The sequence below is a fragment of the Anoplopoma fimbria genome, chromosome 16, assembly GCF_027596085.1.
Source record: "Anoplopoma fimbria isolate UVic2021 breed Golden Eagle Sablefish chromosome 16, Afim_UVic_2022, whole genome shotgun sequence".
Classification (NCBI taxonomy): Eukaryota; Metazoa; Chordata; class Actinopteri; order Perciformes; family Anoplopomatidae; genus Anoplopoma; species Anoplopoma fimbria.
Window position 1 is genome coordinate 748,372 of NC_072464.1, and position 60,948 is coordinate 809,319.

At 40.9% G+C, this 60,948-nt stretch overlaps 3 protein-coding genes across 3 annotated transcripts; 2 read left to right on the forward strand and 1 right to left on the reverse strand.

The window, feature by feature from the left end:
- Positions 1–30,456: 30,456 nt before the first annotated feature.
- Positions 30,457–34,627, forward strand: creb1b (cAMP responsive element binding protein 1b). The gene is made up of 8 exons (XM_054614734.1): positions 30,457–30,687; positions 30,796–30,905; positions 31,065–31,211; positions 31,364–31,464; positions 31,864–32,018; positions 33,489–33,674; positions 33,927–34,080; positions 34,276–34,627. Exons 1-8 carry the CDS (start codon positions 30,594–30,596, stop codon positions 34,418–34,420), a joined length of 1,092 nt encoding a protein of 363 aa, XP_054470709.1. The 5' UTR covers positions 30,457–30,593; the 3' UTR covers positions 34,421–34,627.
- A 5,273-nt stretch (positions 34,628–39,900) lies between these two features.
- ccnyl1 (cyclin Y-like 1) lies at positions 39,901–52,371 on the forward strand. The gene is made up of 10 exons (XM_054614735.1): positions 39,901–40,435; positions 43,276–43,350; positions 43,873–43,916; positions 44,282–44,382; positions 44,796–44,831; positions 44,929–44,980; positions 46,599–46,718; positions 47,715–47,881; positions 50,277–50,439; positions 50,672–52,371. Exons 1-10 carry the CDS (start codon positions 40,273–40,275, stop codon positions 50,786–50,788), a joined length of 1,038 nt encoding a protein of 345 aa, XP_054470710.1. The 5' UTR covers positions 39,901–40,272; the 3' UTR covers positions 50,789–52,371.
- Positions 52,372–53,822: 1,451 nt separating this feature from the next.
- On the reverse strand, positions 53,823–58,480 carry fzd5 (frizzled class receptor 5). The gene has a single exon (XM_054614974.1). It carries the CDS (start codon positions 57,884–57,886, stop codon positions 56,153–56,155), a length of 1,734 nt encoding a protein of 577 aa, XP_054470949.1. The 5' UTR covers positions 57,887–58,480; the 3' UTR covers positions 53,823–56,152.
- Positions 58,481–60,948: the final 2,468 nt, after the last annotated feature.

Here is a 60,948-nt window from a genome sequence, read left to right on the forward strand (position 1 = left end):
AACATTTGCTTAACACCAAACAAACAGTAGAGCCGAGGCTGAAGTTTAATACTCCATTATCTTTACTAGCCAATCGCTAATTTTGTTTTTATACCATTTGGTGCCAAACAGGTTGTGCAGGGGCAGAATTTAGAGCTTTAAATGTTTAATGCCTAATGACAATCCATCCAATAGTTCTTAAAAAAGTTTCACTCAAAGACACAAGCGCTAACCTCGTGGTTGTGCCAGTTCATTTTGTAGATGTTGAAATAAGTCAGTGGATGACTGAAATCTTACAATATCACCAAGTCAATAAGGATCTTTATGGGGCATCAATACAATAGTTGCTGTGATATTTTAGTCCGGAACAAAGTGATGGACCAACCAGCTGACCATCCCTAAAGCCACATCGCTATCATCGCTTAAAATTGTTAGTTGCAGCCCTAGTAGTATCAATGTAAAAAGGTTTTATCATATAAAAGTAGTCACAGTCCTAATTCTGTATTTGTCCAACCCTAATCCTGATGTAACCCTAAAGGCCTTTACAAACTGGGGTGGGGAGTTGTTTTTTGTGAAATGAATTCACACAGTCAATATATTTATTCAAACCATTGTTTTCCTCAGGAATACTTTCATACAGAACATGACTATTGTGTTGTGAAAAAACAGTCATTATTTTTTCTGAACAAGGTGTGTCTTTCTAAGCTTTTGCAAATTCAACTCAGAGGGTCCATGGTTCAAACCAAGACAGCAAGCTTTGTCACCTTGGCAAAGGCAGTGGATAACAGATACACTCTGTCGTTTCCTATCTTTTACAATAAAAGCCCTAGACATGTCATTTTAGCATATAGTATTTAGCAATTTCGTGGGGGTTTTTTATTTGCCACTTCCCAGGTGTTTTTCTCTCAATCAAAGATGGTTGTTCCCGTCCAAGATTCACTCATTTTATTAGTTTTTAGAGTCCTGAAGAGGTAAAACTCCAATATTCAACACAGATTTCAGAAGAAAAACAGACATATTTGGTTTAAAAGAAAGGTTTCCCTTCTTAATCTTCTCTCGGCCCGTCAGATTTATCTCACAGGCCCTCAGGGGGTCCTGACCCCCACATTAGGACCCACTGGCCTTAGTATATATGCCCGGGGCTGTGGTTTATATTTGGCTGCATCACACACCTTATCAGGGCCCAGACTGCCATAATATATTGATTCATTTCAAAATGAATCTGCATCACCTACTTGAGAAATGTATTCAAAGGAGAACCAAGGACCTCTTAAGCGTTTTGACAAACTGGGGAAGATAAAAATCACATCTGCAAGATTCAATGTAGAAACGAGGCCAGGTTTAAAGCGGCGTTTTTGTCAAGCCAACATTGTTTTTTTGTATTTCTCTGTCCAGTGTGTGTGTGTGTGTGTGTGTGTGTGTGTGTGTGTGTGTGTGTGTGTGTGTGTGTGTGTGTGTGTGTGTGTGTGTGTGTGTGTGTGTGTGTGTGTGTGTGTGTGTGTGCGTGTCAGTAAAGATCAGCTGCTGCAGAATCTGTTGGAATTATAAAGTTTATTGATGTGGTCTTAAAGCAATTTGACCTTTTGCATGTGAACTTGATCTCACTCACACCAAAGGATAATTGGACCTTTTCTTTTTTTTTCTTTTTAGTTTTCATTTTGGGCCATAAAAAGGGTGAAAGATTTTTTTTGTCTCCTCTGTATGTATGTTTGTGTGTCCATGCAGGTGCACTTACTCATATATACTGAGATTTGTTGTGTGTGTGTGTGTGTGTGTGTGTGTGTGTGTGTGTGTGTGTGTGTGTGTGTGTGTGTGTGTGTGTGTGTGTGTGTGTGTGTGTGTGTGGGTGGGTGGGTGGGTGGTGTGTGTGTGTGTGTGGGTGGGTACCAGGTGTGGATCACACAGAGACGCAAGAAATGCACAAACACGCGCAGATGGCCAAAATCTCCAGAGTCTTTCATATGCACATGTGTAAACAGACACCAGGCAGTAGGAAAACCTAGTGTCTGAAAAATATTGGAAAAATACGGAATACTTTGTCAAGAGCTGAAAAAGGTTGTATATTGTTTTTTTTGGGGGGGGGGGCTTTTTGTAGTTGCTTCTGTCTTTGTTGAGAGAGTCTTAGAGTATAAACCTTTCTTAACAATGGCAGTTTTCTGTACGTAAATATATACAAAAGGACAACCAGTGATGAGCAGTGTGGTTATAGAGAAGTCAATCACAACGTAATAATGCAAAGCATAAGGATTGTTGTGTATCCTGCTAATACTACGGCCACTTGCCAGCGATCAATATTTATGTATTGTTTAGAGATTTTGGAATAATTATTACTGCAGCAAGTGGAAGCAAGCAAAGAAAGTTTAGTCAGAGCAATGATACAGATACATGGAAAATGATTTGTGTAATTAGTATTTTTATCTGATTGGTTTGCTGGTGTCTGTGAAAACCAACATGCCACCATTTTTAAGTATATATATATATATCATATATGATGCAGCAGGTAACTGTTTGCTTGATATCAGGTCTGGGCCAAGGCAAGGTAACCGCAGCAACAATAGTGATGCTTGATGCTATGTTAACCATTTAATTATTGCTATTGAAACTAAGCTTAACACACTTTCAAATGGCCCCAGGTTTGAAAATTAGATGATGTTTTTTTAATTGGCTGTGGTCATTAGCCATGGTAGAGTAATAACGATGCACTCTGAGCGGTCCTGATTGAAAAAAGAATTGACTTATAATATAAAAATAAAAATAATTAATAATAGATATCTTAATAATAATTAATAATATTAATAATATCTTATTTCTAAAAATTGTCTAATCAAGAGGTTTTACAAATGTCAGCTTATTTAAACTTGGAGTAATGTATATATATATATATATATATATATATATATATATATATATATGTTTGAAATGTTTGAAAGTCTTCAGGACTCACATGTTTGACTTTTATGCCTGCACGCCGGTTTCAGCAGTGTCCAGAGCAGTATGTTGTCATGTAGTATCAAGTATGTTGGTCCATACATCCGGTCCGTTGTATTCAAAATTGGCACAAACATCCACCAGAACAGAAGGATTAACTGATTAGGTCAATGTGAGCTCACACCTGACCCATTCTCGTGGACAAGGTACTTGGGCTAATATCTTCAAATATGGCACAAATGTCACTTGCAATCAAGGATGATTTGATTTAAATTTGGTGGTCAAAGATCAAAGGTCACTTTTTTGGCCATAACTCAACAACTGATATACTAATTTTAGTCATTTCAAACAAATGTATAATAGGATAAAATCAGAAAGTGATTTTACATTTTTGGACAGACATGATGTCAACTGCAACGTGAGTGGTTGGCGGAGTTTCTTTATATGCTGATAATTCACATCTTTATGCCCTGACAACTTGTGCTGCTTATTCATTCAAAAGAATACGTATTGAAATATTACAGCAGTTTGCCCTATTACAATAAATGAACAAGGAATCTATGATAAAGTTAATCACAATGTGGATGCTGCACAAAACAAAGCAGGGTTTTCCTGTGTTATTTTTTCATCCGCTGACACAGGCCACTTTTACAGCAATCAATATGAAAATGTATGTACTGTATATTTTTAGGATAATGCATTCTTAAAAAAATCACATTGTTCAGATTAACACAGTGTTACAGTGTCCAACAAGAGCAAACGTGCTACAATGGCCCAAAATATTTCCATATAAAAAAATGTGATTCAGATTCAGAAACCAATTCAAAAGATGCCAATTCAAAACCTATACAAAAAAATCTAAAACAAATATATGACAACAGAAACGTGCTGCAAAAAGAAGGAATAAACAACCTGCAGAAAGCAGATATATTAACAGCAAACACGTTGCAAATAAGGAAACGATGCACAATAAAAAACACAAAAACCCCGAAGTCAAATGTAGAAAAAAACACCATAACCAGTCGAGTACTCCAGGCCTCTAGGGGGAGCGCTAGGAAGGACAGCTTGTTATCTTGACCCATCAGATGAGAGGGTGTGTTTTATTTTTGAGGCAGGAAGGAAAGTAGTGAAAAGATTAGCATCAGATTAACACTATAAATGTCTTCCCGCTTTGAAAACAAGCACACACTTTCAACTGGTTCCTCTCTGTTGGGTTAAAGATCCAGCTGTTCCACTAAGCGCTCCCTATAGAGGCCTGGAGAACTTCAGTTGTGTTCAATGGATATGCAGTGTTTTTCTGTGTTGCTATGTGTTTTTATTACTTTCCATCGTTTCTGTTTTTGCTGTATGTATTTGTTTACATTGTCAACAGCAGTTTTTATTTTCATTTTAAGCATTTTTTAATTGTTAGTTTTGGATTTCTGTATGTGTTTTTTGAAGGCTTCACGTTGGCCCTTGACAGCCACCGTACAGTGCAGACAAAAATCACCCGTCTGTTGTTGTCTTCTCTATGTTTGCGGCACCCTGTCAAACATTAGAGCTAACATGTGTGCGTGCATACCTCAGAATGCTGCACATGTGACATGAAACATCAACACCTTTTTAATGGAGAGTATGTTTGCTGCGAAAGTCAGTCAGACTTTAACGGTTAATCATAAAAACAGGCCCGTAACCGTCGACTACAAGCCTGTGGTCTTTTAATTAACATGTCTTATGACAGTGGAGCATGAGTGTGTGGGTGTGTGTGTGTATGTATGCTGGCAGACGAGTGTGAAATCGGCTAATTAACGTGACCTCCCTTTGATCCGGGGAGAATACACATTATGACATCTGAATTGGGGTGAGCCTGAGGGATGGGAGGGTTCCTGGAAATTTATAAAAGTGCGTGCGTGTGTGCATATGTGTGTTTTCCCAAGCTTGCTGCAGCTTTGAAAACGTGAATTAACCCTGTGTTGACTCTCGAGCTGCAAAACAAAGAACGGGAGTGCACATGAGTTCAAGTTGCTATGTAAACAGAAATGTTCGGTAAAACAGAAAACTGCCCTCATTTGTGGGCAAATGTTAATGGCACACATGCACACTTTAAATTCCCTTGAACTTTGATTCTAATTATTGCAAGAACAACAAAAAACTCTCGCCATGGCAGCCATTTACGGTATGAAATACATCAGTGAATACCCCTCTTGAGAATTTTGAAGCTTTTAAGTGTCTTTAAATAGGTGGAAGCTAACAAGTGGCTAAGTGAGACCACAAAAAGTCATCACGCCGACTAGTACACCTTCAAAGCCTCGATGTGTTTACTCGCGTTTATGCGACCGTGTTAGTTTGTAGCCTAACGTTATTGATTTACTTCTGCCGTCTGCATTTACGATTCAAATTCCTTAAAGTGGTGTTCATTAGTGACGATTATCTTGCTAAACAAAACAAGTTTCAGAAAAGTTTGTTTGCTGCAGAGATTAGTTTCTGCAATCATCAAAAATCCAATGGAAGCATTTCATTAGCTTTTATTGAGGGAACCAGCGCGATTCTAACTTCCGGGGTTGGCCTACAAAAATGCGTCATCCCTGCAGCGCTCTATTGACATTTTCTACAAATAAAATATTTAAAAGACAAAACTTTTATTTCTTGAAAAGAAAACCATTTTCCCCAGGGTACAAAAGGAAATATTAGGCAATGACAACCTAAAAATCATCAGGATTGCTTTTGTACCAACGGCCAAACCGCGATGTCATTACTGTGATCAAAGTCAGAATAAAAATTAAAACATGTATGGTGTTGTATCACCGTAAAATGGATCTAGGAGTGAAGCAACATGGAATAAGAGGAAACAATGAATTAGTTACTCCTTAAGTGCATTGCTGCACCAGATGGAGGGAGTTAAACACAAAACAGATGGACAATGAACTGCTTCACTACACCAATATGTAAGAACCATATTCACCGGCCGATGTGTGCCCTCAGCCAAGACACACTATCAGTAGCATTATTACTATCATCTCACTTATATTAGAGATAGTGTATCTTTTTAATCCTACCATGGTCAGTTAAGCAGGCATTAATGTGTAATATGCAGACAGCCTGTTTGTATTTTTCACAGAAGCTCAGATTCTGAAAATGGCAGAATGGGCAGAGGCTCTGTAAATTGACTTGAAACTAGAGATTGAGACCACAAACTCATGTTTGCAATGTTTACTGAGCAAATAAATCAAGTGAGTTGTAGGGTCATTTTCTCATAGACTTCTATACAACCAGACTTCTTTTTACACCAGAGGAGTCGCCCCCTTCTGGTCAGTAGAGGGAATTCAAGTTTAAGACACTTCCACATTTGCTTCACTTATCAGAACCAGAGGTTGGCGCCTGTTCAAAATGGCAGTCCAAAAAACAATGGGTGACATCATGGGCCACTTCTTCTATGCAGTGTAACATAACTGATAGTTGCCATGTTTGTTGTTTACGTTCATATTGGTGATTTGGAGTGAGGCCTGAAACAACAGCAGCTTTTGAAACTAGTGCTGCTAGCTACTTTCATTGGAAAAGAGTTTATTATCACTTTGCTGGATTTTCGGTTGAACAACTTTAGCTGGTTTCCAATGTTACCTACCCAAGCTTTGAAAATAAGATGCTTTAAGTAGCAGCAGGCAAGCTTTTTGATCTGGTCTTATTAGTGACATTGACCATTTATCTTTAATATATTTTTTGGCATAAATCTACAGTTTTATAAGGCTTAGTGTAAAACAGTAACAGATTGCAGTTTTCTTATATGTATATTCTTTAGATCATATTTACTTTCAGCGTAACTTTTGTCACATTTCACAGCGTTCAGTCTGAGCACTGGACATGCTCCTTTTTCATTTTTCATCTTAACAGACTGTTGGCCCTCTCCCTCCGCTCACCTTTCTTTCTTCTTCTATACTTTCACTGTCCCTCATCGTTCCTCTCTCATTTCTGTCCTTTCCCTCACCATCCACATCTCAGTCCGTCCGTTCTCATCCTGTCTCTCTGTCTCTGTCATTCCAGGTCTTTCCTGCAGTCTCTCAATGTCTCTTTCCGGTTTCTTCACCTGCGACTATGTCACACTGAGGTCTCTGCTCTTTCTGTCTCTTTTCTTTTTCTGTTTATCTCTCCTGCTTTCTCTGCTCCCCCCCTCCTCTTCATTCTCCCTCTCTCTCTCTCTCTCTCTCTCTCTCTCTCTCTCTCTGTTCCCCTCCATCACCTCCTGGGTAATGACAGGGGGGACAGGTGGAGACCAGACCATCACTACCACCAGTCTGTGTGTGTGTGTGTGCGTGTGTGTTTGTCTGTGTCATTTACACACACACACACACACACACACACACACACACACACACACACACACACACACACACACAGATGGTGGACAGGGGTCCCTGCCGGCCAGCCTGTCTGTCTGGTGATGGGGTGTTGTTGTTGTTGAGTGCACTCAGCCACACATGATTAGCTAGACAAACACACGCACGCACACACACACACAGACACACAGACACACACACACACACATGTATTCCCTTCTACGTAGCACATATGGGGCTCAGCACCAAAACAAGTCACCTGCTATTCCAGTCACACACAAGAAAACACACACAAAACACACACACACACACACAGGACAGAAAAAGTCAGTACTGATTATGCATCATATTGTTTTGTGTGTCTCTGCTTTATGTAACATTATCAGTATACTGTTACAAGCTTATAGTGATATTTTCTTATAGGAAAAACACAGTAAAACACTGTTTTCCAAGTCCTTGTTTTTCCTAGCCTTCATTGTTTTGTGCTCTCTCTCTCATCACTGTGGTGACATATTGTTGTAACAGAACTGGTGAGAGCGTGAATGTTGATTAGTCCTAATTAGACAGGGAAAAAAGGTAGTCTATGTAAAAGAGTGTGTATACATGTACTTAAGTAACCTGGTTACAGTCAGCTAAGATTCTCCTGGAAAACCCCAATTTCATTGCCATGTGTACAGGTAACAGGGTTTCTAATTGGCTTTTTACAGTAACCGGATAAGCTCAGTAGCTAAAATACAACAATGATTTTGGATAAGGTTTGGCTCAGTTCCAGTTCATCCCAGAGGTGTTGGATGGGGTTGAGGTCAGAGACAACTTGTACAACCGGATTGTTTCACAAGTAGCCAGTTAACAAGCCAATTTAATATCAATAAAAAGCTAATTAAGTGTCAGACCACAGCCAAAGGGTTCCCAGCTTGCATTTTAGCCAATGTTATAATGCAATACCACTCAGACTACAAACGGAAGCCTAGAACGTCTCATATGCCAAAATATTGTGCAGATTCTACATGTGAATGAGGCAACTGTTCATATAAATCAAGCTCTTACAAACCAAACTGGACCGGGCTTTGTTCCAACACATTCTTGCTCCCAGCTCGCAAAATACTATGGCTTGGTCAGTGCCTCTAAGCTTCAAACTATGAAGCCCTAGGTACCCCTCTTGTGTCTGTTTTGGACGTGTCAGGGATGGTGTGTCATTTTCCACTCGCTACATGCACGGTGTCTTTTCAAAATAAACTTCTGTCCTCATAGTAAGATAGTTCCAGGCAACAAAACCACTGAATAAGGTTTAGGAAAAGAGCGTCGTTGACGTCAACCGCGCTCTTTTGCAAAACTCTTGCAAGAACAAACGTAAAACTAGGCAGATCACATAAAATTAATATTCTGTTAATGCATGGTCTATTTCTTGCCTAAAGTTTTCAGAAATACATTTTAATGTACTGTTTATATGTAAATGAGAACCTTTGGGACCAGTCCACCATGTTGAAAATAATCGAGCCAGAACAAAGCCTCGCCCACCTGTCGTACCACTTGGGGTCCCATCGTGACTTTCTGTTTGTTGGGCGGATTTGATGTATCTCAGCTATTACAAATCACGAGACTAGGGAGTGCCTAATGAGTCACGTGACTAATGACCAACAGGACAAAATAAGCTAACTTTTGTCTTCACACGGTCCACGGACAGCGGTCTCCTGGGTGAAAGTCCTATGTTTGTTACACCCATCCACCGCCCCTCCCCCCCCGAGGGGCACTGACCAAGCTGAGGTACTTGGCACATTGGGGTTGAGAACAGGTTGCTTTTTGCACAAGGGCAATTTTCACGACAAACATAAACTGTTGACAGAAAGTTAAAAGGACTTTATCACATGACAGAGAATCAGATGCGGATGATGAAACGTTGGTCATTTGAAAATACATTTTTCATTCTTTTGAGGGGAAAAGGGAGATGACATAGACAGGGTGTTCACCTTCATACAACAACGACAATACAGGAGAAAACTGGCCTGACAGATAGTTGATGGAAACTGATGAAGATATACTTCTATATATCTGCTCTCCGCTCTGACGATCAGATCCAATGCATTTTTACAAGCCTCGGTGACTGCAACACGCTCATCAGTGAGCAGGTGCGGAGCAGGTGCATGACACCCGACCGACGTGTCACCTTCACGTCAAAACTGTTGTCACAAAGCGGGAAGCAGTGGTGCTCTAAAGGTCGGCGAGGTGAAAACGCCTTTGAGTAATGCACTTCTTTTCCAAACTTCTCTGGTGGAAAAGCTCAGACGAGAGAGCAGCGTGTGGATGTACTGGGGAGCTTGAAATCAGACTGGTTCTAAAAATGATTCCCCTTAGTGTTTTTGTTATAAACTAGCACTTTCATTAGCAATGTCACCAGACCCTCTCTCCAATCCAATACTGTTCCTGTGTGTGTCTGTGTGTGTGTGTGTGTGTGTGTGTGTGTGTGTGTGTGTGTGTGTGTGTGTGTGTGTGTGTGTGTGTGTGTGTGTGCGTGCGTGTGTGTGTGTGATCACCCTGGGGGCCGTCGGAACAATGGAGCCTGTTTTCTCGAAGCTCGTTGGCTTGATAACACAGAAGGTTAGTTTTATTTTCTGGTAGTGTTGTCACGGATTGATTGGTGTTGGTAGAGGACTTATAAAAATGTCCTGCACATGGCATGTAGTCATTGTTCCTTACATATGTTTGAATTCTACGTGTGATTTTTTTTGTCATTTGGATTGTCTGCACTGTACTGTATTTCAGTGTGTTGGTTATTCTGCTCACATGAAATCTACTGCAGAACAGCAGAACAAAACAAAACTTAAATTAATATGCTTTTGTCATTTTGATTGCAGGACTTTTACAGTAGCAGAATTTTCTTGTGTCACATCATAAAACTGGTTTATTTTTCCAACAGTAATTTACAACCGTTTCGGTGGCACAGGCGGATGATGTCTACTGGAACGTCGGATCAGAAAAAACATATGTGTGTCGTTCTAAAGGGCAGTTACAAACAACAAATTTGTTGTTTCATGTGAGTGATTTTTCTTCTTTCACCACTGTACATCATTAATTAACCACATATCAATGCCACTCCTGGGTTTTAGTAGAAACATCTCAAATTCCTAAAAGAAACGTCTGTGGGATTTTGGGGCGCTGCAACGAGACAAGAGTGATGGTGTTTGTGTGTAGCTCCTATCTCTTCTCTCCACAGTGCTTCAGCGGGAGCTGTCAGATCAGCATCAGGCCTTGCCAGTCAGATTAAGGATGTTACAGCAGCAGCATCCTGGCCAACAGCCGAGCGGCTGCAGATAGATTTCACATACTACCCGTTTATCTATCCTCCGTCTCTGCCTCGGTCTCCGTCTCTCTCTCTGTCTTCGGTGTCTCCGCAGGACACTGCTGCTGTCGGCTCGGGTCCCAGGGTCGAATGGAGGTGAGTTGAGCTAAGTGGAGAGGTGACGGGACAGGTGGCACATCGCCACGGTCTCACCGCAGCCACCAATGAATCATGAAAAGTCCCATTACAGGATCAAATAAATTCATAACTTCGTGCCAGGTGGTGCAAGAGAGGAGGATCAGGGGATACTGATGGAGAGGAACATGGTGAGGTAGAAAGGTCAAATTTTAAAGGTGTGGTTTGCTGGTTTATTACCACATGTTAATGCTTTATGTTGGGATTAATTAACCACTTAGTCTCTGAAAGACATACTGGTGGCAGATTTCAAACATGCAAAATACATCAGGCTGAATGTTGGAGATATGTGTTTAAAATGATGTATAGAATGATGCAACCATGAAAACGATCATAGAGTATCTTCAGTGTGAGTTTTATTCAGTTTGTCTTCAATAAGATGTTGGATGCTGTTTTTTTAGATGCTATTGGTTGTCAGTGATATCTCATCATGTCTGTTAAACTGTTGTCATGGCACCTCAGAGAAAAGGTGTACCAGGCAATAACCCTCCTCAATTTGACTAAAGGATTTCACCAGGAGACAATTTCATGAATGCACTTTGTGTTTTCTGACATTTATTTAAGGGCTCTCAATGAGAAACTGATTTGAACAATTTCTCAAATCAGATTATTTGAGAAATTGTTTTTTAATCTTTTAAGATCACTGGTTAACTGTTTTTTTCAGAATCATTTTCTATGGGATTTTTTAAATTTCTATATTGTGTATTGAAATCCATCTCCACAACTTTATAATTTACTACAATGTGTCCTCTGTCAACGGTTTGTGTGATATCTTACGAAAAAGTTACTCATCATTTTTTGTGTGTTATCCTATTAAAAGACAGCATCACGTGGCAATTTCTGCCAAATGCATGCATACTGTCTTTTCAAAATACACAGGAAACTACATGTGAAATTTGGTAAGGTTTAGGCAACAAAACTACTTAGTTAGATTTAGGAAAAGACTAATTTCAAATAACTACAGAAGTGCTGTTACTAAAGTATGCAAGTTACGTGACAAAGAAAATCAGCATTGACTTCTCATCTCACATGGTTTACAAACAGCGGTCCTTTGGTTGAAAGATCTCTGTTAGTTGGACACATCCACCTCCCCATCCGCCTGCCATCTGTGGGCTATCTTTAGTCTACCTCGTTCATGATTACATGAAAAACATCCGAAATGATTTCTTGGGATATACACGAATTACGGCGCATTATTTTTAGTAGGTAGAGCTACGAATGCTGGATGTGAACAGCCTTATTTACAAATTCATACAATGTTAATAATTATGACCTGATATCGTTCATAAAACTTACCTAAAGATTAGAAGTTTACCTCAGTCTCCATCATAATATCTCCTTTCCTATCTTTTCTGATATCTTTTATTGACATCAATACTTTATATTAAAGGCCCCTTAAAATGACTCGAATATATATATTGTTATTTATTTTATTTGCATAAAATACAGGGGACTAGGCCTACATGTTAACATTTTCTATATGATGACGCTACCGGTAGAAGACTCGCTGTTTTCCAGGAAGTGACAGATTTCATGAGTTATAAATCGAGCCAGTTTCCTTTAAATACACATCAGTACTCTTACCTCTGCAGTCTGGATAATGTCTCCCAGCTCTGTACTGTCCTTTTGTTTATTTTCATGACACCCTGGAGTATATTTAATACATCACATGAGCAGGCAGAGCCTATTTATACCACTCTGCTGAACCTCACTGTCATGTGAGTTTGTTAGACTTCAGTGTGTAACATAAAGCTGTTGTGATTCTTGGAGCTCCGTCGCGAGGAAACATATTCTTGCCAGTCTGAAAGAAGGAGTAGAGGCTGAAAAACTGTGCACAGTTACAGCACAGAGGGTTTTTACTGAGCGTGACACGGCCCTGTGAAGGTCACTCGTCCATGTAAATAATATGGCATCCATGAACAAAACATACACTGAGGACCAGGCACGGCGCAGGACAGTGAGGCAAAGACACACAAGATATCAGAGTATCAGATATTATTATGAATAAATCCATAAACTTGCTGTGATACATGAGATGCAGATATGACCCAAGAGAGATGGTTTATGGTCAAAAACACATATTAAATCAAAATGAGGTACACTAACAAATACACATGAATGCAAACAGACACAGAACAGAAGAGCAAACAAGGGTGCACACAAAGGGTTTACATTACATCTTTACCAACATAAAATAAAATTACTATTCTAATATTCAGATGAACACAAGTACCAAAAATGTGTTGTTTTCTGCCCTGTTGTCTGTACTCAATAACTTAACATGAGGGTGTAACTGAATGTTTTTTTAAGCCATAAACTAAATAACATGACAGTGCTTGGTATACTGGTGTTGATATTGGCATTTCTTACCATAAGCACATTACAAAACCTCGTGAATCAGTGTCAATGACGGATTATCTGGTAAAGCCAATGTGCTTTCCTGAGCTGTGACAAGAGTGATAAAGTTATTAAGTTATAAGTACGTTTTTTATTAATTAAGCGGCTGGCTAATTAGCTAGCAAACATTAGCTTGCTGATTCCACCATGCTTGCATGCTACACTGGTTACAGCAAATGAGCGGAGTAACGGGTTGGTGGAAAGCGGCAAAGATAACTTCGCTCAGCAAAAGCAGACGGAGGTGCTAAGGTCTGCGCTGGCTGAATTTGAGTTGAGACAGTCGGTCTCCCGAACCGGTGCTGGCTCTCCTCCCGGCAAAGTATTTTCACGGTAGCGGGGAGTGAGGCGGAGTGACTGCAGGTTGTGCTAGCTAACTATTCATTGTCTCATATGTTTTCTGATAAACAGTAAATGAATCACATTAGGGGCCTCACATAGCTATTCCAAGCTACAACAACTGTCATGTTTGTCAATGCTACGCCGAGGCTTTGGTCATACGAGAGAGGGTGTGGTATCAAAATGATGAAGTGGGTGGATGAACACACAGACATGGGGGTCACGAAACATTTTAAGGCTGCACACGTTACCAATATCAAAGATAATAACTCCTTACACTTTAGATTTAATCGTCAAATCCACAGACTCATATGTTATATACAGTTATATACAGGAAATATATTAAGTCGAAATTGTGTAATGTTTAAAAAAAAGACTGGCTTTTACTCTTTGCAACTACAAACCTCAAATCTCCGTTAAGTAGCCTACATTCTGAACGCTTGCAGGCACACAAACTTCCACCAAAAGTTTACAAAATTGTTTTGGCTAAAAAAGATGTGAGTTTGAGTTCAGCGGAAGGATGCAGGTCCAATATTCCCTTCTCATTTGAGCTCTGGTTCTGTGTCCTCTAACACCTGAGATAAGTATCTGTTTCTTTACCTGCTAAACGTTTCACTGTCTGTCATTTGTAATCCATTTTTAGTGCTGGTAAGGTTTAGTACTGTGTGTTTATCAGAGCTTGTTTGCTAAAAAAACTGCTGGTTAATGAGAGCACTGAAAACCGAATCATACAGTAACTGTATCGTAAAACCCAAACATGGAGCTAAAGAGGCCAAAAAGCTCAGTAGAGCTAATTTATTATTTGATCATTTTTTTATCATATGATTAGCGGATCTTTTAGCGTGTTAAATCAGTGAAATTCCCCTTTAGGGTTACTGGCTAGGGAATGTTTTATATCAATAAGGGTCCTCATTGGTATATAAGTTCAACCCTGTGTGTGTGTTTGTGTGTGTGGGCTGTGAAAGGTGTCCCAGCTGCTGCCCATGCTCTTCTTCTGGGCCTATGAATAATGCAGAACTCACATTTTCATACCACTTCCTCTTCCCTCCCTCCCTCCTACTCCCCCCCTACACAACTGTGCTGTAGTATAAATAGAAGAGCAGACTTTCGCTCCTGTGTTTACACCATCATGACCCTCCCCACTGCTCTCTCTCTCTCTCTCTCTCTCTCTCTCCTGACAGTGGCGTTATTACTCTCATTCATCTCAGCGAGTTCTCTCTATCCTCATCGGGAGCCTATAGAGCAGAAACAAGAGAAGAGGCTGCCGGGGCCGGACTGGGCGCCGGGAGAAGGTTCCTCGGGTAGCACATAGATGCTTCATCTCCATATCTTTATTATGTGCCTCGTAAAAATAGCCCTGTTTAGGCCTCTCTCCGCCGCTCGCCTCCTCCCGCCTCCTCTCGCCTCTCACTCCTCCTCTGCATGCACTCAGTCTCCGCTCTGGGGAAATGAGGAGCTGCTCTGCTCAGACGTTAAATGTAGAAACTAGGAGGCACAGACAGAAAAAAATAAGATGCCTGTTCCTTCTCTGCGGATGCAAAGCAGTAATAAAGCTTCTTGTGAGTACACTAATAAACCTTGTAGGTGATGTAAAATGTGCGGAAACCGAGGTAAAGGCACTTTATTTGGATTTTTTGTTTGTTTTTAGCATTATTCTTAGTATCTTTGTATCATAGGTATCATGCTTCATGGTAAGGAACATTAAACTGGTTACCCTTCCCCTTTTTGTAAAGAGTTTTTTAGGAGAAACAGTCAAAACCAGACTGGTTTGTTGCTCTGAGTGACTTAAAAAATCAATATGTGCTTTAATGTCAGTGAGAAGTAGCCATTTGCTAGATCTGGCGCGTCAACATATAGATATTGCTAAATAAATAAACCGATATATGGTTTACATTAGTGATTGTATTTACAATGTAGAATAATAATCAAATGCAGCTAAAGTTTGATAAGCTGGCGTTAGATTTGCTGTTTGCATGTCCCTTGCTGTAAACTCGTGGTCATTGTAAGTGAGGGAAACTACAATGCCCTACTAGTGTAAATAAAGTTTTGAAACTAGATTAAAAGGTGTTTTTGTTTTATATAATCTTACAATTAACTGATTGTCAGGGTTCCCACCGCCATGTATTTCCAGGAGAAATGATTACATTAGAACAGTTTTCCAGACCTTGAAGTGGTTTTGGAATCAAGTGTGTGTGTGTGTGTGTGTGTGTGTGTGTGTGTGTGTGTGTGTGTGTGTGTGTGTGTGTGTGTGTACACGCTCGGTTTCTCTATTAAGTACGTATATATATCTGGCCACTGTATTAGTACACGGATCTGGAAGTCGGACACCATTTGTCAAAGTCAACTTGTTAAAGTAAAATTCGCGATCTTTTGTTGATAAAAGCTTGACAAAATACTTCTGTTGCCAGACTGCGCGCGCATGCGCTTTACTGCAGGACAACACTTTGAACCACCAACCGCGAAGCGAAAAATGTCATCAATTAACTGTCATTAGACCCCTCCCCCAAACAACAACTGTCCAATCAATGAATAGCAATTGTAACTATGCAGGGCATGGGCTTGTCAAGATGTGGATTTTGTTAAAGCAGTGTGACCTGCCATTGTGCATCTGTTTGTTTGTATTTCCCATGTCGTCCTGAATGAGTTTTCTGTCTACCACCTGCCTGATTCCATGTGAATGCACCATAATAGTCTAATTGTGTTATTATAATTCTGCACAAGCTGTCATCCCAGGGCAACCCTGTCTCTTAAAAATTACGTCATGCTATTTATACGCCTTCCCATCAGATAGGGATGGTGAAAGTCCTGTGTTTGTTTCACCCACTCATCCACTCCAACCTTTCCCCTACGTGGACCTGCAGGCTATGATTTAGTGACGTAGTATGAGGAGCGGCAAAGTTTTTTGTGTCCCGTGTGAAACAAAAAATCAAAGTTAACTTATTTGGTCCGTAACTTCCTTACTTACATAATACCACTCCCGTAGTTATTTGAACCCAAGCCATAATCTTTTTCTAAACATGAATTTAACCCAGAAGGAAAAACGATGTTGCCACTAAAACGGGCACTGTACTCTGAGGAAAGCTAACGGTACTTGAAGAGCAAAGCAGGAAGTGAAATCCTTCTTTTCGAGCGCCTAACCTGTGGCACTGTGAAGAGAAAGTTGTTTTCCTTGTGGGTAAATGTGTTCGAAAGGGTATTTCTGTACAAAACAATCGAAAGATATACATTTATGAATGTATAGAAGTCAGCTAAATGCGCCAGTGGTTCAATTGGTCGGATGTTTACAGATTTTATCAACATCTGCTGAGCATTCAGGAGAGGAGTGCCATCCTACAGGTATACATTCTGTTATCATTCATGTTCGAAAACATTTAATGTGTGTGCATTGTACCAAGAATAATGTTTATTTTCGTTGTGTAGGGCTGCATGGGATTGGTGTCTGTCGCCGCCACACATGCACTTGAGCTAGCACAAAGATAAAATATAGTGAGTATATTAAGACATCATGCATCATTACTCTTCATTCATGGACCAAATGTTAAATGTTCTTAATTTCAGACTTAACTATTTGCTATTGTTTGTTTTCTTTCATTTTTGTATTAACAGAAGAGATACCACTTTGCACTAAAGGCATCCACTAGATTGATGTACTGATCGTTTGTATTGAGCTACACAGTTTGAAGGATCATTAAGTAAGCCTAGGATTCAAGTCACTTTATCATATAGGTTTAATGCACTTTATAGGTTAGTGACCAAGATTTGTGAAATGTTTAGATGTTTGAATAGTGAGTCATATTTTGAAATGAGATTTTTGTGTTTACAGAGTAACTTCGACTGTAAAGGAAAGTCTTTATTAAATCTAACACTGATCCGTGGTTTGCAGAAACTTATAATTCAAAAATGTTTTCCTTCCAACTGAGTTGGATTCATTTCACATCACAAACTTGCTTAAAATTTTGAATCATAAATAACGAGCCGCTCATACTATGAATGGAATACAACAGCTTTTACACAGCAGGGAACACCGGTCTAGTTAGTGAACACTCGCAGCAGAAAACCACTCTGCTGATAAAGGTCTCCTCTTGCCTCCTCTACTGTGTCCTCCTCCTCTCTATTAAAGGGCACATTGGAAACAAGGGGAAGATAGATGGAGCTGACAAAACAACAGTATTTGAACACGGTCCCGTGCCTCCAATGGAAGAGGTGTTTGAAGAGCTGCACTGACGCTCCTCCCACACAGGATTCCCTCAACACAAACACATCATACAGCAGATCTGTGGCTGACAAAGAGAGAAACTGTGACTTCAGGTATGTTGGCAGGAGTTGACTAGACGCATGTATGTGTGCTGTGCAGATAGAGGAGTGTAAACAGTAAAGCTTCTGACAGGCTGACACTGTTTGAACCCATCAGTCAGACCGAGAGGGAGAGAGGGTGAATTATGGGCCAAAGATCCAAATTTCACGGTATGGTACCCTTCAAGGTGACAACATTCTGAAAAGATGTACAGTATGTCATGTATGATTATGAGTGGTGTGTTAGGTATTGCTGAGTAGCGGTTCTGTCATCGCTCATGAAGTCAACCACCCTTAACTTATTTAGGGTCAATTTTATATTTATAATTTTTTGATTGTATTTGATGTAATTTTACAGGGAACCTTTTTTTTCCTGCTAAATTTCAGCTAGGAACATCACACGGTACTGAAAGGGGAAAATTACATTTTCTATATCCGCATAGCGGTAAGAGTTTGTTTGACGTAAATATCCACCTGTGTCTGCGGACTGTACATGCCTAAAACATGCTTTAGGGGTGACACTTATTTTGAAATCAAGTTCTAACAAATGGAAAACTAACTCGCTATTTCAGCGTGCCTCCGCTACTCCAATATCCATAGCCACTTAAAAGGAAAAGTGTGTAATATTTCGGGGGATTAATTGGCAGAAATTATTTATGATATGCATAACTATGTTTTCATTAGTGTATACTGACCTGAAACTAAGAATCATTGTGTTTTTGTTAGTTTAAAAAAAAGTCATTTATATCTATATAGAGAGCAGAGTCCACATTGTGGCACCGCCATGTTTCAACAGCAGCCTACAATGGACAAACCAAACACTGACTCCTTTCGCGTTTTTACGTTAGCTAAAGGCTGAAGTATTGGTACCGAAACACGGTACTAAACAGGCACCAGGGCTAAACTATTTAAGATGAATGATAAGCTCTGATGTTACTGGTTGTTTTGGTGTCATTATGCAGAGGGGCAGTGGTTGCAGCTACACACATCTGCTCTGCTCTCTGTGTCGGGCTGAGCTCCTAACTGCTCACACACACAGACACATGCACACACACACACACACGCAGTGAACAGAGCAGAGAGGCCCCTGTGGAGACAGTGAAGAGAACCAGCTGTGAAGATTACTCGAGTTGAAGACAACTTCGCTCTTCCTGTTCAATGCAATAAGACTTTCACAAGTAAAAAAGGCAATACTCTATCGCTGCATCTATTCAACAAGCACGAACATGTAAACCAAAGTGAAACCTATTTCAATCGGCTCTGTCCACAGTCTCATCCACTGCCGCTATGTTTACAAAAGCTCAGCATGCACGATCGGACAGTTTTTTGGTTTTTTTTAAACAAGCTAAGACAAAAGCTGTCTTTCTGTAGTCTTACTGTCAGCTACTCTGCTGGCTGAGACGAAGCAGCCAAGAGTAAAGAGTGACACTGATGGATCTCTGTGTTCTTCATTTTTTCATAAATTTACTCTCAGGAATGTTATTCATTTTATTAACTTTTCACATTTGTTTCCAGTGAGATATTAATGACTTCATATAGTGACTTTGCTGATGTTAACATTACTCTTGATGTTCTAGAAACAATATTTAGTCATATCTAAAATCATGTACTGAATGTATTTGTTTATAAAAGATGTTATATATGTTTTTAAAGAAATCATTTAGTCATGAAAAGAAAATAATCAAGTATTGTTAAGAGTGGCTACTTGTGATATAAAATCCTAAAGATAGCTATCCCTACCTGAAGGCCGTTGTAGTTATCCAACACACTTGGAAAGGAAGGGGGTGAGCGGAGGGATATTTAGCTGGTTGCAATCTGCAACACACCACTAGAGGTCCCTTAATCTTACACACTGTTCCTTTAACTGATGGCAACTGGGCTTGCATTAGATCTGAGTGACATATGAACTACAATCTACTACTTGAGTACAAGACATGGCCATTTGTGTTTTATAAATGGTTCATTTTAAATTTTTGGGACGAAATGTTACAGATTAAATATTATATTTGTGTTTGAAAAATGGTTTGAACTTCAAATAAAAAGGGACAACCTCTGGCTCATGTATCATGAACGCAGGCACCCAATGTTATTGTACGTACAGAACTGCAGAACGTACTCTGTCTGTGCTTCTGTTTATGTCTGCTATAGAGCATTTAAAGGTCTGAGGCACTGGGTTTAAAAATGTGGACGTCCTTGGAGACATGCTGATGACAAAATGTATGTTTACAAGTATGGTACGTTATAAACAAAGACAACATTATTTCCTTTCATGCCAACGAGAACGTAGAGGCAATCCTGCAAATGTTTTCTTCTTGTATTGCAAGGGGGCTGGAGGTCAAACATTTATTTACTTAAATTATTTAACCATATGGTGTACTATCAGGCTTTCACACTGTTATGACATCCATCCATCCATCTTCCGTAACCGCTTATCCAGTTAAGGGTTGCGGGGGTGCTGGAGCCGATCCCAGCTGTCAATGGGCGAAGGCAGGGTTCACCTGGACAGGTCGCCAGCCTGTCACAGGGCTGACATATAGAGACAGACAACCACTCACACTCACATTCACACCTACGGGCAATTTAGAGTCTTCAATTAACCTAAGCTGCATGTCTTTGGACTGTGGGAGGAAGCCGGAGAACCCGGAGAGAACCCACGCTGACACGGGGAGAACATGCAAACTCCACACAGAAGGTTGTCCAGCCCGGGAATTGAACCCAGGCCCCTCTTGCTGTGAGGCGACAGTGCTAACCACTACACCACCGTGCAGCCACTGTTATGACATGTTACTTTAAATCTACAGTTGGTAACTTTAATAAAAATAACTTTTTGTCATATTGCTCGAACTCTAATATATGATGACAGTAGTACATGAGACAGATAATCTGCCTACTTTCAGTTCTCCTAACTGCTTGGTTTGGTACATCAGGTCCGTTAAATTTTACACCTTTCAGTGCTTTTACCAATGACGGACTGTGACCACACAAGGTTTCAGTATTGATCTGAATAAAAAAAGCATGATTTTAGTCTGTTTCTTCTTTCTTCAGTGAAACACCAAAATGTTAACGTGCGTCACTCTTACTCTGAACCATGTGATTTTAGGTAAAGGATGCTAGTGCCGGAGCGGACAAGAATGACGGCTAGAGATTCAGACTAAGAAGAGTTAAGTTCACCTTCATGTGTGAAGCAGCAAACAAACACGCCGTGAAGAATCCACGTCTGAAAGGACAGCAGAACAAAAGCAAATCAGGTGAAAGAAAACACAGTCTGTGACACACTGAAACATGCTGATACGTGCCGTTGTGGAGGAATCAAAGCGCTGTTTTTGGACCCTTTGTGAATATGAAGCATATCGCAGACAGACTGTCACACCTTCTTCTTTGACCGTTTTCTGTGGCAGGTTTTTTAAATTACCCCCCCGGACACCCTGCAGTCTCCAAAGCTTTTCAAAGAGTTTTTAGTTTGGCATTTGATTCCCTGCTCTCCTTTTCTTTAGACGTGTCTGCGTTTCCTTTTTCTTTTCTTCTTCTCTTTCATGCAAAGCACCTTGGCAGCTGAAAGGGATTGTTGGAGGAGTCCATCGTTATTCAATGGAGAGAGGAGAGGAAGGAAGAAAGGAAACAAGAAGAGGAGAGGAGGGAAGATAGGAGACAGTAGGAAAGCAGAGGAGTGAAAGGAGGGGAGGAAAGGAAACAAGGAGAAAAGGGGAAAGAAGCAGAGAAAAGAGATCAAATGAGAGGAGAGGACTGAAGAAGGGGAAGAAGAGAGAAGAGGAGACAAGGACGTGACAGTAGAGGCGAGGTGACAAGGAGACAATGGGAAAGGATAGGACATGAAGGAGGACAGGAGAAAAGCCAAGGTGAGGAAATGAAAGGGGAGAGGAGTTGAAAGAAAGATAGAAAAGGACAAGGGATAAAGAGGGAGAGGAAAGGAAACATGAAAGGGGGAGAGGAGGTGAAACTAGGAGAAAACATGAAAGAAGAGTAGACAAGGAGACAATGGGAAAGAGGAGGAAACAAGGGGAGGAAATGAAAGAGGAGATGAATAGGAGGGAAGAGAGGAGCAGGAGGAGAGAGAGAAAAAAGATGGAACGAGCACATGAAAGGAGAGGAGAGAGAAGAAGAAATGAGAGGACAGGAGGAGGATGAGAAGCCAGTCGTTCTTTACCCGGGAGGAGGGGGGGCACAGCGGGGGTGAGGGAGGTGAAGGGGGAAGGTGGGCTCCTCATCCCTCTCTCCTCCAACTGAGCCTCCTTCCTCAAGGTCAATCACACACACATACACACTTACATGCACACACACACACACACACGACACAGGCATTCACACACAGGCAGACAGGTTGGCAGGCATGCACACAGACACACACACACACACACACACACATGCACACACAGACAGACACACACACACACACACACATGCACACAGACAGACACACACACACACACACACACACAGACAGACAGACAGACACACACACACACACACATGCACACAGACAGACAGAGACACACACATTTAGTTGAGCTCAAGTAGAAAAGACGCCTTCTGCCTGCTTTTCTCTCTCTCCGACTCTCTGTACCAACCAGCCAAGTCTCAGTCAACCATCTGGAGATAAAAACACCATTCTTCCCACACACACACATTGTGTGTTTATGATAATAGACCAAATGCCTCTATTGATTCTTTCTCTTTCTGTGTCTGTCTGTGTCTGTGTGTGCATGTCGAATGTAGAAAATGTCCCCCTTTATACACTCGTCTTTTGGCCAAAAATCCCCTACTTCTCCATCTTAAGAAGTCATCCCCTCTGTTATTGAGCCCTAGAAAAATGTTTTTATCATGATGGTTTCCACTCTGACTTTATTCTTTTTAATTAAAAACATTTGAAATGGCTAAATAAAACGGTAAAGCTAGTAGAGAAAAAAGCGGATGTATCAAACACACTTTAACACAGTGATTTTGCGATACTGCTGTAAAGAAGATCAGCCCTTATGCTGGCTTTACTTTTTTTTTTACACTGAACCATACAACGGGCAAGACGCCACCACGGTGTGTGATTTTAGATAGCAGCAGGTGAAAGCCAACCCCAGATTCAATCTTGTTTTGGATAAAAATTTGCCTGCTTGGCATAGCCAAGTTTTATTTACATTATTTCATCTGCGCTGTGTACGCCATTTTTGTAGCTTCATCTCAGATGCGCACTTACATTCTGGCACCTGGTCGCTACATTTTTATATAGGTTGATTTCCAGAAAAGTCCAGAAAACACAGCTAAAATATATAACACCAGAGGACACGTACTCTGAAGATACAGACACGCGCTTCAAGTGGGTCATAAGTGATGTTTGTACGATACAATACTATAAACCAATCATCGGCAAATCAGCATTAGTTTTTCAGCGGCAATTTTCGACATTTAATTTATCTTTTTTAAGGTCGATAGTGGCATTGGATCAGAAAACGTTGTTCTGGAGGGATGTTACAAACAAGGCACTGTTCTTTCTCTGATCCCTGAAAGTATCTTAAAGTACTTACATTTAGTTTACACCTTAAGAGCATTGCACAAATTCGGTTCCAGGAACGGGTCCAGAGAACAGAGGAAACAACATGCTGAGCTCTGTCGCCACGGTTATGCATCAGGTTGTTCTGCTTCTGCAGTGGGAGAGGGCTGTTAGTGAAGTGTCGGCCCACCACAAGCCTCCAGAGCAGCTCCAGCGCTCACGGATTCTCCAAGTCTCTGGAGGGACGAACACCATTCAATAAATATTCCCTTATTTGGTGGTTTTTTTTGGTCAGTGGTGGTGTTTCTCCAAAATTGAAATGGTTGGCGAAGGCCATAGCGTTTGATTCAAGTCATGTTCAGAAACCTCTGTGTTCATTATCGTTCTCCTTTCCCTTTCATTTCAGGTTTTCCCTGTGATTTCTTGCCTTTTTGTATATTTATTTATGTATTCAAACAGCTGATATTCATTCAAATATGTATATATTGCAAAATGGCACTCAAGCAATGGCATAAAATGTTTTGTTGTTTTATGTTGACTAATACTGGGAAACCAGAAGACAACTAAAAACCAGCCGTGTTGAAACCCCTAATGGGACGTGCTTCCTCCCCCTTCTCCTTAAATATTCCTCCTCTCCTCTTTGGGTGGAGATTGTCCCCCCTCCCCAACCTTTCAGCCCCTCCACCCTCCATTATTTTTTTATATATTTTTTTTATAACTGGCTGCAAATTCACGGCTGTTCATTACCCAGGCAGGGTCAATTCCCCAAACAATGTGTTCTGTGTCACAATAAAAAGGGTGTTCTTTACGGCGCTTCGCAGTAAAATGCTATTAAACAGATAAAACACCGGCAACGAGCATCAGGAGGATTATAAAAGGAATTGCCTTGATAAACTCTGTATCTGCACGACGACACGCCAGCAGCTCTCTCTCTCCTCTCTGTGGCTGGGGAGGAGGAGGAGGGGGAAGACTTGAGGAGCACATGGTGGTGGTCTCACACACACACACACACACACACACACACACACACACACACACACACACACACACACACACACACACACACACACACACACACACACACACACACACACACACACACACACACACACACACACACACACACACACACAGCTCAATGGCGCCGCCATCTGGAAGATGCAAAAAAAAACCAAATAAGGCTGCGTCTGTGTCCTGTAGCCTGTCAAGATGGCATGTGATGCTTTCCATTCTGAGACTTGAAAGGAAAAGACATTAAAAAATGATTTTTATTATTAATTATAATGGAAACTTTTTCTTCCTACTTCTGCATTTTCAGGAATTCATTGATTTCTCACCATCAGTGCGAGCTCGTAGGAGATATCAGTTGGTGTCTCTGTTTTTTGTGCTGCTTTCTACTTTCCACTACAGCAGTGTGTCACGTCTGAATGAGTATATTTCTACCTAAAGACAAGGTAATTCTGTCACCAGCTATGGATGTGTTTTATCATTCTGCGGTAGAGAATCCTGAACCAATGATTCAATTAAGTATCCCATACTGACACATGCTGGTGCTCAAAATTCGAACCCAGGAAGGATTGGGTAGCAATAAAAACCCTGGTTCGAGACCCAGGCTGGTTGGAGGCGATAATTTGGTCAAATGAACCTCAATCTCACAATGATGCATGAGAGAAAAATCCTTTATTGGCTGTGTTTGTAATGAGGTATGTGTTCAAGTGAACCTGCAGGTCCCTGCCGCTGTGTGCATTAAAATGGTCTCCTGCTTCCCTCTGGTGGTTACAAGGAGAGCGACTTCACCAAAAATATTTATCACAGCAGACATTTTAACTTGCATGAAAACAGGTTAACAGTAACAATGTCTCTCTTCTATTCAAGTGTCCCAGTAAGCCACGGCAGTGTGACGGGGAACCAGCCTGAACAATACCAGGAGATTGAAACTGAAGCAGCTAAATGGAATTCAGCCATCATTCATTTTTATTATTTACACCTGTGCTTTTTACATGTCAAAAATGTCTTCTAAAAAAAAAAAAAAAAAAAAGATCTATTTGCCAATGTGCATGCAATGAAGAGGAGTGTGGATGAAAAGTAGTATGTGCAGAGATCTTTCACTTAGTTCAGGTCAATATGATGCACACCAGCCAGATGGTGGCATGGTGGTCCAGCGGTTATAGCACTTTCACCTCACAGTGAGAGATTCCTATTTTTTTAACCCACCAGGCGTGTACTATGGTGGTTGAGTAGTAAATTGCCCTCACGTGTGAAGGTCAATGAACCTTTCAAGAATGCCCCTATGCTTGTTGCCCAATGTAAGCAAGGACAGCCCCCCCCACAACTATAATCAAAATTGCTATAAAAGAACCAAGAGAAGGTTCTTCAGCCTATAGCATTCTACTTTAAACTCCTATTTATTAGAGTGTAGAAGGCCAAAAGATTATTTTTTTTATCTGACTTTCAATACATTACATTACAGTCATTTAGACGCTTTTCTCCAAAGCGACTTACAGTCAGTAGTATGTTACATATCATTCACCCATTCACACACTGATGACAGGCTACCATCAAGGTGCCACCATCAGACTCTAACTAACATTCATCATCAGTCCACACCGATGGCCTTCAGGAGCAACTTGGGGTTAAGTGTCTTGCCCAAGGACACATCGACTGCCGAAGCCGGGTATCGAACCACCGACCCTCTGATTGGAGAACTACCTTGCTCTCCACTACGACACAGCACTTGTTGTAAATGGTCAGTCCAACCAATTACAAAAAAAACATTTATTTCCCCTTTTAGGTCTGTCTCATGCTGCTTGGTACCATAAGCATATATGCGCAGGTTGTGAGTTATCTAATTCTGAAACTTCTCCTCCAAACAGTGGACAGTCATTTAATTGTATTTGTGCTGCTGATAACATCGGAAAAAAAACCCATAAAAAATAGCAACTTGTCTTACCAGAAACATCGTCATAGTTACCCTGATGATGACTTCACTGTGGTGAAACTACTGCATTCAGAATATTTCTTAAGTAAAAACAAAAGTAAAAATATACTTTTGAGTTACCAAAGTAAAATTACATAAAGTTTAATATAAAATGATATATCATAATGTATTAACCTATTTCTACTCTGAAATTGCAAAGTAACTAGTATTAATTAAAGCTTAAAACAGAAACATTGAAAGTAGTGTAGTAAAAGGTACAATATAAGTAGTAAACAAATTAAAATACTCAAGGAAAGTACAAGTACCTCAATACTTCAGAGAATAAACAGTTACATCCTCACTGAACAGTCTATACTGTCCATAGCTTAGATTACTTTCACAACCAATCAACTAAACAATTATTATTAAATTAAATATTAAAATGAAAACAGTTTTCTACCCTTCAAGTGCTAGTGAACACAAACATGTGTGTCAATCTAACATGGTGTTTATCTCGTTACATAATCATTAAACTGCTTAAAATGTCATGTACCAAACGCTTCCCGAGGCAGGAGGGTGTCGGGATGTTCCGCTGCTCCTCGGTCCTTTCCGCTGCTCCTCGGTCCTTTCCGCTGCTCCTCGGTACTTTCCGCTGCTCCTCGGTACTTTCCGCTGCTCCTCGGTCCTTTCCGCTCCTCCTCGGTCCTTCCCGCTCCTCCTCGGTCCTTTCCGCTCTTTCCGCTGCTCCTCGGTACTTTCCGCTCCTCCTCGGTCCTTTCCGCTCCTCCTCGGTACTTTCCGCTCCTCCTCGGTACTTTCCGTCGTTCCAGCGTCGCCATCTGCTTTCTCGTCCTTCTCCAATCTCCGTGTTGTTGTTGGCGGTGACGCGGCGGAGGTGTAGCCTGACGCGGGCTCTTACGTGTCGGCCGGAATAAAAGAGGAGCTCCGGAGGCCCGGGAGTGACGGAGGAGTGACGGAGGAGTGACGGAGGGAGTCCGGACCGGTAAGGACGGAGCGGTGGCCGGGCCGGTGAGCGGGGGTCGGTCTGGTCGGGTTCGGAGGAAACAAAGAGATGATGGCGGTGTGTGTGTGTGTGTGTGGGGAGGAGGAGGAGGAGGAGGAGGCAGCACATGTGCGGCGTGTTGGTACCAGAGGACCAGCGGACCAGCAGGGACCGAACCTGTGACTGCAGCGGGTTATAGTCACTCTACCGGCGACATGATGCTGCAACAGACACGTTTATGCGCACATGGTTTGCGCAGTTCTCCCAGTTAAACCATCAGTAGAGATATGTGGATTATTTCTGCCACTTGCTTGATTTAACTGATGTATCTCTGGTGTCTCCCTGCTCACCTGGTCGATAAACATCTTGTTCGTTTGGTCCATTTATTGTCTTACATTCTGCTGGTTTCCAGGCCTGGAGGAGTTTATATTCTATTGTTAACCCACTTGTTGTGTTTGGTATATAAGTAGCAGCTCGTCTCCCGGGATGTGACCGGTGTGAGACCGGTGTGTGACCGGGATGTGACCGGTGTGAGCGGCCATGTGGCTCTGCTGTCACACAACTGGTGTTTTGAAAAGCAGAGGGAGGAATGTGTGAATGTGTGAAGCCAATCATGAGAGAGAAGCGACGCAGCGTCACATCAGCGCTCACTGACCTGTGACCTGTGACCCCACAGCTCCTGTGACCTGTGACCCCACAGCTCCTGTGACCTGTGACCCCACAGCTCCTGTGGTGGTGTTGTTGTTGTTGTTGTTGTTGTTGGTAGTAATGAACAAGGGGAGAGTTTAAAGTGTGTATTTCAGAGGGTTAGTCAGTCTAGTGTTGAATCCCAGAGGTTATCATCAGTGGTGGAAAGTACATCTACTCAAGTAATTTGAAGGTACTTTGATTAATTATTTACATATTCTGCTACTTATTTACATATTTTATTTATTTGTCATTCTACAACACAGGATTGCACAATGGGATATAAACTGTGGCCCCTTCACACACACACACACACACTCATAGAACATGTATACAAACATATAAAGTAATATTAAATTATAACTGTAATATATACAGTTACTTATATCCGTACCATTATACACATATTTACTTAATGAGATTTTGGTTAATAGTTGGAATGAGGGTATGTAATCCTTAGGACCATCTTTAAAAAAAAGTTAATTTAACATCTACTCTACCACATATCAGAGGCAAATACTGCATTGTACTTTTTACGCCACTTCATTTATTTGATCGTTTTAGTTACTTTACAGGTTATGGTTCATAATACATAATGCAATCAACAACCCTGACCATGCGGGTAGTGATGCATTCACTGTATCACTGTGACATGCGTTGTTTGTGTTGGTGGCAGTGGTATGTAGACAAGCAGAGAAACTCTACCTTCCTTTGTTTATCACGTTTAGAGAAGGTTCCGGTCCAGAGGTGTTTCATAATAAAACTCATGTAAAATCATCTCTCTTTTTTTGAAAACTGTTGACTTGAGTGAAACAAAGTCACCAACACAAACTTAATATATATTTAAAAAACACAATATTTCAACACACAGGATTCAATACCACATCTTTATACAGGACAAATGACTGTAGACTAAGCTGCACATGCTGGAATGCTGAAACAATTCGTCCATAAAAACGTGTAACCACTTGAACTCCACACCTCATTTTGTCCTCCAGGTGCATTCTCCACTCGTTTTTCTCATATATTTGCAAAGTGCATTGAATATGAGTAAAAACACCTTTAAGTTTAATGCATCCTTTTATGACACCATGCACCACAAACAACAGAATATAAGCCAATTAATTATTTTATTAAACCAGAATTAAATGCCAAATCACTGTTATTCTTTCATTACAGGCCCACATTTATTTTTCTTATAAAAAATAAACAGCAAGGTTCAGTGGAACAGAGTTGACATACCACTTTTCCTCATTTTTAGGCAAGAAAAAACTTGTTTATAGTGTCCTTTTTGGTGTAATAAACTTTGATGGAAGAGGTCAGTGGCAGGAATTAAACTATTAATTTTGAATTAACGAATGAAACACAATAAATACGATCAGTCAACAAGGACCATCATTGTTCTGACCTGGTTAAGTTCCCTCAGAACCAGTTTCTTCCATATCTGACGAGTGCTCCACCTCATAACCATCAAGATACAGATACAGATGTTCTAGTGCACACATTCCCCCATCACACATTTTGGAGTTTAGTATCTGTGACTCCATACTGAATTTTATGACTACTACTGTGGTGCAGCAGAAAACCAACATTCACATCAAATTCTCTTTAACTGTACACTAGAACTATGAACATAAGTAATAAAGCTAAAATATTTTATGTTAAATAGTAACAGAATCATGGGCATCTGGTTGATACGCAACAGTTTGAGATTACAGCGACATTCTGGGAACGTCCTTTGAGGTTGGGCAAACATTCCTTTATTCCTTTGTGATTAAAACAAATATAAGAATATTTTCTTATGGTATCTGCAGTCAATTAAAAAAAAAGAAACTACCAACCCTGTTTTATTTAAGTCGCCATTTAATAGACCTGCCTTTCCTTTTTCCCTTCCATAATCCTTATAGACAACTCATCTGAAATTACTTTTAATTCTAAAGAGTAAACATTCCAAAACGTTCTTGCCAGTCAATAATGATATTTGTGTGTACATGTGTGTGTGTTTAAGTATTTTATCATTGACTGGGGCGTTTGCTGTGGGGAATTGGAACAGAGGTGAGAAACTACCATCCATGGCAGCAGCATGATGCACCAGTGGAAAAGAACCACAGCAGTTTCAGGGATCACAGTCTACCTCAAAAACACTTCTTTTTTCCCAGTGATGATTGTAACATACTATCTGAACAGAGTCCGCCTGGATCAACTCTAGTGTTAGACACACAGAAATTAAACCTACGGCAATACTACCTGATCAGCCTGAGTATAATTTATTACATGGTGCTGCATCACTGTAAACATTGCATAGTAACAGGTTACTTTCCTGTTGTTTTAGTGACGTACTGGATATAACCTCCATAGGTGAACATTCCTATTTTATAACCAAGACAGAACAACACATAGAGATCTTCTAAGAATGTTCTTGGAACTAATTGGGAAAATATATTGAACATATTTCCTCAGGAAGTTGGGTAATATTCTTTAGTCATTTGTGACTCCTTGGTGAACCATTTAAATATGCATTTTTTTTGCAATGGTTTTCTGTTAGTAAGCTTGCTTTTTGGGTTTTGCAATGCAATTTATTTATTTTTATGGAAAATTGACCGTTGTTTTTGCTTTTAACTTTTACAGGAGCACCATAGAGACAATTCTCTGCCACTGCGCCACCGTGTGGTACACCAGCTGCACAGCAGAGAACCGGAGAGACTTGGCCCGGGTTGTTAAAACAGCGCAGAGGATCGTAGGAACCAAGCTCCTGACTCTGGACACAGTACATGCTAGCCGTCTACACAAGAAGGCTAGCAACATCAGCAAGGACCCAACCCACCCAGGTCACAGTCTGTTTGTCCCCCTGCCATCGGGGAGAAGGTACAGAACAATAAAAAACACGCACAAACAGACTGAGGAACAGCTTCTTCCCCAGAGCTGTGGCCTCCATCATCTTTTAACAGTCCCTCCTCAAATCTTCATCATCAGCTCAGTCGATGAAGATGGAGTCCGTGGAGGTTCAGCAGGGAGTGGAGACTGCTGTGACTGAGACAGAGACCCAGCACATCACCCAGGCACAGCTCGCTACTCTGGCACAGGTAACAGGAGATGTGAGCCCCGTTTGGGTATAGAACAGGTGGCAATTCACCATGAGGCTCAGGGAGTGCAGCTGGTTTGCCAAAAATTGAGAAAAAAAACTGTTTGGCGTTAAAGTGCACATGGCGGACAGCCCAGTCACGTCACCTCTGAATTTTCAGGTAACCATGACAACAGGGCACGCCTCAGCTACAGGTCCCACGGTAACGCTGGTACAGCTTCCAAACGGACAGACGGTTCAGGTCCACGGTGTGATCCAGGCCGCACAGCCCTCTGTCATCCAGTCACCACAGGTCCAGACTGTGCAGGTAAAACACACACACACACACACACACACACACACACACACACACACACACACACACACACACACACATACACTCAATCCTAGTTCTAGCTGTTTCAGATTTAACCACAATGTAAAGAACATGAAGTCAGAGGGTTTGTTGGTTTGTTCCAGATCTCCACCATAGCAGAGAGTGAGGATTCACAGGAGTCCGTAGACAGTGTCACTGACTCTCAGAAGCGACGAGAGATTTTGTCACGACGCCCCTCATACAGGTAATGTGTGTGTGTGTGTGTTTGTGCAAAACTTTCAGGACACCGGCAAAACAATTATAATATCTCATAACTAAATCAAACGCTTCCTGAAATCTTTGAAGCTCCTTTGACCACACAACTTTATTATATCTTTGGCTTTGTTCTTTACACTTTTTAAATCTATGAATATTTAAAACACAATTTCATACAAAACTCGGGGCAGAAATTGCATCTACAGTGCAGCAACAGTTCTTTTTTTTTTACTTGCTTATAATGATTTAAGCAAGTAAACTAGAAGGTTTTTTGAGCTTTGTTCATTGTGAGAAAATCTTATTTATTGTAAACTGAAATTGCTCAAACCATCTGGCTTATTTTCTCAGTGAAAATACCCAAACAACTCCTGTTCGTTTGCCCCCACAGGAAAATCCTGAACGACCTTTCGTCGGACGCACCGGCCGTCCCTCGTATCGAGGAGGAGAGGGCCGAGGAGGATTTGACCGTTGCCGCCGCCACACATTCCATCACCACTGTCACCATGCCCACGCCCATCTACCAGACCAGCAGCGGCCAATACAGTAGGTGATGGTTAGATGGATGGCTCAGTGCAGCTGTGTCCGAGGTCGCAGGTTGATGATTTTCAAGTATCACCTGTCACAGCCTGTTCAAACGTTACAGCTCGTGCCACAATGAGGGATGGGTATCTTTAGGATTTATCAATTCTATCTTCATATCTTTTTTATAATGCAGGATAACCACTGCTTCACCCAGCTTTCTCTTGAATAAGGTGCCGGAAGGCTTAAAAAAGCTCAAATGGGTAGAATAGAGATCCGCACTCCTCAATCTATGCAGAGAACACTTTATTTTTTGCTTTTGGGTCGAAATGACCTTCGTCAGAGCATATCTTTTTTCATAAAATATAGAAAATCATTGTTAGTTTGATTATTATTATTGTAGTGATTATTGTTGTTATTTATATTATCATTATTTATATTATTCCTATTCTTAGTATAAATAATTATACAAAATAATGAATTCAGAACATGGGTAGAATACATTTTTTATTCAACTGTAACAATTTAATGTTTGTAGAGGTGCGACAGGAAACTCACTATATGAACTCAATAATTTCCCATGAAACAAATCGAAGTAAAAACAGATGATATTCTTGAATTTAAAACACTGTCTGAAGTTTGGAACGAGCACTAGCACAAGTCAGTGAAGACCAAGGGAAACATGCAGAGACATATTGTATATATCTTAGGAGGGACTGATTTCATGGATGGTATAGTTGAAGCGTCGCAGTGATGGGAAGATGTGGTAATGTCATCGCTCATAAATAACATCAGGCTACTGTTTTAAAATCAAAGAATACAGAACATCTTTTAATTCAACAAAAATTTAAAGATTCTCTAAAATCAGCTGGGGAGGCGCGAAAAAGCAGCTGTTTGTAGCTTTAGTCTCTCTGTCTCTCCCTCCTCGTCGTTCCCTTTCTGTCTGGGAACCGATACAATCAAGTTCTATTTACAACCACAAAAGTTCTATTTACAGCCACTCTTTACTACCGACCACGCCATACTACACACACACACAATACACAACAAACAGGTTAAATTATAGTCTCGGCCGCATAACTTCACCAATCAGATTTATCTATGTTAGTCGGTGACACGCCTAATTTATATGTGTGTGTAGATATATATATATATATATCTACACACACAGAACACACCTGTGTAAATAGTCAATTGTTCACTAGCTTGTTGCCACAACATTCTTATCAGGTGGAAATATGTATCTGTCTGGTGTTTGGTAGTGCTTCAGCCCCCAAGATAAATATATATTTAAGTTGTTTACTCACACATTGCCCCGGTGAGCGTTTCTGTTGACAGTGGATCACATGAACAGTTAAAGCAGGTCAAACACATCTTGACAATTACTGTTGAGCAGAGCTGGGACAACTGATTGTTTGTCCCTCTTATTGTTTTATTCCTTCTTCTTTCATTCGATCAATTCTCTGATTTGTTCTTCTCTCACCAAACACACAGTTGCAATCACACAGGGTGGAGCCATTCAGCTGGCTAACAACGGCACAGATGGAGTCCAAGGCATCCAGACTCTGACCATGACCAACGCGGCAGCAGCCACCCAGCCCGGAGCCACCATCCTCCAGTACGCCCAGACCAGCGACGGCCAGCAGATACTGGTTCCCAGTAACCAGGTGGTGGTCCAAGGTGAGCGTGGTGTATTAATGAAGCAGTTTGTAAAAAGGCTGAAGCTTGTGATATCTGGTGTTTTTCACCAAGATCAATTACTTCTGAGTGTACGTATTTATTTTATCATGAAATAAAAATAATTCCCACTTGCAAATTTTCTGCTGTTATTATTTCCCTATTCAGAAATCTAATGGTTCTCCAAGTAAAAGTGTTTTTTTCTAATAAAAGATATAAATATGTGACACTTCTTCTGCCGACCATTCCTTTCAGCTGCCTCCGGTGACGTCCAGGCCTACCAGATCCGAGCGGCCCCCACCAGCACCATCGCCCCCGGGGTGGTCATGGCCTCATCCCCTGCCCTGCCCGTCCAGGGCGCCACCGAGGAGGTCACACGCAAACGGGAAGTCCGCCTCATGAAGAACAGGTATGAAAAGGGGCGGGTCTGCGTCTTTGTGTGTCTGGTCTCAGTAGTGGCTTTGCTCTAAAAGTCAGTCTGGGATAGGTGATAGATTTAATTACAATCAGACAATAGGATGACAGTAAAAAAATGATAAAGCGTTCACTTAAGTGCCCCCGAATATGAATAAGAAACACAACCTGTGTCTCATCCTTCCTACAGGGAGGCAGCGCGTGAATGTCGCAGGAAGAAGAAGGAGTATGTTAAATGTCTGGAGAACCGAGTGGCTGTCCTGGAGAACCAAAACAAGACACTGATCGAAGAACTTAAAGCCCTCAAAGACCTTTACTGCCATAAGTCTGAGTAGTTCAAGTCTTGAACGCCGAGCCCGGCCGAGTACCATTTCACTTCTCTTCAAAGACTGGCTGGCCTTCCTCTTTGCACACGGCTGGCCTACCCAGTCCAGCTTCTACTACCTTCTCTTCAGCAGACTGTCAATAAGGATTCATTTAAAAATACACACAATCTTTCCGATATCAGTACACTAAAATAGCAGCTACAATCCAGCTGCTGACAGCGGTTAACGGTCACACACCTTTTGTACGCGAGCCTGCCTCTTGTTGTCGTAGATTTTTGCCAACACAAGTTAGTGAAACACTGTTCTCGTCAAGGTTATTGTAGACAGGCTTCACTGTAAAAGGTTTTAAAGCAGAGTCCAAAGAGGGCAAGGAGATACTATCCTTAAAAAAGAAAAATGGTCTCTTTTTGTGGACCTAGCCAGATCACGTCAAACTGAACGGTGGACTGGGATCACATTTAATGGCCTCCTTGGACTGTATGTAAGCAATAACGCCCGACAAATTGCACTTAAAGCATCATCGTTGTTGCTATGGTAACCCGACGTAGAACAGCAGTTAGAACGTGCGACTGTTAAACTTTAATAAAGTTGTCCTGATATGAATATTTTCACTGTTCAACACTACAGTCACTGTGGTTAGTTCAGTGTCAAACAGTCGATTGGCCAAAACTATGACAACAAGACCCAGCTTGTATAACAAATTAAAATACAAAAATAGCTGATTATGAATACTATTGTTTACATTGAAAAGTATGCTCAGAACACACAGCTATATCCTAAAACTGTGTCTGCCGATTCAGTTAGGGCGAACTCAGTCAGTTTCAGGATGTGAATGAATTATGAATCTCAACCTAATCCACATCTACGTTTTCGTAAATATGGCCACCAATGTAGCGGACTCTACAACTAATGGGACACAAACAAGTCTTTTTTTTTTTTTTTTTTTTTTTTAAGATGCTACAAACTGCCGATCTTTTAGGAGGCAGAGCTGCGTGTGTGTCAGCAGACAGTGGATTGTTAAAAAGGGACGAATCACACTGTGACGTCCCACTTTTCAATTCACTTTGCTCAGCCACAACGAGTGGTTGTCGGAGGTGCTATTACAAATGAGACAATAAGCAAGCTGAGCACAGTTTTAATAGAAAGATTTATCATTTTGACCAACACTTCTGTTAGTAATAGTAATATTACTCACTAGTCCAGTAAGGAAGCAACACAAGGGGCCGTTTTATCTCAACCTGATTATTTTGAAGTGAAAACAGATCTGAATGATAAAGTTATGACGCAACCTGTTCACTTTGACTGACAGTACTTAACGCGGTTCTGCACACAAATAGTTTTTTAAAGGCAAAGCACAATTTTAATGATATATTTATAGACCCAAGTGATATGATAGATTCAGCTGGGTGAGTAGAATGTTGTCTCGTGAAAGATTAGAGTCTGAAAAAATATGATAATACCCAGGTTGTACTAAAGCGCACATTTGTTAATTTATTTAAACCTAAATGTTCGATCATCTCATTGTGCCACAGTAAACGGTCAGTTTGTTGTCAAAAGAAAAACACCACCATATTCAAAGTTCATCTTAATGAACTCAATCATCTTAATATGACATTTCCTTTATACGTGTTTTTTACAAGATTGTGTCTGTTTTGCAATGTCTGTCAAATAAATGGTGGTAAAAAATAGAATTTTTAAATGTGTAGCAGATACTTTGTGAAATCTACAGAAGATATCGGCTACAGATAGATGGGTTTAACAATAATGATCCATGTTTTGTTTTGTTGGACTGTGTGTTTTTCAAGAAGATACGTTTATGATATATAATTTTTTATATAACTGTACATAGACTCTACAGCATGTGTAGACCTTGTGTATTTCTGTTTATTTGATATGGAAAATGTTCTTATGGCTTGTATGAAACCAACTTTTGCATATTTGTAACATGTACCAATGTATAGTAGAAGACAATGTACGTATGTATTCATGTAATCCACCAGGCCTACCACCGTCATGGCAGCTAAGTGTGAGAGAAAAGGCCTTTGCTGTTATATTTGTGAGTGCTGTGCTCTGTTTAGGATTGGCTCTGTTTGTTTGTAGAAAGAAAGGAGCAGTCAGGGTCCACAACATATATCCAGTTTTTTTTTGTAAATTCAAAAACTGCACAGCAGAACTTTTGGTGGTTTCAGACTCATCCACACATGGCTATGTTTTTAACTGGATATGTACTTTTATCTCGGCAGAGAATCTCCAGTAATACCTGTTTTTTAGATCTTCCAATTCATGAAATGAAAGCACAACTTTTCCTTCAACTGGAGACCTTTTTTATGTTTTATTTTACTGCAAAGTGACATTAGATTTAGATATCAACCCACTTATATGCTGATTTTAACTGGAAACTAACCTTTATCCTCTCTAGACCAAAATATTTGACCGTTTTGGGGTATAACGTACTTGTTTGTTCTGGAAGCTTCAAATTCTTAATGTTTCCTCCAGCTCACTGTTGATGTTTGTGACTTAGCAAACTCATAGAAATGGAGTTACATCCAGTTCGCGCAGTTACATCATCACGAGACCAAGTATAGGCCCTTGAGTTAACATGTTTTTTTAACCACAAAGTTCCAAACCTCAAATCGTGAGCCAAGGGAAAATGTGGGGTCAACAATGCTCACTCTAACAATTAGAGTGTGCTCTTTAGAATGTTCTTTCGTTTATTTCACTTTTAACAAAGATCATCAGTTCACGGTAGCTCTGTCCGTTTTATTTTTCTAGTTCACAACATGTTGATATTGTACAGTATATGTACTTGTAATGTATAGAAGATTAAAGAGTTAAATCAGCTAAGGAACTCACAGAAGAAACTTCAGAGGGATTTTAATGAATCATCTCATATCAATCCACAAGACACGTTACTGTATTTTAGAGGAGAGGATAATTTAAATCACTATTGTGGAACAACAGAGTAATCAGTGTCAGCGGGGTTTAAATATGTGTTTTGAGCAGCATAGCACTCAAAACTTGTAATACTTGTAGTCTGGTGTAAAAAAAATGTATTTGCACCTCTTGCAATTCACACATCTAGTGGTGGTGCTGAAAAACAAACAAATCTAGTAATAATCTTTTTTTCTTTGTTGTGTGACTACACTATTTTTCCAACAAAACCAAAAGTGTTTTCATGTCTGTGCCAGAATGGTTTATACCCACGGGCCTAACTTTTGCATGAAACAGATTGATTTCCATGTGTGTAAAAGTATATACAGAGACTTTCTAGAACAGTAATAATAACTTTTTTTCTAATTTTTAATGTGATCAATTTCTATATTGCCACTTTTACAAGTTATCAATTTAAAAATGCCATGTATTGTATAGTATCTTGTTGGCGAGGTCTCCAAATGATACATCGTATAGCGTCCGTTTCAACGTTGTCACAGTATAAAAACTATACCAGCCCATTATTGGAAAGTGCTGTTACTCTGACATTACATCACTCTTTTGTAGACACTTGCAATGTCGCAATAAACTTATCTTGAAGATTGTTATGTATTGTGAATCAATTCATCAATCAACAACCCGTTCATGACAGACGCTGATGAACTATGAAGGGATCATTTGTACACATTAATAGACGTTCAGTTAAAATACTGTTTCTTGTAAATTTTCAGATTTTAAAATGTTGTATAAGAGAAGGAAAATAATTATTACCAGTAAAATGAAGAGTCAAAAGTAAAAATACTCCTCATGCAGACGTGATTATTATTTTTTCATTATTACATGTCATATGCATTTATGTGTACGCTGCATTTTAATGTTGCAGCCTGTCCTGGTGGAGCTACTTTTTTTATTATTTACATTCTGTTGGGTAATTAAATCTACAGCAGTGCATCATATTTAATAAAGTGTTATATTATATGTTTTGGCTGTAACTAATTGTTAAAATGGCGCCGTGCGAGTGGCTGCCTCTTACAGCAGCTCCTGCTCACCTGTGAGCTTTTTCCTTAAATTGTGTTTATTTTTGTTACTTTCTGTTACTTTTTTTACTTATTTAATTTTTGTAAACATTTGCACAACCAGCTCCCAGCAGACCACATGACACATGACAATAAAAACACTGTGCAATAATAGTTAAAATAGTTTTTTTCTGTCTGTAAATATTATATTTCAGTTATTGTGTTTTTCTACTGTTTTTTTATTGCTTATTTATAATACTTGTTTTTTTTTTTATTTTTATTTTCATTTTTTATTTTTATCTTGTCTTTCTTTACTATGTCTCTTGTTTTGCACTTTAACTCTATGCTGCTGTAAGCCTGCACATTTCCCCACTGTGGGACTAATAAAGGATTATCTTATCTTATCTTATCTTAACTAGTAACAATACCTGTCAGATGAATGAATACTAGTAAAATAAGTGTAGTATTATTATTAACATAACATAAATGTGTGAATGAGGAGGGATACAGTAGAACAGAGGGTCAGAAAGGGTGTGGGTCGGTGACGATACAGAAATAGTCGCCTTGTAAATACAGTTCATCGGTTTAAACCGTTTTCAACAGACAGCTACTTCAGCCAATGGGCGGCTCCATTGCCGACATTGTTTTGGTTTCTAAGCCAATGGGAGTGAATGGAATTCTAAAGTGGGCGGGGCTACGGCCCGTCTGTGAGCTCCGGCAACAGATGGCGGCGGTGGCAGAGAGAACAGCAGCACAGACCTGACCGGAGGAGGCACTGATGCCTGGGGAGTCCGGACCGGCTACCACACTGAAGAACTGGAACAAGGCTCAGTGAATCTGCCCTCACAGAGAAGCTCTGGTCTGAAGCCCTGGATGTTTCTCTTGTTTTACCTTCGTTTCCCGCAGGAGGCCGCAGAGCCTCGGGCTAGATTTGTCTAAACACCGACCCGAGTGCACGACGACGTCTGCGGGGTTTGTTTGAAAAGTCCCGTGAAATGTTCTTATCCATGATTTGGTGGTTTTGAGTCACAACGTGTTTATTTGGTAGAGCCGATTGTGTTTTCACGATAGTTGTAATTAACTATAAACAAAGTTTAGGAGACGAGCTAACTAGTTAGCCTGCTAGCATGCTAGTTAGCAGAGAGACTAGCATGTTGAATGAATGAATGAATGAATGAATTGGCGGCTCCCTGCGTTTAATTCACAGCTGCTGGTAGTTACTACAAGAACACGTCGACTCATACATGAGACGACACAGACTGTCTACATTAGGGTGAGCCTGTGTCTACATTAGGGTGAGCCTGTGTCTACATTAGGGTGAGCCTGTGTCTACATTAGGGTGAGCCTGTGTCTACATTAGGGTCTGACATTAGGGTGAGCCTGTGTCTACATTAGGGTGAGCCTGTGTCTACATTAGGGTGAGCCTGTGTCTACATTAGGGTGAGCCTGTGTCTACATTAGGGTGAGCCTGTGTCTACATTAGGGTGAGCCTGTGTCTGTGAGCCTGTGTCTACATTAGGGTGAGCCTGTGTCTACATTAGGGTGATTCTGTGTCTACATTAGGGTGAGCCTGTGTCTGCATTAGGGTGAGCCTGTGTCTACATTAGGGTGAGCCTGTGTCTACATTAGGGTGAGCCTGTGTCTGCATTAGGGTGAGCCTGTGTCTACATTAGGGTGAGCCTGTGTCTACATTAGGGTGAGCCTGTGTGGCTAGCTCTTCTTTGACTCCAGAGAACCAAACGTTACCCTCCAATGGACAGGAATGCGATTCCAGGGAGCAGATGGACAGCACGCAAAGATAGTATTGTGCTAATACCGTCAAAAGCCTGGTAATGTTCATGAGGCCGGGGGGAAGCTCATTCTAGCTAGCTACGAACCTTCGCACTACTTGGACTTGGCTGCTGTAGTGTGAGGATGGGGAACACCGTGTCATGCTGCGCTTCTCCAGAGTCGAGCCCCAAACTACCGTCGAGGCAGCCTGCAGAGCGGCTGGAGGAGTTCCAGACCAGCACCGAAGTGAGCGATGACAACACCGTGCCCTACCTGCAGCACATCAGCGACAGAGAGGTCCCTGACGGTAGGCGTCCACCAGCACACCTGTGGTCACACCCATACTGTTTGTTTACAGGGAATGTTCGTCTTGATCTAATGGTAAATGGACTGTACTTGTAAAGCGCTTTTCTAGTCTTCCGACCACTCAAAGCGCTTTTCCATTACTAATCATTCACCCTTTCATACCCATCCATACACTGATGACAGGGGCTACCATGCAAGGTGCCACCTGCCCATCAGGATCTCTCTAATCATTCACACCCATTCATACACCGATGGCACAGCCTTCGGGAGCAACTCAGGGTTAAGTGTCTTGCCCAAGGACACATCGACATGGACTGCCGGAGCCAGGGATCGAACCGCCGATCCTCTGATTGGAGGACGACCCTGCTCTCCACTGAGCCACAGCCGCCTCTTCTTCACTATGGCATCTAGTCGATGCCATAGTGAAGAAGCTCCTTCACATGACTCTTAAGCATACTGATGACTGATAATGAAAATATCCACCACATATGTGCACGCACAAGTGGCCCCTTCACTGATGTAGACACACAAACGAGATCAATCTTCAGTGTAACAACTTGATGATGCATTCTCAATTTCACAATTATAGGTGAAATGCACACAAACACCCTCTTCAGCTAGGATCAAGTTGCCAGACATGTTTATTGCCAGCAGTACACTGATGATGATATTCTTCTCACTATTTAGTTGGCCAATGCATCATCATGTTGATCACACTGACATCAAATCACCCAGTCAAGATATTAACGATCAAAACAAATCCCTCATCTTCTTGGCGCCACGCTAACCACATAGACATTAGCAATAAAAACAAGCCCCTCATCATTCATTTATTATTGTCTCTCCGGTTTAATTTCTGTTATTAGTCTTTTACTGAGTAGGGCGGCTGAGAAATAAACTAGATATAGAGATAGATCACGCCTAAACCAGAACAAACATTCTTTTTTAAATCATCGAGTCATGTAATGTGCTACTCAGTGAGAGTAACTTAGCAGCACTGTGCCCACTGTTGCAGAGACACACTTTAAACTAAGGTTAGCAAATGGGACGTCTATACACAGTAATCCCCCCCCTCACAGTTTGTTTTTTTTGCTAACACACTGTGATCACATGCTGTGATACAGGCCCCCGATGGGGAAAGCATCTCAAAAATGTCCCTGTGTTGTAGACCCGGGATCAGTTTTGTACTATAAGTCCCAGCGCCGCCGCTCCTCATTCACTCCCAGACATGTGTGGTGTTCATACCATTCATGTTGTTGTGGACAGAATTGTGTGTGTGCGCGCTGTGTGGTGAGAGCAGCTGTTGGCAGGGTGAGGGTCAGAGTCTGTCCAGCAGTCCTTCCTACATTCCTCGTGTCTCTTCTCGCTGTCCTCGCTTCACAAGCGCTCCCATCGCCTAATCCCTCAGTCTTTTTATGTAATGTGCTATCTGCACAGATTAAGATAAAGCACACAATTCTCAAAGTCATGCTAGTGTATTAAACAGTGCTGTCTGTGTGATTGCATTGCCTGAATCTACAGTTATTTCTGTAAAGTATCTTAATGCCCAAAAGTAGTTAGCCTACTAAGGCATGAATTAAGTTCAATTTATTTAGTATAGCCCAAAATTACATTTAGCCTCAGAGGGCTTTACAAACTGTACACACACAACATCCTCTGTCCCGGGACCCCTCACATCAACACAGGAAAGACTCCCCTACTACCTTTACCAGGGTGAAAATAGGAAGAAATCTATGGGAGAGAGACAGAGGAGGGATCCTTCTCCCAGGATGGAGAGAAATGTTATATATGTCATGTGTACAGAATGAACAACATAACAGAGTTACAAAACATTCAATTCATATGGCATAAATGATTTATATAATAAGAGTAGTTAGCAGAATAATGATGGAAAAATGAAGACTGCTAATAATACCAGCAACAATGAATATAGTAGAATTATAATAAGAGCAGTAATGGTATATGGAATAGTTACAGTTATTTGACTAATAATAATTATAATAGTAGCAGTGGGTGTCAGCCGGGCCACGAAAGGAGGCACAATCAAGGTCCAGATATAACCACGATTCATTGAAACATGGGAAAACGCCCAACACGACTCTTGATCGCTTAAATCTATATTTCTGACAAAACAGACTGGTTGTCTGTTCTCACTTTAAAAACAGTTGCCCACAGAGTGATGGGATTATTAATATGAAAATCATGTGTGTCTCTAGTAGAAGTTCAGTGTCTGCTTTTCATGATAACACTGAGTGATTCAAAATGTTCAGGGAAATATGAAAGTAGTAGGAGCCAACACTGGTACTCAGACACATTTGAAATTAAACTGTAATTATGACAGATACATACTGACTTTAATCACAAAGTAAACTGGAGGAAATTGTAGCCTACATTACAACACACACACACACACACACACACACACACACACACACACACACATGCATTATACACAGTCCACAAGCTAACATTTATTTGTATGGTTTTGTGTCTTCAGCAGTCTCAAACCCTCAGACATAATCAGATAAGCGATATCTTCCCTGGTCAAGCCCTGCCAAACCTGCACTGCAGCAATCTTCACTTCCTGCTTATCTCAGATGCTTGTTGTTGTGAGATGAATCCAAAGACTTGCATTGTATTATTTCCTCATATTGGATAATGACAGTACACAGAATCACATTGTGTCTTCTTGTGCTTGATCGTTGCGTCCGCTAATGGCTTTCTGTTCTCTCCTTTTGGCTTCATCATTACCCACAAGTGAGAGCCAAGCTGCACACAAGGCGCCTTCTGTTGACAGGCTGTCATTTTTAAAGCACTTATGTACACTTCTTGTTTTCTCAGAGCTGGCCTCGGAGTCTAACCCGTCCGACCACGCCCGGGCGAGCACCATCTTCCTTAGCAAGTCCCAGACAGACGGTGAGCAATCCCGACATGAAACACACACAGCGATGATTCACAATGGCCATCTTTTATAAGATCCCTTTGAAGAGCAAACACACACACGCACACACACACCTGAAACACATGATTCATTGTTGAATGTTAAGACAGATATGTTTTTCAGGAGCTGAGCTGTTCATTCTGTACCACGTTTTATTCGTGCCATTGTCTAATTTTAAATCAAACGCCCAGCTTTTATAGTTGTTGGAGTCCTGTTAGTGTTAAAATTGAAATAAACTGTAGAGCTTGATTAAGTTGATGCACCACAAACCCACTGGAGCCACAGGCATTTCTATCAATTCAGTCAATAACTGATTAAAACGGGTCTTTTCTATCAGTATGATGTTGATGTATTTAGATAACCACAAGTAAAACAAATACTAAAACATATCAGGTGCAATACTACATTTGATTCTTTACAAGATTCAGTGCAGAATCTGAACCCTGATGCCCGCTTCTAGCTCGTCTCTTTTGAACATTTCTCTTTTTTTTTTTCAGTACGAGACAAGAGGAAAAGCAACCACATAAATCATATCAGCCATGTAAGTGTATAAATCTAAATGTTGATCATCTGACCTGATAGTTGAATTGAACACATGTGCTAAGCTAAACTGTGTTTGCTGACCTGGAGCTGAGTTTACTCTGTAAATTGGCCAGTTTAAGTTAGTTTTATAAATTTACTGATGCTTCTGATAGTAGATATTTTGTGTTTGAATTTAATATCTTAGATAGAGGTTTTACCAATAATTTAAGCTGTTGGTAATGCAACGTCTTGGCTGTAAATGAGCATAATGTCAGAACTAGATATTTGAGATGTGGTCAAGTGTGAAACCAGTCCAAAGAAATGCAGCAGTTCCTGGCCTGTGATGAGTTTAAGTTGTTGATTGTGTGATTTCAACTTCTCAAGGTATCTCCTGGCCTGCTGTCGAAGAAATACAGCTCCTGCTCCACAATCTTCATAGACGACAACACCGTCAGCCAGCCAAACCTCAAAAGCACAATCAAATGGTGGGAGAATTTCACACTCAGAGAAACGCAAACAAACATGGCTGTGTTGTCCAAAAATCACTCATCTCACATGACAAAATCCTGTTGCATCACAGCGTGGTAATCCTGGAGTAATACTTAATGGATGCGTGACTAAAACAGATGCTCTCACGCCTGATTTAGGACAGTCCTCTGTCAGGACATTATTTCATTTTGGAAAAACGGATTTCGTCAGGATTATCTGGGTGTTTTAAATGGAGCCTCTTTGCTGAATGTGTGCAGATGTTTTGGTGTGACACACACACACACACACACACACACACACAGTACACTATACAGTATATTATTCTCCAATTGAGAATTTATTGAAAAAATGCACATCAACGCAAATTATTTATAATTTAAATTACTTATTTTCCTCTCTCTTTCTCCAGTGTCACGTTAGCAATATACTACCACATCAAAAACAGGTAGGTGTACACTTTTTATTTGATCTCCATCATATCATATGTAAAATGATGTTAAAACCCTGTACATGTGTTGACAGATGTACTATGTGTTCCTTAGGGACTCAGGCAGGTCGCTGGACATCTTTGATGAGAAGTTGCACCCCTTATCGGTGAGTATGTTCATGAGATTCCCTTCAACGCTCAGCAAGACGTGCATGTTGAAAATGAAACTGACAAATGGAAAACCATGAGCAATCAGCTGTAAGCCAAGATAAGAGATGGGATCTGGTTCAACAGCTAACCCCTTGTAAGGGCCGTCCCTAATAACAACTTTGGTGGCTTTAAAGCTTTGGTGAAAAATATTCCGCAATATTTTATAGCTTCTATTGTTAAGCTATATGTTACAGAAAATGCAAAGTAGGCCAGCTGTATCAACCTCTCGCACATAATACACTTAAACACATAAAGGGGAACGAGAGAGAGAGGGAGAGAACCTTCTTATCTTTACGAGCGCCAGTTGCCACTACACTTCACTCACTCTGTCAGTCAGTAAGTGAAACAGATCTCAGTCAGATATACAGCTGCTAGAAAAACAGGTAGGCGGGAAGAGGACAACGACAACGCAAGCTATCAAACTTTCTTCAAACTTGCGGTCATTATTTACCTCCATCGTACTTTACCTTTGCTGTGATTTTCTTATGAGAGATCAGGACAATGAGTACGATCTAGATAAATGTAGAAATTTGAATCCCCTTTGCTGTGAACTGTTTCTTTTTTACACGTCCATGTGAAAGGCAGTGATGTCCAAGCTGTTTTCCTTTTATTCCTTCACATTGAGATTTTTCAGCACTGACCTGGCATTGAGTGCCATGACACCTTGCCCACAGTTAAAGAACAAACATGAGCAGTAGTGGACAGTTATCTATCTTTTATACTGGATTAGAGTCACAGCTTAAATTAATAGAAGTTACACTTGGATGGAACAAACCTTACTCAATGCTCTGTTTGTGACCTTGTACATTAAAAGAAAATTCTGCTGTGTTTCGACCTTGTGTATTTGCCATAAACTCTATGGGACTCTATGGGTAGCGTTAACATTGTACTCACAAACCTCTGGTGTAGAGATTCCGGGCAAGCTGCAAGCCTGTGGCTTTCCTAATGATGATGACATGATTTTACATTAGTAATTTGAAACGCTTGCCTCTGATCCGACTAAAAGGAAACCCACAAAGTAGACCCCTTGAAGTGCGATTGGGCTAACACTTGAGTGTTTTTCACTTTTCAAACATTGTTTTTATCCCTGAAAAACTTTATTTATTGGGTTTCCAGACAAATAACAGTAATAAACCAAGTTTAAAATGTGGCATTAAGTTGTTACAAAGCAGAAGATCAGAAAAAGAAAAGAAACAGAACACATGCATGAGAAGGCAAACAAAACACGACGAAGAAAATACGGTCACCTAGGACAACCTCCAGGTGTGTGTACACATAGACTTGCAAGTGAATAATTAAAATAGACATGGTAAGGACATTGAAAAAGAGTCAAGGAGTTGGCCAGTTAGGGATTGTGTTAATGGATTTTAACACCAGAACCAGTATCATCTCCCATATCACTTTTATTTATATACGCAAAGCTATTGCATCAGACCTGCCTTTGACCTGTTGTTTGTGGTCCATTTTCTATTCTTGTGTTTTGTTTTATAAAAAGAGGTTAATCAGTCTATGAACCTATGACCATGCATCGTACTTGTTTCCCTCACACGTGTGTGAACTGTTTGTCCCATACAGAGAGAGCCAGTGCCAGATGACTACTCCCGCGTAGACCCGGAACACAAACTGATCTACCGCTTCGTCAGAACGCTCTTTAGCGCCGCACAGCTCACTGCAGAGTGTGCCATTGTCACTCTAGTAAGTCTGTCTCTTTATGATGCGCTGATCTACACATCTTATTTGTTATTAAAGTAGTGGCAGTGGAGTGTTTTAATAGAAGTTTAGTTTGAGTGCAAAATTCTTGAAACACTGAATACGTCCACATTTTTGGCGTAGATAAAGTCCAAAAAAAAGGATCCAGTACGAGTTCAAAGCATTGTGTAAAAATGCTTCTCACGGTAATCTGTTGAATAGTGTTACAGTTGTTCTGACATCTAACAAGACATACATTACACACAACTACATTTGGTAAAGTCTATGACAGACTTGTAGAAGAACACAGAAGCTAAGTTTGTTCTTTCATGTAGTTAAAACAATGTGGTATTACTCTAAACTGGTCACCAGAGGGCAGTAAACTCCTACAAACGTATTGGTCCAAAAGGACATTTGACAAGCGAGTGTTCCAACAACACAGTCTCTCCATCAGAGATGACCAACTAGCATCATATCATACATTTGACTGAGCCGATTTACCTTTTTAGAATGTGATAATGAAAGACCAATGTTAAAACAAAATGAATTTCTGTCACACTTTCTTTTGCTTTTTTAAATTTAGCACAGCTGGTAATTTTACATTTATGTAAAACAAAAGTTCTGTTTTCAAAATGGCAAGCCAGCCCAAATTAATATCACCAGTTGTAGCTTTTTGTGTTCATAGCGTGTAGTCTGTTTGATTGGCTTTTCCAATGAGTACAACTATACCATCATCCTCAAAGGTGTTCCCATTGCAACACAGTTTTACTAGGTATAATATTAGTTAGGTATAATACAATTAATTGCGTATTATCAATGAACACAGGTAGAGGGGAATTTACTGCTACACAATACGCTGACTTTGCTATAACCCAGCATTCCCCCTGGCTGTTCTTCCCCGTAGCATATAGAGAAGCAATAAAATAAATATGAAGGATTCAAATGCCATAACCATGTCAATTCCACACATAAAACTTTAAAATTCACAATTCCTCACTCAAGGTGTACTTGGAACGCCTGCTGACCTATGCCGAGCTGGATATCTGCCCCGCCAACTGGAAGCGCATCGTCCTAGGAGCCATCTTGTTGGCTTCCAAAGTCTGGGATGACCAGGCTGTGTGGAACGTCGACTACTGCCAGATCCTTAAAGACATCACTGTGGAGGACATGTGAGTTGGTTTTTATATCCCAAAAAAAGATGGAGATGGAAACAGAATCGGTGGTTTCAGTCATTCAACATCAATGGATTTCTGTGAGGGGAGGCATCCATCGAAAATATTTGTCATGCTAGAAGCCCTTTCTGAAAGTTGATGTTGAATACTTTTAAGATTTAAAAAAGCTAAAGGCGGACTTGTCGGCGTCATGACGTTTAGTAGTCTGATTTAGCTGGTTGTTAGCTGCTGCCTTTTTTTTTAAGCGATTATAACCATCAAAACTCAAAGGAGGGGTATTTACTGACGTATATCATGCTGTTGAAAAAAGTGTTAAAATCATATACAAATAGATTTGACTTTAAAAAACACACTGAAGCCGGTCCCCGTAGCACCCACTAGCTCCCCACTGGACACCAATTGGTCCGGTCCCTGGCTGGCTGGACACAAAGGCATAACTTGAAGCCTGAAGAGATGGATTCTTGTGTTATACCTGTGAAAATATATATATCGCTTATATCACACTAGATACCATGTAGCCAATCTTTTAAAAACTGAATTTAAATAATGAAATGATAGTTATCAGGGCATAAAACTAATGATCTGTTGGTCTTAACGAAATCAACACTCCAGAGTCTGCTAATGACATAGCCGTCAGTGCTGTAAAAAAGTTTGAATCGAATCGAGGATTTGGAGACACACCTAGTAATGGCGTAGCTTTGTATTCGCCAATCTTGTTTGTCAATAGTTGTCAGGTCAATTCATTAATTCAGCAAAATGAAAATACATCTCGAAAAGTGTTTGTTTTACTGAGTTTAGGCTGACTTTTAAAAGTCACCCCTACATTTTGGTGCTGTTTTTGTTTCTGAGATCCAGGGTTTAAAAAAAAAAAAAAAAAAACAACAACATGGTTCTCATTCTGGCTCTACATATGCATTCCCTCTGAATGAAAATATATGTAACAAAGATGCACTTAGAGCAGAGAGAAGAAGAGAAGTGCTGGGATGGATGAGGGCTGGAGCATCTCTGCTGTCGCTCGGGGCTATGAGCCGGTGAAGAGGCCAGGGGCTGCACTTGGAGCGCCCTGGCTTTATTGCGTGTGCGTGTGCGTGTGTGTGTGTGTGTGTAAGAGGTTGAAAGTGCCTCCCTGTTTTTTTGTGATTTGGAAAGGTACGTGCACCGCCTGCATGTCCGTGAGCCCCCGTCCCTCTCCGACTCCCTCTCTCTCTCTCTTTTCTCTCTTATATATGTCTGACCCACACACTCTCCGCTCTGTTTTTCATTGCCGTCATTGAAGTGTCTTTGTGAGCCTGCTCGGGTCCGGGTGGACTGATGGGAAGAAGGGGTAGAGGGAGGGAAACAGAGAGAAACGCAGGGGAGGGTTCTCAAGTGCTCTCACTGCTTCTACATAATGGGCCCCGGCTCTCGCCCACTCCATTAGTTGCCCCGGGAGACCAGACATCACACGCACACTCGCTCCTCACTACCTTTGCTGACCAACAAAGCATCCTAGATGCTGTCTCCTTGGCGACCACCTCCCTTAGCTTTTCTCATGGCTGTGATGATGATGATGATGATGAACCTACATGTCGGTTGTAGTCTGGAAAAAGATGGGCTGTGGTAGAAGTGGATGCCTCGGAGGTGTGTGTGTGTGTGTGTGTGTGTGTGTGTGTGTGTGTGTGTGTGTGTGTGTGTGTGTGTGTGTGTGTGTGTGTGTGTGTGTGTGTGTGTGTGTGTGTGTGTGTGTGTGTGTGTGTGTGTGTGTGTGTGTGTGTTGTATGAGAGAAATGGAGAGATCTCTATACAAGTTGCTGATGTTTACAGTGTGACCGTTTCTTTGGTAAAATCATATCACCTGTAACCGCAGATGAAGCAAAATGTTTCCTTCTGTGAAGAATATGATTATATTTTTCTTCTACTGGATAGCTGTCAACAGTTATCCCTCAGTAACCCAAGTGGCTGATCAAAATGAAGGTCTTCATGTCACTCTTTCCACAAAGTTGTGAGCACTCTGAAGAGGATCACAGTAAGGGTTAACGTTCACGCAAATGTATTATTTATAACTAGGTTATCGGGATCTCTAAGGATTGTGATTGGTGTTATTTTAGTGTTTTGTTGGGTGTTATTTTATAGTATAAAACTATAAAATGTACTTTACGACATTAGATTCAGTAGGGGTTAGAAATGATTTGCTGAGATTAAATTGAGGAGCTTGAGACCCCCTCAGAAGAGGACATTGCGTCCCTTATATTTCTCTGCTGGGCATCTTGGCCTTTATTTTATTTTTTTATCCCTCTTTTGCACTGTTGTCCTCAGTGTAGTTTACTGTGGACGCCAGCCAGCAGCTGAAGTTTTTAGCAGGAAGCTTTGGCCGTCTCAGGAATAACCCTCAGGTCTCTTTCCAACTCACCAGGAATGAGATGGAGCGCCACTTCCTGGAACTGCTCCAGTTTAATATCAACGTGCCAGCCAGTGTCTACGCCAAGTACTACTTTGATCTGCGGCAGCTGGCTGATGACAACAACCTCAGCTTCCCCCTGGAGCCTCTCGACAACCAACGCGCCCAGAAACTAGAGGTGAGCTGCCCTCTGCAGACGGCCATCACTTCATTTCTGGTTGTCCAGTTGGTCTCATTATGATGCACCTGTAATATTGGCCTTTTCTGGCCCCCATGAGCTGATTCATCATGTTCTAGTTGTGCATAGTTCTTTAATCAAAACACCTCTTTTTATTTTATTTTTTTTAAAAACTCACATTTTTTCCTGTGGGAACTTCTCAGTAACTGTGTTTCTGTGTTTGTCCATCCAGGCCATTTCAAGACTATGTGAAGACAAGTATAAGGACCTGAGTCGAGCAGCGATGAGACGATCCATCAGCGCTGACAACCTGATAGGTATACGGCACTCCAACGCTGTGCTGTCATAGGCCAGGTCACCCCCCCAAAGCCCAGCTCTCCCACAGCCAGGACCCCGGACATGTGTAGCCAACTCACAGGTTGAGCTGTAGAGCGGTGGGATTGAAAACTCCACCATGAAACTATTATCACCAATCCCTTATTTATTTCTTACTTGTCCCTTATTTCCTGGAGCAAGTGTCCAGTAGGAGTTGCTCTACTGCATTATCTCTGATGGAGCCTTTGTATTGAGAACAAAATGTATTTTAATTATCCCAATGCAGCTTGGCGTTATTCTGTATTTTTAGTTGTTGTCACCAAATTCCACCAGATGACCAAAACCAACAATGTTAGTCCGTCTTGCTGCCCAAGTCCTCTTTGTTAGTACTGAAGACGTAAATATTGAACATGGCTCACTATCTAATTCTTTAAACGCTCAGTCATTTTTTATCAAATGTCACTCAAACAGGTCTAGAATGCTACCTACAAGTTACAAAAATCTAGACCTCGAATGGTTAGGGCAGGGATATTTGCCACCTTTTTATTTAGATGTCAAATTAAGTGCTGATGGTTAATGTAGTCCACTGAAGAAATAAATTCACCAGGTTCATTTGTTGGGCTATTTGTAGCGGTGGATTAATACACCCTTGGTGCTTCTATTAAGAATTTACAGCAGCAGACCGTTGTATGTAGGATCAACTCCAAATAATCAGAGGACAGTACACATTTGCTACTGCTAGTACTATTCCTATTACTTCAGTGTGTGTTCAAAGTAATGAAGGAACATGTCACCCGTGCAACAATGTTGCTCATTGATGTAATTTAACCTTTTTTTTTGGTCAACAAAGGAGCTCTGTCTCTTTCCCAGAGGAATGAGTTCTATCAGTCCTTGAGTACACAGACAATACTTGTTAGTTGGATCACTTCACTGTTGGTTTAATTCTTATCATGGGATTTGTTGACCATAAGAAAATATAGAATTAGACATATTTTGAATACGCTGATCAAATCAAATGCAAAAGCCGTTCCTTGTAAATTAGAGTTGATACCAAAAGTTAATGTTAAGAGTGTAAAAAAACAAAACGTGTTTACCGTTAATTCCAGTGTTGTTGGACTCTATTACAGTAAATCATGTACACATTTAAGTTTTGGATGGAGCACACAGCATGCAAAGGTTTTCATCTATATATCACGAGAGTTGTCAAACCTTCAGTCAGCTGTTGCAGTGTGTCTGGGATCAGTTTCACTTCCAAGATACACTTCAGGTGGTCAAAAAGTGGGCGATTTTACAGATTCTGGATGAGTATTGCTTCTGAGGGGCTCGCTATAGAAGTTGGGTCGACACAATGACATGATGTATGTTGGGTCCTCAGTATTGTGCCCCTAAACTCTGGCCACCCTGACCCGGCCTCAAAGAGCCGGTCCACAGTTTACCGACCCCCGTGCTCGTCCCAGACCCCCGACCAGAGCTTTGGAACAAACTACATAGATCTCCAGGGGGAATGAAGAGACTGGTTGATACTCCCCTCCTTTTTGCTTACTATGTAGGCTACTTAGCTGTGAAATTTGTCCTGTTTTTAATTGAAAAAAAAAAAGTATTTTAAATAAACACTAATCATGTATAACAAAGACGTGTTGTGGTCATTGTACGTTGTTTGTGTGTATGATCTGTGATCGACATGTTTTGGCGTAGTATAATAGTGAATATACTTTCATGAAATATACCATTAAGCTTTTAGAACAAAAGTTAATTGCCTTATCTGCTATTTCACACAGATAATGGCATTAGTATTATTATTAGTATATCATCTTCTAACTAAACTGATCACAGTGCGAACTACGTCAGGATCTTTCACTATCACTTTCTTCCCAAGTTTAACAATTTTCTTGGTATATTCTAAGTATTAGCCTTTTCAGCTATCATGATGCTATCTTCTATTCTTTGTTTCAAAATGGTGCTTTTTATGATGCAAACTTCACCAATCCGATTGTGAAGAAAACAAAGTATCCCACAAACTGTTCATCACTTATTAATAAAGTTTTAAGTAACGTAAGTACAAGTAAATGACAAATACGGAAATGTTTAAGTTTCCTCTCAGTCATCTTGGTTTTGTTTTGACACAATGGTTAGGACTATGATGTGGAAGAACGTAGTCAAGTGTTATTTTAAGTTGCAGCTACAGACTTGTGTCCTGAGCCAACGGTTTGGAATTTACTAACAATACAATCCGAAGCAGTGATGACACGCGATGCTCGCATGTCAAAAAAGTTTTAAACGTTGTTGAAAAAAAACATACAAAGGCAGAAATTTAGCAGATATTGTGTTTAACTAGTATACCGCTGAAGGAGGACTATAATACATTGGAGTTAAACACGGTTTTTAGATCAAACCAATACTGCATTTAGAAACGCTTTCAAGTTGGGTGTGACCTAATTTAATTTTTGTTATTATATTTGCATCAATGTAAGGAAGCACTGTGATTTAGACAGTATTTAATTAGCAGGATTAGCCAAAAACAGAAATATACACATACTGTCAAATCACTTGTCTAATTATCAGTCTCTCATTGATGATTTATGAATGTCCAAAACCTAATTTAATAGGTGTGAGTGAATGAGTGTCTTGTTTCATTGCACTGTACTGCTTTAAGATGCTTTTTTAAGAAAGGAGATGCACTGATGACTTCTGGTGACTAGTAGTTCTCTTGAATACCTATGTTGAATACACTTCCTGTAAGTCGCTTTGGATAAAAGCGTCTGCTAAATGACTGTAATGTAATGTAATGTAATGTAATGTACTGTGGTTTATGAGGCGACTGTCAGGCTGTGGTTTAAAGATGGAGGACCACCAGTGTGAGGTCACATTCAACAGGAAAACAGGAGCCTGCATGAAGTGAGTGAGACTTGATATGAGATATTGTAATTGATTTCCATACATTTGCCACTAAACAGTTAAACTTTAGCTTTATGGAAAGACAATAACTTTGACTTCAACATCAAGTTATTTTAACAATTCTGAATTTCTTCTGGTAGAATATTAGCACAAATTAAAATGAAAATGTTCAAATACAGTGACCGACTGGTCCTCACACCCGCATTCCTGCACACTTAAAATTAGAACACAAAAACTTGTAATCTCTGTAGAAAACAACATGTTAGGCCAAATATACATAAACAAATAGAGGTGCTTCAAACTCGAGATCAACTCAGTTTTAATTCCACAATATGAATCTAAATCTACAATATGTTTTCATATCCTTTCAGGACCTCTATCAACATGAGAGCAGATTTACACATAGACAAAAATAAAAAGCTAAACGTCCGTTTTACCATCACTTACCGGCATTCGTAATCACTCGTACAATCACATACACTCCCACAAATCAGCCTAATAAATTAGAGATATCATCTAGCACGTAGACACGCAGTAGCTTAAACAAACACAATTGGCCAACAGCATTGAATGAAAACATCACCAACAACAAATGCTTCATTTCTACCAAATGTCAGACGTTTAAATACGCCCTGTGTCTTCGGATGTTGGGACTTTTTGCACTGTACTCTGAAACAACTTTTCTTTTTGTGGATTTTTTTTTCCAAAAACAGATATTTTGTACTCTTGATCTCAGAAGAGAACCAATAAATGTGACCTCTGAGAGGAGACACGAGGTTCCTTCAGTTTATGTCGTCAGTGCTCCTGAAAACAGATCGTCCACATTCAACCACAGATCCCGCTTTGATTTAGTTCTGCAGAATGTTGTTACATACAACGCTGGACAGATTTACGTCATAGATAGAAGTAAAGACTGTGAATAGAGTCGATTGTGATGAAAAGCAGCATCTTCCAAAAGTGCTCGTTGATGCTAAAAGTTATCAAAACAATGACAAATGATCAAGGTCCACTTTGAAAACTGATATTTTTTCTCAAACCAACCCTTAAAAATTGAATATAAAATGTTTTGCCTTTCTTCCCTTTTAAATTTAAAATAATAATCAATTAAAACTTTTCAGAAATGAATTATTTTACCAGAAATGTCTGCACTGTTTCTAACAAATTGAGGAATATATTAACCTGGTTTAAAAGTCACTAACATTTAAGTTGTACCAATAAAAATAGAAATAATACATTAGATTTTTTTGTATTGCTTATGGAAATGCCTGTCACCAAGGGGATGTCCTCAAATTGCTTTTGTCCTCCAACCAACAGGGCAAAGATATTCAGTTAACAGAATTAATAAAAACGAGGAAAAAGCAATTTTTTGCGTTTGAAGAGCTGAAACAATTATTTTTGGGCATTTTTACTTTACATGACATTAATAATTAGTAGATTATTTCATATGTTGCTGGTTAGTTTTCTGTCGATCTTCTAATACATTTATTGACTAATAAAAATAGTCGATCTGTCTGTGAACGCAAAAATCTGTCTGTTCCGAGTCCATGGCATGAGTAATGGTTGACAAAGTGAGGTCCAGTGACATTTTAGAGTTCCTTTAGTTGGTATTGGTGAGTCAACAGCAGTATTGTCGAAACAGAAATAAAAATTGAGAATAAATAACTATTCCAATAGCAGATTTGTGGAGAGCATTAAGAGGGCACCTCCACTGTCGACCAGCAGATGGGGGTAGAGGCCAAGTTCAGTTTCATCCCGCAGCTTTAACCTGATCCCTGCCTGTTAGTTCACACAACATGAACATCACTAGTTCAGAACCGAACCAACAACAGAGCTCACAGGTCATAACGGTATGCGTTATAAATACTGGATTTCTTTTTTTGTTTGATTCCCCAAGTCTGAAAAAAACCTAAACAAAGATGGCGTTTAGGCACTGTGTCAGTTTGACATCATATAAAACAAACAGATATCACTGTCAAACACTGACATGAAACAGCACATTTAAGTTCATACAACAAATCAGTCAGTGGTTTCTCTGTGTCTTACACTTAGCCTGTGGCACAACCTGGACATATCACATTATACACCTTTTTTTTTTTTACAGCAACTTTATACAATATATACATAAATAAATATGTTTTTTTTCTCTCGGTGCTCAGGATAAGCAGATAGGAAGAAGCGTGTGTGGTTCCATCATGGATCCATGTAACTGTTAGGTTTGACGATTGTTCTTTTTGTCCAGTTTGGTCAGCCGCATCAGCACGACTGCTTGTTTGAGTCACTTTTCTCAATAGTCAGACTCTTTAAAATATTCTGTCTTGTTTAAATTACCGAGGTTGTCTGATTAAATGTTTCCCTTGTCACGCTGGTCGTGTTTTAAAATTGCCACAATCGTTTATTTTTTGTGAGAGCTAAAATTCAGAGCAATGCAGTCCTGCAAATGTTTGTCCGTGCTCTCGTCCTCAATGTTTGGAAACTTAAGTTTAGGGAACTCTTAACCGTCAGTTCATATATGCGACGGAGCAGCTTTATGGTAGATCCCCAACGTCAGCCCGGTCCCAGTATGTCCAGTTAAAGCAGTGCTGGCCTCACTGTACATGGAGGGTGGAGCGGTGGCTTTCTGCGGCCAGCAGGGGCAGCATCGAGCCACGAACCTCCTCCAGGACTCTAGGGTTTTTCCTGACCAAATCCAGACCCCTGAGGTGATCCCAACCACCAAGCACATTAAGTACTTGAGCATGAAGACGGCGTAGTCCGGGCCCACGCCCAAGCGCTGGCGCTCCGAGGGGCAGGAGCACGCCAGGGCTCGCTCCCAGCCGGGCCGGTAGTGCTGCTCGTAGACCAGGCAAGCCACCACAATGGTGGCCGGGACGGTGTACAGCACTGTGAAGAGCCCGATGCGGATCATCAGCCGCTCCAGTTTGTCCGTCTTGGTGCCACCTTGCTTGATGATGCTCCTGATGCGGAAGAGCGAAACAAAGCCGGCGAGTAAGAAAAGCGAGCCGGTGAAGAGGTAAACCACGAGAGGTGCCAGAACAAATCCCCTCAGGTTCTCCAGACTCTGGTTCCCCACGTAGCAGATTCCAGCCACGGGGTCCCCGTCTACTGAGCTGAGGGCCAGTACAGCGATGGTCTTGACGCTGGGGATGAGCCAGGCGGCGAGGTGGAAGTACTGGGAGTACCCGGCGATGGCCTCGCTGCCCCACTTCATCCCCGCAGCCAGGAACCAGGTGAAGGACAGCACCACCCACCAGATGGAGCTGGCCATGCCAAAGAAATACACCAGCAGGAAGACGAGGGTGCAGAGGGCGGGGCCTGTGGTGTCGTAGAGAATGTGCAGCTGGTCGCCACCGACGCTGCTGTTGGAGCCGCACGCCACACGCTCGTGACCCGCCACCAGGCGGATGATGTAACCCAAAGACACGAAGAGGTAGCAGGCAGCCAGGAAGATGATGGGCCTCTCCGGGTACTTGAAGCGTTCCATGTCAATGAGGAAGGTGGCGACGGTGGTGAAGGTGGAGATGAAGCACAGCACCGACCACAGTCCCACCCAGAAGGTGGTGAAGGCGCGTTCATCGGCTGAGAAGTAGGGCTGGTGGCAGGGCTGGGCGCAGTTGGGGAGGGGGCCGGTCTGGACCTGGCCGTACAGAGTGTGGGACTCCCTCTTGATGGGGACCAGGGGGTCTCGACAGCGGCACTCCCTATCACATTGCGGGGGGCTGGGTGGTCTGGTCTGGCCTTTCGGGGTGGGTTTGGGGAACGGTGGAGCCGGCGTGGTGGCCTCGCTGCTGTTCTGGTCCATGCACAGGGTCTCGTCCCCCAGCTGGGGCAGCTGTTCACAGCTCATCCTCTCGGGCCACTCGAAGCCGTACTGGCTCATCAGAGGGGAGCAGCCCCGCTTGGCCCGTTCGCACACGGACCGGCAGGGGGGCAGCGGCTTGCGGTAGTCCGGCAGGCAGATCGGAGTGTACATGCTGCACAGGAAGAAGAGCAGGTCCGGGGAGCAGCGGATCCGGACCAGGGGCCAGAACTGGTGCACCTCCAGCCCCACCTCCTCCTGGGTGTCGTGGTTGAACTGGTTGGGCATGTAGGTCAGGTTGTAGCCGATGCCCCTGCACATGGGCACAGTTATGGGCTCACACACCAGATCCTTGGAGGCTCCCAACGTGAGACCAGGACACCGGGACAGCAGCAGCAGCACCAGGAGCCGTGGGAACACATTAGATGCTTCATAGAACATGTTTTAGAGTTATTAATATAGAGCAGTAAGACAAGAAAACAATAGAAACAGATCAGTCTGAAGCAGAACTCTTCTTTCTTGGATGGATCAGCACCAGAGTGTCCTTCTGCCTCCTCCAGCCTCTCAATGACTCAAACTAAAGCGGCTCTTGGCGTTAGATCCAGTTTGTGTGGTTTGTTTTGTTTTGTCCGTAAAGGTCCACAGAGACCGAGCTGTCAATCATTCACCAGAGCCGCACACATGCCGGAGAAAGTCCATCTCCTGGTCCCAACAGCTTCAACGACCTTGTGACATGTGAATCAGACCTGCTCGTTCCCGACGGGTTACAATGCGTTCAGACTGCACATGAAGAAGTGTGAGGAATAAAATGAACATGTAAAAGTGAGCATACAGAGAATCTCCAGCCTCCGGACCCGGTGTGTAACATCCACTTGTCGTTTATTCCCGTTCAGTCACGGTGGTCATGTGAAGTGTCCCCGGTGTTCATCTGCTGCTTCTGAAGGAACGAAGTCACAGTGAAGAAGAATCCCAAGCGTCTTAAAAGAAAAACCCCAAACTTTCTCCTGTTCTCAGCGTGCGTCTCCTCTGAGCTCCTCTGAGCTCCTCTGAGGAATAAAGTCTGAGCCGCTCCTCCTCACCACAGGCTGCTGCGTTCAGGGGCGGGCGGAAATGTCACCTTCGGCCGTGACGGAGACAGAGGAGATTACAACAGCGCAGAGTAAAGTGCACACAAGAGACATAGCAGAAGAAGACAAGATAAAAATTAAAATTAAAATAAAAATAAAAATTAAAATAAAAATAAAAATAAAAAAATAAAAAATAAAAAAATAAAAAATAAAAATAAAAATAAAAAATAAAATAAAAAATAAATAAAATGAAAAATGAAAAATAAAAATAAAATAAAACAAGTATTATAAATAAGCAATAAAAAAAACAGTAGAAAAACAACAATAACTGAAATACTATATTTACAGACAGAGAAAAAAAACAACTATTTCAACTACTTTTAACTTTTTTAACCATTATTGCACAGTGCAATGTGCAATTACATTACATTACATTACATTACATTACAGTCATTTAGCAGACGCTTTTGTCAAAGCGACTTACAGTCAGTAGTATGTTACATATCATTCACCCATTCACACACTGATGACAGGCTACCATCAAGGTGCCACCATCAGACTCTAACTAACATTCATCATCAGTCCACACCGATGGCCTTCAGGAGCAACTTGGGGTTAAGTGTCTTGCCCAAGGACACATCGACTGCTGAAGCCGGGTATCGAACCACCGACCCTCTGATTGGAGAACTACCTTGCTCTCCACTATGCCACAGCCGCAATGTATTGCACAGGTTTCTATTGTCATGTTATCATGTTATTATTGTCCTGTGGTCATGTGGTCTGCTGGGAGCAGAGCTGGTTGTGCATAAGAGACATAAGGACATCCTGAGTAACATGTCAGTTATGTAAAACACACTGTATGAATGAGATCACACTTCATTCATCTGGAGGGAGAGTGTTGTTATGCAGCTGTTGCAGTAAAAAGTAGGAACACGTCAAAAATACAAAAGTGTAAACAAGCTTAATAAGTAAGGGCATCAATTGTTCAAAAGTGGATGAATTGATATATAACGAGTTGTTCCAAACCAAAACCAATCAACAGCTCTATTCATATCTGACCGCACATTTTTTCTATTACATATTTACCAACAATAAGCAAGTTTGTGTATAAAGTGCTTTATATAAGCCAAAGGAAAAGGATGGCATTTAAAGACACACAAAATAATGAGGTTGAATACTATAACAAAATAACAAAATAAAAGCAATTAAAAGAATAAACTAAGTTAAGAAATAGACAAATCAACAGATGATACAGTTCTACTGCAGTCATTTATTGTACTTCAAGTGTTCAGTTTGTAGGCTTAATCTGCAGGAGAGTAACTTAAGTAGATGACATGTGCTTTATTACAAAGGGAGGTAAGTATTTATATTAGATGTTTCCATGTCTAATGTTATATTGACAGTTTTTCCTGATACACAACTTAAACGATTTATCTACTTATAAACTATTTTGGTTATTTATTTTCTGCAAATCGAAGTACTAGTTTTGATATTAATTTCCAGTCATGTCAGATGAGGTCTAGCTCAACTATCAACTATCAAAGTGGTATTTACTACTTTTACTTGCATTCTCATTACTCATTATGCCAAACACTGTAATTCCATTCATCTTTTAAATTCAATATAGACCATTTCACAGTTGTAAACCTTCCAAATGTGTCCCAGTGTGTTTCGTATTTTTATATTTATTCTGAAAAATCTAAATCCTAATCTATATTTGTCATTTATAAACATACTTCAGGTTGAATTCATTCAAATGTGAACGTGCTGACTTGTTTCTTTCCTCCTCGTTCTCCAGCTCAGTGAAGCCTGATGTGTAAAAACTGCTCTTGACACAGTCCATGTCATAATCGTGCCACACCGACTGCACCTGAACGCATCAGTGAGTTGTATTTATGACTTCCTGCATTAGTAGGTTGGAGTTAACCAGAAGAGCCTGAAGGTATCAGATGATGGATGAGGGTTCTTCAGACACTGACACCCTCACACACACACACACACACACACACACACACACACACACACACACACACACACACACACACACACACACACACACACACTCACACACACACAAAACAATAGTTGAAAAATAGTGATAGGTAGATTTCAAATAATATGGTAATATTGTTTACATATTGTTGATATTGTTGCAGGCTGTTATGAAGGTCTTTGTTCACTTTTTAAATGTCCTGATTACTCTTTGCTCATTGCTTGTTTGCTTTGTTTGCCGTAACTCTTAACTTTCCATCCAATCTGTTCATTTTACATAATTCCTTTTGCTGCAACAGACTTTTCTTCTGTCTTTTTGCTCGTGTTCCTTTTTAATATCACCATACATGCCCAGGTGTGTGTATTGAGGATTACCGATATGCAGGTAGCTCCCATATACCGTCCCAGACCTCTCAGTTTGTCATTAACATCCGCCAACGGTCT

What these genes read in the sequence shown, in the direction of transcription:
- fzd5 (XM_054614974.1), bottom strand. Translation starts at nt 57,886, where the DNA reads ATGTTCTATGAAGCATCTAATGTGTTCCCACGGCTCCTGGTGCTGCTG.
- ccnyl1 (XM_054614735.1), top strand. Translation starts at nt 40,273, where the DNA reads ATGGGGAACACCGTGTCATGCTGCGCTTCTCCAGAGTCGAGCCCCAAA. An exon ending in TAGCAAGTCCCAGACAGACG is followed by an intron (nt 43,351 to 43,872) that starts GTGAGCAATCCC and finishes TTTTTTTTTCAG; the next exon opens with TACGAGACAAGAGGAAAAGC. An exon ending in GACATCACTGTGGAGGACAT is followed by an intron (nt 47,882 to 50,276) that starts GTGAGTTGGTTT and finishes CCAACTCACCAG; the next exon opens with GAATGAGATGGAGCGCCACT.
- creb1b (XM_054614734.1), top strand. Translation starts at nt 30,594, where the DNA reads ATGCTAGCCGTCTACACAAGAAGGCTAGCAACATCAGCAAGGACCCAA. An exon ending in CCCCTGCCATCGGGGAGAAG is followed by an intron (nt 30,688 to 30,795) that starts GTACAGAACAAT and finishes CTTCATCATCAG; the next exon opens with CTCAGTCGATGAAGATGGAG. An exon ending in GTCCGCCTCATGAAGAACAG is followed by an intron (nt 34,081 to 34,275) that starts GTATGAAAAGGG and finishes TCCTTCCTACAG; the next exon opens with GGAGGCAGCGCGTGAATGTC.